This window comes from Stenella coeruleoalba (genome assembly GCF_951394435.1).
Source record: "Stenella coeruleoalba genome assembly, chromosome: 9".
NCBI lineage: Eukaryota > Metazoa > Chordata > Mammalia > Artiodactyla > Delphinidae > Stenella > Stenella coeruleoalba.
The window spans coordinates 60,128,583-60,198,083 of NC_137155.1; the positions used below are offsets into that span (position 1 = coordinate 60,128,583).

General features: G+C 54.3%; 1 protein-coding gene across 5 annotated transcripts; it reads left to right on the plus strand.

Annotated features, from left to right (window-relative positions):
- Positions 1-8,653: 8,653 nt before the first annotated feature.
- On the plus strand, positions 8,654-59,414 carry ADCYAP1R1 (ADCYAP receptor type I). 5 transcript variants are annotated; one of them, XM_079930917.1, is made up of 18 exons: positions 8,654-9,210; positions 20,244-20,382; positions 21,892-21,997; positions 32,533-32,640; positions 34,669-34,689; positions 35,927-35,968; positions 38,501-38,610; positions 39,146-39,243; positions 39,723-39,855; positions 40,703-40,856; positions 41,289-41,349; positions 42,031-42,100; positions 46,031-46,122; positions 49,129-49,239; positions 53,060-53,143; positions 56,290-56,419; positions 57,831-57,872; positions 59,095-59,414. In XM_079930917.1, exons 2-18 carry the CDS (start codon positions 20,332-20,334, stop codon positions 59,281-59,283), a joined length of 1,602 nt encoding a protein of 533 aa, XP_079787043.1. In that variant the 5' UTR covers positions 8,654-9,210; positions 20,244-20,331; the 3' UTR covers positions 59,284-59,414. The 5 variants fall into 5 exon arrangements, with proteins under 5 accessions (XP_079787043.1, XP_079787039.1, XP_079787041.1 ...); XM_079930913.1 differs by lacking the exons at positions 49,129-49,239; positions 53,060-53,143 and adding an exon at positions 33,088-33,132; XM_079930915.1 differs by lacking the exons at positions 49,129-49,239; positions 53,060-53,143.
- Positions 59,415-69,501: the final 10,087 nt, after the last annotated feature.

Here is a 69,501-nt window from a genome sequence, read left to right on the forward strand (position 1 = left end):
GATAAGCGCTACAAAGAAAAAGAGGGAACAAAGGAATTATTAACACTTTATCGTATTTATTCTGTGCTAGACACCGTTCTAATGCTTTATTTATTTAGTTAGTGTCGGCTGCACCACGAGGCATGTGGGATCTTAGTTCCCCGACCAGGGATCAAACCCAGGCCCCCTGCAGTGGAAGCACGGAGTCTTAGCCACTGGACTGCCAGGGAAGTCTAATGCTTTAAATATATTAACTTATTTACATTTATAATAATGTTAATAAGTAGATGCTACTGTTTAGTCCCACTTTATAGATGAGGAAACTGAGGCACAGAAGGTTAATTATTTGTCCAAGTGGCAGAGCCAGGATTGGAACTCAGCAGTCTGACTCCAAAATCACACGCTTAACCAGTGTGTTATCATGCAGAGTGAGGGTAGGCACAGTGACCGAGGGAGGACGCTATCACACAGCGAGGGCAGTGACATTTGACCAGAGCCTTACAGAAGGCAAGGTGGCAATGCATGTGCATCTCTGGGGAAGGACACTCCCCTGGGGAGTAAGCCAGGTTCCGTTTCCACTATGGAGGACACATGTTCTCTGTGCTCCGGGGCTGGAAAAAGGCTCCCATGGGGATCTGGTGGGAGGGTTAAGCTCAGAAAGATGCTTGCCTCTGTGGTCATAAACGACCTGATTGCCCATCCCAGTCAGATTCCCCTGCATCCTCTCCTCCCTGGTCATGCAGACGGGTCCCCTCCTTTCCAAAGGAGTGTCCCCAGAACGCAAAGGAGAGCTAAAATAGACAATCCCATGTGACAGGACTAATCAGCCTGCTAATTATGAGTAATTAGAAACACCTCCCCGCCTTGTCAGGCCCTGGGTGGCCCAGTGTGAAACAGAGTGATGACTTAATCCTCCCGGGAAGGAAGGCGGAGCGGTGGGCAGAGGTACGGGCGAGGGTGGACAAGCATCCCCAAGCATTCCCGCACACCTGGCCTGACGCTGGTCTCAGTCTGTCCCGCCTGTATACACAGGCAACTCAGCATGGAAAAGGGGGCACTGGGGACACTGGGATGAAGCTGAGTGAGCTTGAGTCCTGGCTTTGCGATCGTGCCAGCAGCATCTTTGGACGAGTTACTTCACCTCCCTGAGACTTGGTCTCTTCACGTGTAGACCTGAGGTATTCATCATCCCTAATCACACAGCTTTATGGCAATTTGAGGAGCTGGGAAAATAACCAAACATGGTGTCTGGTAAACAGTAAGTGCTTAATAAATGGTAGTGCTTATTGTTGTTCCAACTCTGTCATCTGTTGCCTTGGGTGACTTGAAAAATTACTTTCCTTCCTCGAGCCTTGTCTTCCCCACTTGTACAATGGAGGTAGGAGTTGGTGACTCACTTATTCAATCAAAAAATATTTTCTGAGGACTGACTTCATACCAAGCACCTGGATGGAATGAGACTGACACAGGCTCTGACCTCAGAGAGCTTTTGGTCAATAGGTTGTTCCCACCCCATCCCTCATATTCAGTCTCCAGGTGATACGGACTACGGTAGACAGGATTGTAAGGTCCCCTGGGGTACAAGCCCACACAAGCTCCTCCTCTTGGATGTGGACAGGACCTAGAAATATAATGGGATTTTACTTTCCTGGTTAGGCTAGTTATGTGGCAAAGGGGAAAGGGATTTTGCAGAGGTTGTTAAAGTCCCTAAATGCATTGACTTTAAATTTGTCAAAAGGGAGATTATCCTGAGAGGGCTTGAGATAATCCGATGAGTCCTTTAAGAGAGGGTCTAGAACTCAAAGACAGAGGCATCAATCTCTCTGCTGTTGGCCTTAAAGAAGCAAATTGCCATGTGGTAGAGAGGGCCAGATGGGGCCCTAGAAGCTGAGGGCCTCAGCCCGAAAACCATGAGGAACAGACTGTCAACAACCTTGGAAAAAGACCCCAAGGCTCAGATGACACCCCAGGCCTGAATGACACTTTGATTGCAGTCTTATGACACCCTGAGCAGGGCATCCCCCCCTGCACTCCTGCCCTAGGGAAACCGTGATATAATCAGTGTGCGTTGGTTTTGTTTTTTTTTTTTTTTTTACATCTTTATTGGAGTATAATTGCTTTACAATGGTGTGTTAGTTTCTGCTTTATAACAAAGTGAATCAGTTATACATATACATATGTTCCCATATCTCTTCCCTCTTGCGTCTCCCTCCCTCCCACCCTCCCTATCCCACCCCTCTATGTGGTCACAAAGCACCGAGCTGATCTCCCTGTGCTATGCGGCTGCTTCCCACTAGCTATCTATTTTACATTTGGTAGTGTATATATGTCCATGCCACTCTCTCACTTTGTCACAGCTTACCCTTCCCCCTCCCTATATCCTCAAGTCCATCCTCTAGTAGGTCTGTGTCTTTATTCCTGTCTTGCCCCTAGGTTCTTCATGACTTTTTTTTTTCTTAAATTCCATATATATGTGTTAGCATACGGTATTTGTCTTTCTCGTTCTGACTTACTTCACTCTGTATGACAGACTCTAGGCCCATCCACCTCACCACAAATAACTCAGTTTCGTTTCTTTTTATGGCTGAGTAATATTCCATTGTATATATGTGTCACATCTTCTTTACCCATTCATCCGATGATGGACACTTAGGTCGTTTCCATCTCCAGGCTATTGTAAATAGTGTGCATTGTTTTAAACTGCTAAGTTTGTGGGAACTTGTCCCCCAGCAATAGAAGCCTGATCTACAAACCCTGCCCCTGAGTGCATGCAAGGCCTTGGGTCAGTGCCACCTGCTGGCTCCAGCTGTCTTCCCAGTCCCCGCTCAGGGCCTAGAGCCTCAGTGCCCCAGTGAATTCCTCGCAGACAATGCTCCCATCAGCCATGGCAAAGGATTGTTTCTTTAGCTGCCAAGCTGCTCCCAAAGTTGGTCGTCAAAGAGTGTTCTGTTTGCCCTACTTTTAATATAATTATCAGCATCACGACACTGAGTCAGGGCTCAGCCTGTCACAGGCTCCCGATTATCCCGAGCTGCTTCTCTGGGAACAGCCGTATCCATGCCTCACGCTTGCCGCCTCCTCCCACGTGAATTATCTGTAATTTCCGCACCTCTGTGCTTGCTTGCCGAGGTCCTCTGTAAAAGCGAGGACTTGTGCTGGGCCGGGCGCACTGTTATTTTCAAGGCAGCCAAGTCAGGCTCTGAGGAAACTGTAACAAGAGCAAGTGGGACCTGGCCTTGACTGTGGGATCTGCAAGGGGAAAGGGGAGCACAGGCAGAGGGGGTGTGGGTGTCCACCCCAACAGGAGCTGGAGCCAGACTGAAGGCAGTGAGCTAACACCTGGCAATCAGAGGGCAAGGCGTGAGCAATACAGCTCTCGGACACACACAATGTGGCCCATTTGTAGGATGCCCTGGAGGGGGACTTTTCCTGCAGCAGCAGAATTCTACACACCAACTCCGGAGTGTGCTGAACATGTTGGAGAGGGTGAAGGTGGGGGAAGAAAAGAAAGCCCTGCGGATAGAGGAGAATTGGAAATGGAATGGAAGTAGCACATTCTCCTTCAACCAGAGCTCCCTGCAGGGTATTCAGCTCCCATGGGTAAACAGCTGAGTCCCCTGGAGAGGGGACTATGGAAGGTGGATGGGAAATGTCTCTCTCTGAGGAGAACCGCCTGACAGCGATGAAGCTCTGCCGCTGCAGAGTGGCCCACTGCCTGGTTCAATTCTGTAAGAGAGAAAACACCTCTCTTGGTAGAGACGATGCACTTTCACACCGCAGATCTCTGGAAGGTGCCCTTGTGTATGTGCGTGAACACGCTTGGACCCTATGTGAAAGTACATTTGGGCATACATAATGGATGGAAATGCACATGTGCGTGTGTGCAGAGTATAGTCGCGTGCAGTGGTATGTGTATTTGGGTGTATGCTTCTCCGGGCCAGAGGCTGCATTTGAGGATTTATGTACATGGGGAAAGAAGACGGGGCGTTTGGCTCTCCATATGTATCTCTCACTTTTACCTCTTTTGGTACCTACTCCCATTACACCCACACGTTCCAGCTCCCGGGAAGTGTATCTTCCCTTTTAAGAGTTATGGTTCAGGGGAGAGAACTCAGGACTTGAGTGCTCAAAGACCTGGTATGCAGCCCCATCTCTGCTACTAGTTAGCCTTATAACTTTGAGCCAACCATTCCTGTTCTCTGAGCCTCATCTGCTTCATCTGTGAAATGGGGTGCTTAGCTAGTCAAGTTTGCACTTAGAATTTAGGATTCCAGATCCCTGTCTCCCTGGTCCTTTCCCCCTGCTCTGACAATCCTCCCCTTGCTCATCTGTATCTACTGCTGTGCCCTGTGGGGGGCGGAACACAGAGGACTTGGGACTCCTCAGCTCTGTGGAGGTCCCAGGAAGCTCTGAAGACAGGAAGACAGGTCTCCCTTCCTTCTCTACTCCAGGTTTCTGGTGAGGCAGCTTCAAGTATTGTAGAGCTTCTGGAATACAGTTTGAAAACCATGGATCTAAATAGGCTGATGTTCATTGCCTTGGTTTCTTAGAAAATTCCAAGGGTCCTTGGGGTGGCTGAAAAGGCTCTGGAGGGTATTGGTTTATCTGATGAGGATGCTGCCTCCTGCGGGAGAGGGCAGGGGGCCTACTTTGGGAATGGTGCTCGCCCAGGGGAGCCCAGGCCCTGCTACCTGGAATGTCCCTGCAGCCTGCGTATCTGCGGGAGAGGGGACCTTTATGAGGCAATGGGCCTGGCCTACGCCCCTTCGTGGGGCTGAGCCTTCCATAGCCTCCCTGCTGCTCACCCTGTTGTGTTTCTGGGCCTTCCAGCGGGCACTCCCTGATGCACCTGGGCCTTCTCAGAGCCTGCCTGGCTGTCTGACTCCAGCACAGATGCAGGAGGTGACCAGAGGGCCTTCAGAATCAAACTTTCCCCAGAGCTGCACAATCTAGAACTCTGGCTCCCACTAGCTTGGGGGAGAAGTGACCCAGGGTCAGCATTTTGCTCCTCCATAGAAAGAAACCCATACTCCATAGACTGCTATTCAATGAATGCCCAGGACGTTCCCCAAATATGAATTCAATGGGCAAATGCCCGTAAGGCAGCAATTTTGCATCCTTTTCATGTCCTGGAGCACATAGAAAACAAAAACCTGTGTACAGCTCCCAGAGGAAGTAGAACAGGATGCTTACGGTTACCAAGGGCTCTGAGCGACAGGACCTTGGTATGCCTCTCATGGCTTCTGGACATATGAGCACGGCCCCTTGGGACGTGCACAGGTAAAGCGTTTAGCAGAGGGCCTACGGCAGTGGTCCTGAGCCTTGGCTACACACTACAATCTACCGGGGAGCTTTTAAAAAAATACTTTTGGCCAGGCCTCACCACAGACCAACTGTCTACTGATCTTGGTGGTGAGGCCCACGCATGGGTACATTTTTTTTTTAATAAATTTATTTATTTATATTTGGCTGTGTTGGGTCTTCACTGCTGCGTGTTGGCTTTCTCTAGTTGCGGCGAGCGGGGGCTACTCTTCGCTGTGGTGTGCAGGCTTCTCACTGCAGTGGCTTCTCTTGTTGCAGAGAACTGGCTCTAGGGCGCACGGGCTTAGTTGCTCTGCGGCACGTGGGATCTTCCCGGACCGGGGCTCAAGCCCGTGTCTCCTGAATTGGCAGGTGGATTCTTAACCACTGTGCCACCAGGGAAGCCCCCATGGGTACATTTTGAAAGCTCCCCAGGGATTCTGTAGCACAGGAGGGTTGAGAAGCACTGGCTCAAGGCAAGTTGAACATTCAGCAAATGTCAGCGATTCACAATAAAAACCCCTTGGTGTCCTCGAATGTGCTGTTCTCCCTGCCTGTGCAGCTGGGCTGGTGTGGCTGGAGAGGGGTGGGGGCCGGGAGTCGCGGGGGGAAGCGCTGCTCAGGAGAGATGAATGCTGGGTAGGGCAGCCTGGCATCCATCTCCCTCAGCCACATCTCAGAAAACTGAATTAAAATCTATCTTTTTCGGCGGCTGCCTGCTTGGCTGGCTGGCTTGTGGAAGCGAGCCGAGGCAGTGAGCACCTCCGGGTAGGGAAAAGCTGTTGAGGAGATGCCCCAGCCTCCCACCCTAAGGGAAAGAAGGCAACTCAAGGGGTCCTCTGGAAGGAGACCATTCCCAGGGGTGGTCCCTCGGCCCCCCGTCTCCCTCAAGCCAGTCAGGCAGGGTGAGGAGGGGCTGGCTATCTTGGAAGAAGAAGGAAACTGTGGTCCTGTCCTTGGGGAGGCCCAGTCTGGGGGACCAGACCTGGCATAGCTCAGGGAGAACCAAGATTGTTTGGAGAGACCAAAGCCATATGCCTAGATGGGCAGAGAACGGTCTGGGGCATGGAAGCCCAGCCTGCTTCAGCATGACAGGGGTAGCCCACTAGGTAGAACTACACTAAATTGGGCATGTGGACACAAGCTTTAGTCCCCAGTCTGAAAAGTGCGTCCTTGGGCCAGTCCTGTGGCCCCTTCGGGCTTGGGCACTTCATGCGTAGAGAAGGGGAATAGCCAGCCTTCCTGGAGCCCAGCTCTGATGATGTTCATTTCTGTGCCTCATCCAGGCTGATGCTACTAGGTACGGCTGGGATTAGAAGCCATCTACAAGGACTGCAGCACCTTGGAGAAAATTAGAGAGGTGCCCTGTCCAGGACCAGCTAGAAAAAGCACCCCTTTTGGTGGACTCTGCATGCCTGGCTTGGTGGGAAGTGGGCAGAGCAGGAGCTGGATTTCCACCCCTACCTGCCCCATGCAGGGAATGGACTGCACAGTGGGACCTGGAGCCCTGACTGACCCTTAGCTATGGTCAGCTAGGAGCCTACCCTCTGGCTAGGGGCCTTGCAGCAAAGGGAGAACAGGTGAACGGAAGGGGTGTGAGCAGAGGACTGCGGGTTCATTCCTGTCCACTGGCTGCCCAGGCAGAGAGCAAGAGGTGCCCAACCTGCTCACTGCCCACACCAAGACATACATCCGGGACACAGAACAGAGGGCAGGGGATCCAGAGCCCAGAGAGGGACCTGGAGTATGGAAAAGGGAATAAACCCGGAAATGAAGGCTGACTCAGAGTCAAGGGTCCTCATCCGGCGGCCCGACCGCTGACATTCCCAGGGACGGCTGGCCTGCTGCAGGTGACTCTGGTTTCCACCCTTCCTCACACTTCGTGCCTCCAGCGTCCCATGCTCCATGCTCCCCTCCTGACTCAGAGATTGCCGCAGCCCCTCCTTCCCCCTCACGATGTTTCACAGTTTACAGAGCACTTTCACACACAGCATCTTATTTGATCTTCAGATACCCGGGCTGGAGACAGATGAAAGTAGGCTCCCAGGGGTAATGGCAACAATCTAGAAAGGGGTGTACCCAGGTCCAGAGGGAAGTCCTGTCCATCTTGTCTGTCTGACTCTAGCAAGGCACCAGGCCCTCTTCTTTCCAGAAGGGTCTCACCCTATACTGATACAGAGAAGAACTAACATTCTCCTCCTCCAGGAAGCTTTTCTGGACTGAAAGAAATGTGATCCGTGAAGACCAACAGTGTGGTATACAGAGGGGGGCAGGGTTCACTGCGCAGTAAAGAAAAATCATCAACTCACTGAGCGGGCCCAGGGAACTCCTCGCATCATTCCAGATACTTCCTTCAAGTTTTCGTTATGGAGTCCTGCTTCACGCTCCAGTCCTCTCCTCCCCAGCTGGACTAGAATTCCCAAGGAAAGGCTTAAGTCTCTTTCTCTTCCCTCCTCCTCCTTGAAGCTTCCTCAACAAGGTGGCCACACCCAAAACTCAGGCCCACAGGGAGGCTGAACGATGACCTGAATGAGGAAAGACAGAGCCTGGTTGCAGAACTGTGGATGGGGCTATGGAGGGAGACTTGGGTTGCTGACACCTGGGGTAGTGACCAGAAACCGTGAGCAGGGGCAGGTGGAAGCAATGTGCTGGCTGGTGGGAGTGGGTAACTGTTCTCTGTCGGGCTTTGGCTCCACGACCAACTGGCTACATTGTCTTGACCTGTTTAGTTCCCCGCAATAAGCCTCAACTTATCCATCTGTACTAGGAGGAGGCTGAGTGGTACTACAATAACAGTAGCCATAGTAATTAATTCATTAGTGAGGAAATAAAATCAGTGAAAACCTACTTTGGGATGTGTGTACCATTCTTGTTTAATGATGTTGTTAAGAGGTGGGGGGTAGGTACTATGATTCCCACGTACAGGGAAGAAGTTGAGGTTCAGAGATGCCCAGTCCCCTGCCCCAGCTCACAGAGCTAGCCCTGGCACAGCAGGGACTGAAGCCAGGCAGTCTGACTCCAGAGCACTGTCATCTTAAGTTGCTGTAGGCCGCCCCGGTAAGGCCCCCACCTCCCTTTTCTGGCCATAGAGGCGTTTTCTAGGGGATCACATTTGAAGACATCCAGGCAGGAATGCCGGAGCTAGCTGACTTTCCCAGGCCAGGGCTGCGTGGGCAAAGAAAATCCCAAGGGGAGTCTGGGACTTGCCCTGTAAGGAAGGCTTCCTGGAGGAGGAGGAGCTGGCTCAGACAGGAAATCAGGAGGACGTGGCAGGGAGAAGGCAGAGGGTTTCTCGCTCTGGGTATCTCGGGAGGGTTGAAAGGAGGGCGGTGAGCCCCGGGGAAGGCCCGACGCTGAGCCCCGGAAGCCGAACTACAGAGGGGAATTGTTGCCTCCGCATCCTCGCCCCCAGGTCTCCCAGCCGAAGCTCTTGCTCCCATGTGCGGCGGGCGGGGTCCCGCTCCACCCCATCCCCGGCCTAACCCCTCCCCCGGGCGCCCATTGGCCTGTACCCCACCCCCAGCCTGCGAAGTGCTCTGGGGGAAGGCGGTGGTCGCTCGCCTCCCTCCTGCCCCCGGCCTGGCTTCGCGGTGGAGGCGGCGCCTCTCCGCAGCCCGGACCCAGCTGGGCTGGCGCGCGGCGCAGGGCGGGCGAGGGCAGGCGGGGGGCGCCGCGCTCGGGCCCCAGGCGGCTACTGACGGCGGCAGCGGCGGCTCCAGGCGAGCGCGGTCCCCGCGTGCGCACAAGCTCACTCCGCCGCGCAGGGACCCACGGATACCGGCAGCCGGCGGACACACGGACGCGGAGACCCGGGCTCGGCGCGCGCTGCTGAGCGCACACGCTCCCCGTCCTCGGGCGGCTCGGGGCGCGGAGTCTGCCCCGGGCCGACCCGCAGCCCGCGGCCCCGCGGCGAGGCCCCGCTGTGAGCAGGTAAGGGCCGCCCCGCCGCCCCTGCCCCTCTAAGCCCTGTCCGCCCTCCCCCGACTCCAGAACCTTCGCCCCTTGGGGACCGCGGAGCCCCTCCTCCAGCTCGGCTGTCTCCGCAAGCAGCGTCCTTCACCGACGGAGAGCGGGCCAGGGCCAGAGCGGGGCCAACCTCCCGAAACCTAAATGAAGCCGTCTCCCGCCGCTGCACCCATCCTGCGCGACTGTCTGATACCCTCCCTCTCGCACCCCTCCCCCGCCCTCCCAATATCTGGGATCATGCTCGGGGGCGACCGATCCTTGCAGCTCGCAGCGGGTGGGGTGGGCTAGCTACCTCGCGCCCCTCTCCGTGCCAGAAGGGAGGACCAGGGGCAGGGAAGGCACTGCGGCCGGAGGGACCCACAGGGACCTGTCTCTCTACTCCCAGGGCAGACGGACGCGGCCAGGCGAAGCTGGAGGGTCCCCAGGGGGCTGGGTACCGCAGTCCTCACGGGGTTTGAGGGGTGGGCAAGCGGCGTGCTGTGTACAGAGTGGAGTATGGGCCGGCGGAGAATGTCCCCCTGTAGTGACACCTTCGGGATTGTTCAGAAGAGCGTCGTCTCTCGGTTTCCCGCGGCGCAGAGAGGCGGGGGTCCGGATGCCTGGGCTTCTGCGATCCCGCGAGGAAACGCCCCACGGGGGCCTGTGGGAGAAACGCGGTGGCCTCCCCTGGCTGAAGTGGGCTCGCCTGAGATGAGACCCCTGCCCACTGCCTTAAAGGCACAGGCTCGTGCTGCAGCTGTGGGAGGCTGGGGCCCACATCCTGGGCAGGCAGGACCTTTGCAGGTTGGGTGGCGGGTGGTCCGAAGGGGCCAGGGTGCCAATGGATGGAGCTAGACGCTCAGGGGAGAGCCGAGCCAGGAGCTGATTGTATTTCACGTGGAGCTGGGAGTGGAAGCTCACCCCTGGCCCGTGCTCAGACCCACTTTGAAAGCTGCTGGGGGAAGGATGGAGGACCCCTGCTAAATTCTCCAGATGATTTCTGTGCTTTTAGTGCAGGTGCATGTCTCCCTTATCCGCTCCCCCCGCCTTCCCACACACACCAAAAGAAAATATACAGCATTTGGCTCTTCTAGTGAGCAGCGCTGCATTGGGGGCGGCTGGGGGATGGGAGGGGGCTACACAGTCTGTGGAGGGCAGCCTGCCTCGGGACCCTCTTGGGCAGAGGCAGACAAGCATTGTGAAGGTCAGGCTGGAGGCTCTGAGCGGCTGTGGGCTTCTGAAGGGGATACAAAACTGTGTATGGGCCTTGGTTGGGGGGCAGCAACGCTCAGATTTTCTCAGGGGGCCAGTCTGAGTTGGTGCTGGGTGCAGGTCGGGTTGGCAGAACCCCCAGTCCTCAGATGAATCTGGGGCTCCTCTTCTCCACTGACTTTGGGGAGGGCAAGTAGAGGTTTCAGTCTGGACACCAGTCAAAATTTGAGTATATGAATTAGAGATACAACACACTGGGGCAGGCCCTGTCCAGATCTTCCAAACAGTTCATCAACAAGTGTGTGTGGGGTGACCAGGGAGGCGAACCCGGTGCCTTCCCTCCCCTGTGGTGGGTAGTTCATCCATGATTCTGTGTCTGGGACAAGACCGTATGATTCTGTTTGCCGCTATGTGCAGTGAGAGGGGTTATCTCTGGGAAGCCTCTTGAAGGACTCTTTCCTACATTCTAAGAACTAATCAGGCTAAAAGTTTCATTAAGGTCCTGTTTTGTGTAAGGTTAAGGCTGGCAGGGCGTTGATTGGAGAAACGCTTTGGAATACATCCTTTCTCGTGCGGCCACCCCTCTTTGCCGTGCTCCTACTTTGGGACATTTCCTCAATTTGTGTTGAATAAACAAAACAACACAAAATGGGTGTTTAGAGATCAGTATCTACACCTAAGAGCCTAGGAAAGACAAGAGCTAAGGCCACAAGGTGGCTTTCTTCCTGGGGATGTGGCCTCAGGTTCAGTGTCCCAGGTCTCTGGCCTCTTAGGGGTGAAGATTTCATTGACCCAGGGCTGGCACTGTTAAGCAGAGGACACCTTGTGCTGTCTGCCAGAGGGCAGAACCAAGGTGTGCCAAGCACAGAGCACGAGCTCAGCTCAGTGCCAGGAAGGCCTTGCTTCCCTGAGAGCTACCCAGTGTGGAGCCGACACTTGGGGTGACTGTGGGTTTCCTGTCTGGGGAGGTATGTGAGCAGAGGTCCCATGTCCAGACAGGTGGGGCAGGGGCCCTGGAAGCCTTGGCCACCTCTGAATGGAGGAATCTACAAGTCCAGGGTCTGACTGGTCTGGGCCTAGTGGTCCAGCTGCCTGGCAACATTCAGGCTGCAAACTCTTCAGCTGTGGCGTGTTTGTACTGAGCCCTGGATGCCGTCAGAGGCACATGGTGACAGCCACCTCCACAGTGACACACAGAGAGGGAGTGACACACTGCCGGGGCGGCATGCAGGTTTCCCATGACACCTGCCAGAGAACTGGGGCAAACATACAACAGCAGAGCACGACATACATACGGACACGGGGACACACCCTCTCACACAGATCTCGACACACCTGGGGACTCAGACGTCTGCCCAGTGAAGATCACAAATTCTTCCTTAATGAGCGTCCAGATGCACGTTGCACTGAGTGGAGAAAGCGTGTGTGTTGTTGCGTGAGGGTGGAACGAGGGTGGGTAGGCTTTTTCTGTAACGGGCCAGATAGTAAATATTTTAGGCTTTGCTGGCCGTACACTAGGTTGCAACTGCTCCATCCTGCTGTCATAACGTAGAAGCAGCCATAGATGATACTTATGCAAACGAGCAGGGCTATGTTCTGATCATCTTTATTTACGGACACAAATTTGAATTTCGTACAATTTTCCTGTGTCATGAAGTATGAGCCTTTTAATTTTTTCCTGACCATTGGAAGATGAAAAAACATTTTTGGCTCACTGGCTGTACAAAAATAGGTGACAGGCCGGATCTGACCTGCTGGAAGGGTTTGTGAACCCCTGGGCTGTAGGTTAGCAAAGAGAAGTGGTTTAAGAGGTGGAAGAAGGGAGGGGCTTAGTCCTGGGGGCCCAAGCCGCCCTAGGGGGGGCCTTCCCTTCACCCTGCCTGGAGCTCAGGGTGCCCATCTATGTAATGCCTGGCCTCAGCATCCTACCTTAGACAGGCCTCTGCTGTGTTCATGTGATAAATCTCCTGTACTAAGGACACCCGGAGACAACATCCATGCCTGAAAATGAAAGGACATCGCGTCGCTGAGCTCACCAAACAGGTCCTGAGCCCCCATTCCCATTCACCCTCTTTGGCCAGGGGCATGCCCATCTCCACCAGTAGGAAAACTTCAGGGAAACCTGGACATGCCCCTTGTTCCCAGACAGGCTTCAAACTCACAAAGAGAAGGATGAGGCCTGAAATAGCCGAGGCAAGAGTAAGGGGCTCCTCATCTAGGGCTGGTAGTTCTCAGAGGAGGGTGAGGCCAGTGGAGGTGGGTGCAGCCGGGGTGGGCTTCCTGGAGGTGGTGGCAGGAGGTTAGATTGGCCTTGTGGAATATCTGGACATTCTCTTCCCAGCTCCAGGCATTGCCTTAGCTGTCACCTTTCCCCCGTGAAAAATGGGCCTCAGAGAAGGGCGGCTGAGACAAAAGACTAAACACACAGTTCCTTTGCGGGCACTTCCGATGTCCCAGTGTCTGATTTAAGGTCGTGTGGTGAATCGGGTCCTGCCTTTGGTTTCTTCCTATCTCTCCTGTCTGTCCCCTTCTGACATTTGTTTCCTGCCATTTCCCCAGAGGGGTGGGCCAGGGAGACTTTCTTTTCCCACTTGCCCAAGCCTCTGGATTCTGTCCCCCACTTTCCATTCCAGCTGCCCTTCCCTGCCCAGGCCCCCATCACCTCTACCCTGAATCCAGGATAGGTTTTCTGCCTGCGCTTTGCTCCTTCCGCTCAGCTCACCAGCCTTCTGAGGAATACTCCCTAAACGGGCAGCTTAGCACGTCACTGCCCTGTAACACTCCTCAGTGCCCCCAGCCCTCTCCCGTGGAGCTAGGCTGCAGTGGCCCTGGCATCCGCAGACTAGCACCAGTCTTCCACCCTCTCGTCCACCCCCAACTCCTGGTATCTTGCTGGGTCCCTCGACACCCCGCATTCACCTTCCTAAACCCGTCCACCCGGCACTCCTCAGGGTTGAGGGTCCCCACCGCGTGTTCTACCTGTGCCCGTCAGAGCTGGCCCGCCCTTCCAGGGCCTCACAGCTACTCTGGAGGGACTGCTGGCTAGCAGGGGTCAGCGCAGGTGGCAGTGCTCGCCATCCCACCTGCCCCAGCCTCACCCCCCGCCTGGGAGGTGCTAAGCAAACTCTCCACAAACCAGAGCCTGCTTCCTGTGCCCTCCCTCCCGCCCTCTCCCCACGCACCTCCCACTGCCTTCCATCACTTCCCGTCCCTCCTTTCCCCTTTCTGGTATCTTCTGTTTCCTCCTTCCCATTCTTCTCCCCTCATCCTCTTTCAGGCCCTGGGGGGCTGTCCCAGGCAGAGGACTCCCAGGACCCCTCCAGGACAGGAGATGTGCCTGAACTAGCCAGTGTGGAAGGGCTTTGCAACGTGACCTTGGGAAAGGCTCTGGGTCTCTTCGGGCCTCAAACCCTCACCTGTGAAATGGGATATTACTACCCGTGTGCATGTGTGCCCAGCCTTTCCCTACCCTGAGCCCAGGTTCCCTCTGTGTAAAATGCAGGGCCTGGGTGGAATCATCGTAGGCCTTCCAGGGACCTGGCTTCTGTCACCTGCTGTGCCCAGGACTCCGGGGACCAGGCTTTGAAAGGGGAACGTTGGAACATCAAAGAGGAACGTCAGCGTTAATGATTAATCCATTGATTGCCAGAACACCCCTCACTCCGGCATTGGACGCTGACCTTTATCAGCTCTGACCTTATTGGGGAGGAAAGAGGTTCTTGTCTCCCAGAAAGAAGTTAAGTTCTCTCCCTTGAGGGGTGCGTTGGAGAGGCAGTGCTTCATCTTTCAGGCTTCCCTCTCTGGTCCTCTGTACTAGGAGGGCAAGGAGGAAGTGGGAGGCGAGTGCTGCTCAGGTTTCGTTAATAAAGGGAGCACGTGTAGAGCGAGGGAGGTGTAGGGTCCGCCTTCCCTGGGTCATCTTTGGTGTGGTGCCCAGGCTTGGCACTGCCCCACGAGGGAGAGGGATGCGGAGCGGCCAGAGGAGTCCAGTAGGAGATGCCTCAGCTCCATGAGGGCAGAAGAGGGACCCAGGGCTGTGTGGCCCCATGGAGAGGAGGAGTGAGATGCTGCCCTCCCACTGTGGGGGGCTCCCAGGAGACAAAGGAGCCTGTGCTGCTCACGGCTGGCCTGGAAGGGTGCAGTGGAGAGACGTCAGCTTCCCCGAGGGCCCTGGACTGGCTGCTGGAGAGAGCTGAGCGCCCCAGCCCAGGAGCTGGACCACTCTCAGCTGAGGGGCTGCAGAAAGGGTCCTGCAGGGTGTGGGGCAGTGTGGGGGGTGGCTGCAGGGTCTCCGAGTCCCCTCCCACTGCCCGCGGAAAGTCAGAGCCCGGTGAGTCACCGCTGGCTCCGGTGTGCTGACTGATGACGCCGTCTTCCTGCGTGCCTGGCGCAGTGGCTCGCCGGAGGAAAACAGCTGCTCTTTCTGTTCCCGCCCCAGGCCAGTTGCTGGGCTTCTGGGGCCTGAGGAGGGCAGGCCCTCCCAAGTCTGTAAGGGGGGCACGTGCGTTCTCCCCAGGCAGGGCTCCGGGACTCTCTCCTGTGTGACCTTGGGAAGTGTCTCCCCCGCCTCTGGCCTCAGTTTCCCCACAGGAAACTCCGTACTGTAGGGGAGGTGACCTTTAAAGTCCATTTCAGGTCTGAAATGCTGTGTCTGTAATTCACTCTTCTTAAGGAGGGTGCTTCAGATATAGAAGTGTGGGCAGAGGGTAGCAGAGGGCCTGGCCAGTCCCCAGGGATGTGAGAGGGTACTACTAGGGTACCAATGGACTCTGAGCTGGTCTTCCTTTTACCAATAACAGAGAGTGGCAGGAGCATAGGGATGGAGTGCACAAGCTTTGGAGCCAAGCTGCTTCGGTTCACTTCCCAGCTCTACCACATGCTTGCTGTGTGTCCTTGGGGAAGTTGCTTAGCCTTTCTGTGCCTCAGTCGCCTCAGCTATAGAATGAGGATAATGCTAGGAACGACTGCATGGGTTTGGGGCAGGTGAAATGAGTTAATGCATGCTGATTGTTTGGAAGAGTGCCTGGCATGTACCGAGTGGTTAATAAATGTTAGCCATCAGCAAATAAAAGTGCAGCAGGCCTGATGTTCCTATTTTGAATATGACAGAGGGCTTATGGTGGTGGAGGTGGCAGCAGGAAGGTGAAAAAACCTGAACACAAAGTGGTAAGATAATAATAGTAGTTAACACACGTGTAGCCCTTATTGGGAGCCAGGCTATACTCCGCTCTCCATAGTTTACTTATATCAATTGGTTGATGCCTCCCAGTAACATCTATGAAGTAGGTATTACTGTTATTCCATTTTCACATATAATTGAATTAAGCCACAGAAAAGTTAAGTGGCTTCCCTGAGGTCTTTAAGCTTAAAACCCTAGCAAAATGGTTCCTGAGTCCACCACACTACACGCCAGGAGGTAGTTTAATTGTCCTCAGATTAGTTGCAAAAGCCAGTTTATCCCAGCAGAGCCTGGACCCAAGAGAGAGCACCTGGGAGTATCAGTGACCAGGTCATCCAGAGCCACATGCGTGGCTGGGCTGAAAGAGCCCAGCATCCATCCTCAGGGAGGGGAGGGTCCAACCCCAGGCTGCAGTGGCCAGGCCTGGCCCTTAGGAGGGTCACTGGCAGCTTGGGGGAGTCCAGAGGAGAGAGGCAGCTGGAACAGGGTGCAGGGGACAGGGCTGGGAATGGCTGACCCAGGGGACACATCTCAAAGTGCTTTCCTGGGACAGAGGAGCCAGGCATGTGGTCCAGAGGAGTATGAGGTTTGGGACAGGTGGCCTCAGACCGTAAACTCTGAGCATTGTCCCGCAGGGGCTGTGCCCAGTTGCCTCGGGGCGGGGGTCAGGGGAGAAGAGGTGGGGGCTGAGGTCACCATCGTGGAGAGGCTGCAGGAGGTCGTCTCTGAGGTTTCCAGCTGAGGTCGGGCGTGGGAAGGTCAAGGCCTGGGAGCTCCCAGCTTCCCTCTTTCCATCTCTTGGCTAGCGAGTGTCTGTGTCCTGTTGGGCAGAGGGTGGACGGTAGTTGGGGAAGGTGAACAAGAGGGGGCAAAAGTGGGAATCAGGAACCCGGGTCTAGTGCCAGAGGAGGCCTCGTGTTGAGAGTACCCCAGCCCCTCCACCCTGCGGCGCTGGGCTGGGGGCACGCCGCTCTCCTGGTTCGCCGCGTTGTCTGAGCAGCCTGGTGACAAAGCAGGGAGCGGGGGAATGGTTAGGCGGGGGCCTCTGATCGCTTCAGCTTGTTTTTAATCCACTGCAGGGATAAGCAGCCCGCAAATCTGGGCATCGTGTGTGTGTGTGTGTGTGTGTGTGTGTGTGTGTGTGTGTGTGTGTGTGTGTGTGTGTGTGTGTGTGTGTGTGTGGTGTGTGTGTGTGTGTGTGTGTGTGTGTGTGTACCTGCGGCCACATCTGAATCCGGATACATCTGACTGCCGCTGAATATCTGAGTGCCTTTGCAGAATGAGTGTGTGTGATAATATGCATCAATAGTCTGATGAACATATGTGAAGATCTAAATCGCTGTGTGATGCCTCTGCACACACCTTTGTGCTGTGCTCTGAGTGTGCCTCTGCGTTTCTGTGAAGGCGTGTGGAGCTGTCTCTCAGTCCCTGAAGGAATCTCCACCTTTGTGTATTCCACACATGGGTGTTTGTATTGATGCCTTCAGGTGCGTGCCCTGGGGATAAATGTCTGTCTCTGTGGAGTTGACGTGTCTTTATGCTCTTCTTTGTAAACCTGTTTCTGTGTGTGTGTGTGTGTGTGTGTGTGTGTGTGTGTGAGAGAGAGAGAGAGAGAAAGAGAGAGAGACCGCCAGTCCTCAGAACACAAACTCCTTCTCTGCTTGCCTGCTGCCACCCGCTTGCCCTCCAGCGCATCCCCAGCTGGGCAAGCCACTAGCTCTCCCAGGTCAGCTCTCTTGGTTCTAATAAGTTAAGGTTAAAATGGAGTCTTTATAATCCTATCTATACATGAGAATCACTTGAAGAACTTAAACAACACTGATACCCAGGCATTCTGACTTAGTCTGGCAGGGGTATTTTTTTTTTTTTTTTGCTTTACACGGGCCTCTCACCGCTGTGGCCTCTCCCGTTGCGGAGCACAGGCTCCGGACGCGCAGGCTCAGCAGCCATGGCTCACGGGCCCAGCCGCTCCGCAGCACGTGGGATCTTCCCGGACCGGGGCACGAACCCGCGTCCCCTGCATCGGCAGGCGGACTCTCAACCACTGCGCCACCGGGGAAGCCCCATGGGCAGGGGTATTTTTAAACACTCCTCAGTGGTTGTGCTGAGCAGCCCATGTTGAGGACTGTGTTAAGAGGTCAGAGCTCATCTTGCGTCCTGGGTCAGGGCTCGGGGGAGGAGGCCGTGAGTCTCATTTGTGGGGACCCAGTCCTGAAGGAAGCGGGTAGTGCTGTTGCCGTCTCAGGGGGCCCTGAGCACTCTTCCCAGGCCTCTTCCTCCAGGAAGCTTGCTTTATGTCCCAGGGCAGAGGTCTCTCCCAAGAGATGTGTTTCTGGTGGCATGTTGCTGGGAGTACAAGGGCGACGGCCTCCAGGAAGGAGCACCGTGTGTCCACTTAGAGACACAGGCCATGCATCCATTTCCCTCCTCTGGCTTTGTCTGGGCCCGGCTGGCTGTGAGGCAGGCCAAGGAGGGAGCTGAGGTGGTGAGTCACCTTCCTCTCGGCTAAGAAGGCTGAGACCCACAGAAGCAAAGGTCTTGACTGTGGCCAAGTGCTGAGGCCAGAACCCAGGCCCAGGCCACAGGCTGTGTCGAGGGAGGTGCTGGGGGTACCCAGGACTGTCCTGGGTGGAAGCCTCCTTGACTCCAGACCCCAGCAGGCCTTGGCTTGCTGTCCTCTGTGCGGGAGAGTCAATCCGGGTCTCGGAGGCCTTCTGCCTTAGTAGCTCCTCTAGGCCCTCAGTCTTTAGCATCTGCTGAGAAGCTGTGGGCCCGGCCTTCCTCTCTTCCAGCCGGGTTGGTAGGGAACACCAGCTCCCTGCAGACAGGGCCTTGGCCTCCCCAGGGATAGTGGAGATGACCGACCCCTATGCGGACCACTGGTGTCACATCATGCCAGAGGCAGCCTGTGGCCACGAGGTGTATGGAAGGTCCTGGGAGTGGGTACAGAGGCTGAAGCCTGTGCTTGGGGTGCCCAGGGGTGCTGAGGCCAGTGCTTCCCCAGCCTGCCCAGGCCTTCCTGACCCCTGGGGGAGAGGCTGGGCCAGCATCCCCACGGCTACCCTGGGCTTCTCAGAGCATCTCCTGGGGATACCAAAGCCTCCCTCAGTATTTCCAAGTGGGCGCCAAAAAGGCAGAACAGTGGGTAGATGAAACGGACCCCCTTTTCCTTGAACCTTCCTGCGGCTGGTTTTCTGTCTCCTTTTCGGGTGCTCGTTTGTCACCAGATTGAGCTTGGAGAGGCCAAGGGGAGCTTGTTGAGGCAAGGAGAGAGGGAGGGAGGCAGCCACTGGGGGCACAAAGGGCCCCAGGGTACTGGCTGCTCTGCCCATTGATGGGGGGTGTGTAAGGACTCATGGTTGGGAAGCAGCCCCCATGGGCCTCTTAAACCAGCCACCTGTGGGTTAGTGGTGGCCCTGACATGGGCCTACTCAATCTCTTTAATAATAGTAGTAACAAAACATTTTAATTACTGTGTAGTATTTCATTGTATGGCTATGCAGGGGCCTGTTAACAGTGCCTGCTCGAAGGATGGTTGGCGGCCGCATTTTTTGCTGTTGATGCTATTTTAAATGATGTTGCAGTGAATATCCTTTCATATGCTTCTTTCTGTATAAGCACAAATCTCTCTCTAGGATAGACACCCAGATGCAGAATTGCTGGCTTGCAGGGAATATGTGTTAATGATCAGTTTTAGAAGCTGACCGGACTCTTCCTCTGGGCATGTGCTGGGGCTCCCTCAGGCTCCTCACTCGACTGCCCGTGCCCTTTCTGGTCCTTAGTAGCAACTCGGGCCTCAGAGCCACAGGAGCTCTGGGGGGAAGGTCCTCGAGGTCCAGGCACATCCTTCTCAGTAGTCACTCTTTTTGTCTGTTGCATTGGTAAAGGCTTTATCCTGGAGGCCAAGTGGGCTGCGGCAGGGTGAAAGGAGGCTATGTTTGTTGGGGACCGGGCTTGGCTGCTGGAACAAAGCGGCCCTGTATGAGTGAGTGAGTTAGAGAGGAGGGCACGTAGCAGCCTGTAGCTAGGTAGGCCGTCAGGCTAGCTGGGTGGCTCAGCGCCGCGGGTGCACTCAGTCATCCCGGCTCCTCTCGGTGTGTCGCTCCCCGCCTCTTGGTGTTGTCCTGGCGGCTCTGTCCAGCCTGGGTCTGGCATCGGGGAGGGGGAAAGAGCAGCAGGGGTGAGCACGTGATGCCTTAGGGACAGGTGGCGCATAGGTGGCACGTGTCACTGTCACCCACCTTCCATAGGCGGGAAATTCATCATATGTCCGCACCTGAGAGCAAGAGGCACCTGGAAATGTCCTCTCCAGGTGGGCACGCGTGTGCCAGCTAAAACTCTCTTCCCGTGGAGGGAGATCTGGGGACACAGTCACCTGCTGCAGAGGAGAAAGCCATTCAGACCATTCTTGTAGGCGCCCGAGCCAGCGTGTTCCCTGCTGTACCACCAGTGCCTGGTAGTGAGTAGGCCCTCGGCCGGTGCTTGTGGGATAGAAGAATAAAGAACAGCACAAAGGCACGGAGGGGGGTTACCCTTGGGGGCTTTGCTGCAGGTAGGGGTGGGGGGCTGTCGCCGCCCCTCTTATGCCGCCGGACCCGCAGGATTCATACCTTTCCTTTCTTTCTAGCCTGTAGATACCTGGGGCTGAACAGCAGCTACTGTGAGTGAGAGGCGGGCAGCACTGGCCTGAGCCTCCTTCTGGGCTGAGAAGCATCATGGCCAGTGTCATACAGGCCTCCCTGGCTGCCCTCCTTCTGCTGCCTATGGTAAGGGCCCAGGACCCTCCCCTCCACGACCAGCTAGAACCCCAGGCTCACCTGAGCTCCCAGCCCAGATAACCCGTGTCTTTTGTGTGCTATCAGCCGAGCTCAATTCACATGGCTGGTATCTCTGCCAGGACCCCCCTGGACCATCTGGCACTTCTGGGTGAACTAAAAAGGGTGCCCCTTCCTCAAGACCCTGTACCGATTTGACCAGAAATTGTTACGTAATTTACAAATCTGTTATGATAGTAACATATGCGGCAGCCTTTAGAGTTGTACAGTACACAGCCTGCTCAACCGTATGCAGGGGCCCTCGTCAAGGCTGCAGAAGGCACTTGTGATCCTGGTCCCCAGCTCACTAGTCTCTGGCAGGTTAGGGCTCAGAAGGCTGCTCTCTGCTCATGTCTCTGAGTGAGAGAGATGGGGTGCAGGGTTCCCAGACATTGGGCCCTGCCCCTCAACCTGGGGATTCTGACCAGCATGGATGCAGCTGTCTTCGGAGCCCTGGATGCCAGTCCTGCCTCTGCCCTGCCTTACTGTGTGAACCGCAGACCAGCTCATCCCTTTCCGTGCACATCTGGGAACGGTCTGAGCTAGACTGGATCCCTGAGCACTGCTCCGGCAGCTTGGGATGCCTTGTGCCTGCCTCCACACTCGCCAGCATCCCCTTATGGGACCATCCCTGCCCTGGAGTTTTGAGTTGAAGTGACAACACTAGGATGCAGCTGTCGTGATAGCATCCGTGGGCTTTGAAGTTACTTGGTCCTACACTTAAATCCAGTCTCTGCCACTAACCAGCCGTGTGACCTTGGGCAGGAGTTTCTAAACTTCTCTGAGCCTCGGTTCCCTCCTTTGTCACATGGGGCAGGAGTAGATGAGAGTGGCTACTAAGCCCCACGGAATGCTACCACTGTCCTTCACCTGCAGCTCCCGGGCCCCCAGAGGAGAGAGAGGATGAGCTCTCTCAGCCCCTCCTCTTTCTCACCTCCTGCTTGCTCCCCTAAAGTGCACTTGTAGCCTCGTGGTCTCTGGAGCTGGACTGCGTGGGTTTGAATCCTGGCTGTACAGTCTACTACACTGTGTGACCCTGAGCAAGTTTCGTAACGTCTCTGTGCTTAAGTTTCCCATCTGTGGAATGGGAAATGGTAAAAATAGCGCCTGCTTTGTAGTACTCTTGATATATATATGCGTGCATATGACAGAGTAATGCACTCAGTTAGTACAGTGCTCTGTGTGTACTTGCTAATGTTATTATAAGACATGGAAACTGAGACCCAGGAAGCGGGTGGGATCTGCCCAGGTCCCACACTGAGTTGGTGAAGGGGAAGAGTCCTCATGGCGTCTGTGACGAAGTGGAGGCAGGGTCCCCGCTGGCTCTGAAACCTCTCTGTCACTGTCGTCGTCCTGCTTCTGTCACTCCCCTTCTCCCACCGCCCCGGAGGCTTAGGTAGCAGGGCTTGTCGGTGAACCTCCCTGTTCCTTCTCACCATGTATCCCCTGTGCCTCCTGCAGGCTACCGCCATGCACTCTGACTGCATCTTCAAGAAGGGACAAGCCATGTGCCTGGAGAAGATTCAGAGGGCCAACGAGCTGATGGGCTTGAATGACTCCTCCCCAGGTGAGGAGGGTGGCGGGGAGGGCCACCATCCCTGGCACATCCAGGCCAGCCTTAGAAGTGATGTCCCAGCCTCTGGCCAACTTATAGAAAGTAGTGGAGGGTACAGGTCCCTGGGTCCTTCAGAAAGCCCCTTGGGGTGATGGAGCCCTGGATCTACTCTAGGCAGTGACACTGGGGTTGCCCTCCTTGGGGATGGCCTGCCCTGGATGCCTCCCTCTGGAAGGGGCTATCCCGGGTGACTGGACGTGGCCACCTTCACTCCCATGGGAGCTGGGATAGAGCTGGTGTCTGGGCTGAGCAGCAGCTGTCGGAGAGCTCGTTAGCAGGCTGCCTGGGCCTGGTGGTGGGAGGGACACAGCTGTTGCTGGTGGCCGAGCTAGAGAGCACCTGGTCTCCCCAGAGCATGAGGTGTGGGGTCATTTCCATCTCCTCAGCTCACTCCATCAGAAGGGAGAGAACAAGGCAGCAGGAGCCCCAGTCCTGTGCGTATCTGGTGCTTCCGTTCTCCTGGGGCTGCTACCAGCCTGGGGGGCCGGATGCTGCTTCCTTGTGCTGGATGGTACCACGCACCGCAGGACATGCAGTGGCCTTAGCTGTCCCATTAGATACCCCTAACTGCCCCTGATCTCAATGACAGTCCCCAAAGCCTCACTTTTCTAGATGTCCCAAGGGAGTGGCATGGCCCCGGCTGAGAACCGGTGGTCCTGTGTAACCCCTTTCCTCCTGACTCCCCTGCTGTGCAGATGGGACGCTGAGGCCCGTAGAGCAAGGGCACCCTCGGCTTCCTGACTCCAGCAGGGCCAGAGAGAGGGTCTGTGTGGGAAGTTGGGGGTTTGGGGGTAGGGGGCATCGCTGGAGGACTCACCAGTCACTGGAGGGTGGGGTTCTCCACCCACCCTGGAGGGACCCACTTTCCCCCCGCTCCTCCCCATTTACAGGGAGCTCTTCTGGGCACCATCCGTTTAAATGCGGGGTTAGTCAGCAGCCCAGTTAAATGTGATCGTCCCGCTGGGCTGGGCTCCCCAGCCAGTCAGCTCAGCAGGCATTAACTGGTAATGGAGTGACTCCCAGCCATGCTGTCCTTTCCCTCCAGGTGAGCTGTTGCTCAACTCTCACTGAGGCCAAAAGTGGATCTGAGGCCTCACCAGCCAGGGAACCTGAGGCAGGGGGCCTAGGTGGGTGCACGGTTGCGGGAGACTCAAAGAATATCCTGTCCAGGCCTCTTGTCTAGGGGATGGGAATGTGGAGCCTGGAGGGCAGTGACTTTAGAACCATAGGAAGGGGGAGTGGCAGGCTCAGGTGGGCCTGGAACCCAGGTGCCTCCCTCCCAACCCGGGGCCATTGTTCCTGCTTCGCAGCTCTCAGGTATACTTGGGATCGAGTAGTAGGAAGCGTTCCGTAGGGATGGGTCGAGGTGGGATGTGGGGCTGGGACTGGGCCAGCAGGCATGTAGGTGAAATGCACCTGTGGAGCCCCGGGCAGGGAGAGGACAAGACCTCCCCCCCCCAACCCCGCCGCCTTCCCCCCAGGGGCATCCAGGCAGAGGTGTGAGTGTGAGTGAGGCAGATGGAAGGATGGATGCCAGCCCAGGAGGGGCAGACCAGTGCTGCCGGGAGGGGCTCCCACCCCCAGGCATGCTCAGGAGAGGACGATGAAAGGAATTCTCTGTGGGGAAGGATTCATGGAGAAGGTGGCCTTTACATCAGGTCCTTGGTCCTCAGACCTGGCTGTACGTCAGAGTCACCAGGGAGCTTTGAGGAAAATGTACCCAGGACACAATCCAAACCAGTTAGGCCAGAGCCTCACTCCACTGGAGTCACCGTGATTTTTAGAGGCTCCCCAGGCGATTCTGACGAGAAACTAGCTAAGAACCCCTGAGTTAGGCCCTAGGGAGGACTGGCACTTAATGGCAGGTGAGAGCTGAGGGATGGATGTTCTGGGCTGCGGGAACCACAGCAGCAAGAGGCGGGTGGGGGAAGGGAGTGAGCCCCCCCCTAGGTCTGGAACCCTGAATTGGAGTCGGTGGGGATGGGCTAGAGGGACGTGTGGCTGAGGGCCCGGGAGCAGGTATCTGTGTGTTGCACGTCTGCCGCCGCTGGAGTTGGAGGTCGGAGGGGACGGCAGTGGTGGCATCCCCTGAGCTGCCGTGCCTCCAGCTTTGCCCAGGACCCTGCCTGGACCTCCCTCTCGTAGTCCTGCCTCGGGGGCCCTGTAAGTCAGGTCACCCCCAAACCTGAACCTGGTCAAAGGACCCCAAGCCTGTGGAAGAATTTCACTGACCCATCCACCTGCTCATTCATTTGCTCACTTATCCCCTCACGCTCTCGTGCACTCATTCAACTCACATGACGAGCTGGGATCTTAGGTGTCCGGCCCGGGCGGAGTGAGGGCAAAGCCAGGGGTGGGGCCTGCCGAGCTTCTGGGAGAATTGAAAGATGCTGACGGCCAGGCCCTCCCCGCACCAGCGTGATTGGCGTTCGGACGGGGGCACTTGTTGAGAGTACGTGTTAAAAGCCTCCCGACGATTCTAAAGTGTATCCAAGGTTGAGAGCCACTGGGTTGGCCAGAGAATAGCCTCTACCAGGGTGCTTATGTCAACCTGGGCCAGAGAGCAGCCCCCAGCGTCCAGGCAAACCTGGCTGGGAGCCAAGAGTCCAATCTGACTATAAGCGAGAATCAGCATTATGGTGTGAATGTATGTGCTTGGGGTGACATGAGAGAGGCCAGCCCTCCTGCTGTACCCCTTCTCTGCACCTCCCCTGCCCCTTCTGTCCCAAGCACATACACCATGCACAGAACGCTGGCCAGGGGTCAGCCGATGTCCCGGAAACACACTTGAAAAAGAAAATCTGTCAGCTTGTTCCAGTGACTGTGAGTGTGTATTCACAGCAATGCTGGTAGATATATATATATATTACTTGTGTGTCCCCATGATCTTTTAAATCCCATAAAGTGAGTGCATTGGAATGAAGACACTGATCTGTTAGAGGGGAGGCGTGTCTGTGGCATGTACGTGTGGTTGGGGGGATGGTGAGGGGTTCCCAGGATGACACCTGCATCCCCTCAAACCCATATCCCTCACTGATCCTGGGACCTTCACCGCAAAGAGAACGTGGGACCGTATTGCATATAGGGGCCTTCAGAATGGAAGCCGAGGGACAGAGATATGCTAGGGAGGGGCACCGGCGCTCAGCAGGCAGCTGAAGGGGGTAGAAAATATAGGTAAGATAGCGGAGAGTGAAAGCAGGCTTTCTGACTGGGTGGTTTTGTCCACAGCGTCCCTGGCGGGTTTTAAAGATGTTTATTGGGACCGTTGTTGAGGTGATATATTTAGTGGTTTTGTCCCTCGTTCCAAACTCCTGAATGCTAAACAGACCTTGAGACAGCACCAAGTCCGGCTGTATCATGGGACGCACGGAGAGGCTGAGGCCAGAGTTGGGCGTCGCTGGCCAAGTCACACCGAGGGCCAGAGCCAGCTCTGGGACAGGACCCAGGTCTGCTGTCCCAGCCAGGGAGGGCCCTCTTGTGCTGCGGTGCTCTTGTGCCTAGAGAGAAGCAGAAAGGACTCCTGTGCGTGGGAACCTGCGCCTCCTCTCCGGAGCGTCCCCAGACCCACACAGGGCACAGGCACTGCCTGCCGGGCTGGCCACTTGTGTTCTCTCGGCTCAGCCCGGCCAACCTGCCTGTCCAGGGTGAGTCCTGCCAGCACGTCCTCTTTGCGGGACTGCGGGCTTGCATGAGTCTGGAGGCCTTCCCTGCATCTAAGTGGGCTGGTCAGGTGTGGTCCTCCTTGGGGGTCCCACACCCCATACTCTGGAGAAGATGGAAGAGGGAGGCCTGACGCGGCCTTGGCAGGGTCAGGAGGGAAGTGGCTTGGAGGAGAGACAGGAAAGCCTGCTCATTGCTATTCTGACCCAGCCTCTGAGGCCTGTTCAGGGTGCAGAGTGTGTACCCTAGCCCCCGGCTCCACCCCCTCACCGGAAGAGAGGCCTGGAGGAGGGCGGGGGAACCACTGCAAGGCTGGGCCCAGGCTCCCCATCCTCGGGGCAAGACCAGCTTCTTGTCTGTGCCTCCCAGCTGTTCCGAGAACGCACAGACCCCCATCGTGGGGAGGGGGCGGGGCCTGTAGGGACCCGCCCTCTGTGGAACTCGCTCCCCAGGTCTGACAAAGGGTTCTGTTTCTGTCCAAACCTGTTTCTCTTTGGTCCGTAGTTCTCAGACTTAAGTCTGTATCAGAACCTCCTGGAAGTCTTGTGAAAACCCAGATTACTGGGCCCAGCCCCAGTTTCTGACTCAGTGGATTTGCCGGGGCCTGAGTGTCTGGGTCTCTGGCACGCTCCCAGTGGCGCTCCGCTCTGGGGTCTGCACTTTGAGAACCGCTGACTTCCAGAGGGGAGGGCTGCATCTTCAGTCCTTCCTCCACTCCCCCAGCACGGAATTCACAGCTGCTCTTCATTTTATGGATCAGTAACATTGGCTGTAAAGTAAATTTCAGTAAATTGAATCATTTTTTACCCGTGAGTCGCATGCCGAAATGAGGGGCTTGTTCTAACGATACGCAGGCATCCTCAGGCAGCTTCTCAAAGAGAGGACTGCGCCTTTGTTTGAGTCCCCTTGGCGCCCCTGGTCTCACGAGTTTTGAACACTGTGTGGAACTGGACAGGATCATCACCATGACAACCCGAGATTAGCTCCTTATTTTGTTCCAGTCGGGGCTAATGGCTCTTGCGTTCTCTCTCCATTCAACCTGCCCAAGTGGTCTTTTCCCCTCCTGCTGTCACAAGGCACCGCCTCTCCTTGGCTGCTTTGTGTGTCAGCATCTTAGTGGGAGCAGCCCCGGAGAGTGTGCCCAGCATTCTCCCCCCGAGCGGGAATCCCCCGGTGCCTGAATTCCTCCCATCAAGTCCCATAGAGGCTTTCGGCGGGACAGACTGAGCCAGGAGGGCACAGGCAGGCTTCGTGTGGAATTGGGGCCCAAGGAAGGCTTGGGGTGTCAGAGTGGAGAGTTCTCCCAGGGTTCTCCCAGGGAAGAGGACCGGTTCTGATTTCCTCTGCACAGGGTAGAAGAGGACAGGAACTTTCTCGACCCCGCAGCCGTGTCTGATGCACTTGACCACCTCCTCCTTGAAGCAGGCTTTACTGCTGCTGTGTCACCAGCGTCTTCTGGTTTTCCTTGTATTTCTGGCCACCCCTCCTGAGTCTTCTTTTCCGGCTCCTCTTCTGAGTGGTGGCATCTCTTCGTTTGGGGCCAGGCCCTAGTCTCTTCTCTTTTTTTCTTCTCAAATCTACGCCCTCTCGCTGGACATGTCACCCGGGTCCACGGCCCTACAGAGCATCCCTGTGCCGCCTACTTCCCGTTCTCTTCCTCCAGTTCCAACTTCCCCGCTGAACGCCAGAAACTTGTCTAACTGCCTATCTGAAATCTGGCTTCACTTGGCTCTTCACATCATCTCAAACTAAACATACCCCAGATGACACTCTTGAGTTCCAGCTTGCCGATTCCCCCCACCACTTGCTTCTCATCCAGCCCTCCCCACTGTGGCGAGTGGCTCAGCCGGCCAGCCATCTGGACACTCAAACCCAGGTGTCATCCTTGGCCCCTCTCTCCCGTTTAGTGCATCAGTCACGGTAGCCTAGACCATGCTGAGGTAACAGATGAACCTTAACATCTCAGAGACTTAGCACCATAACATTTCCTGCTTGCACACGTCACCAGCCAGCGTGGTCAGCAGAGGTGGGAGGTGGAGTTCGACTCTGCCCGGTCCTTCAGAGATCCAGGCTCCTTGCATCTCGCAACACTGCCACCCTCGATATGCGGCCTCCAGGGATGCTGCAGAGAGGGGAGAGAGAGAGAGAAAGGGTATGGAGTCTGCGAGGGATGTTTCTGAGACCTGTTCATCACTTCCCCCCTCTTCCCATGGGTGAGCACTCAGTCACGTGAGACGGATGAGCACCAACGCTCCCTGGCACGCTCACCGGCTGGGTCCAGCCAGTGTGTCACCAAGTCCTGTCAGTCCTGCCTACAGACTCTCCTACGCAGAACTCCTTTCTACCTTGGCTGCCATGGCTCCTAAGCGAGCCCCACCACCCTCCTCTGGACTGCTGCCATGTCCTGACAGACATGTCTCCATGTTTGCTTTCCTGCTCTTGAAATATATTACCTTCCCACACAGCTGAATCAGATCATGTGACTCTGCGTCTTCAGACCCATCTGTGGGAGGCAGAATAATGCCCCCACCAAAGATGCCCACGTCCATGGGCTTCCCTGGTGGCGCAGTGGTTGAGAGTCCACCTGCCGATGCAGGGGACGTGGGTTCATGCCCTGGTCTGGGAAGATCCCACATGCCGCGGAGCGGCTGGGCCCGTGAGCCATGGCCGCTGAACTTGCGTGTCCGGAGCCTGTGCTCCGCAACGGGAGAGGCCACAACAGTGAGAGGCCCACGTACCGCAAAAAAAAAAAAAAAAAGAAAAAAAAAAAGGCCCACGTCCGAATCCCCAAAGCCAGTGAATGTGTTGCCTTACATGACAAAAGGGACTTGGCAGGTATAATTAAGTTAAGATGGAGCAAGTGGCCTGGATTATCCAGGTGGATCCAGTGTAGTCACAAGCGGCCTTATAGGTGACGGGAGGCAGCAGGAGGGTCAGAGGAGAGAGCTTTGAGGATGCTATGCTACTGGCTTGGAAGATGGAGCGAGTGGCCGCAGGCCAAGGGATGTGGGTGGCCTCCTGAATCTGGAAAAGACAAGGAAACAGATTCTCCTCTAGAGCCTCCAGAAGGAATGCTGACAACTTGACTTTGGCCCAGTGAGACTTCTGACCTCCAGAACCGTAAGATAAGAAATTGTGTCATTTTAAGCCACCAGGTTTGCTTTGTTATAGCAGCAACAGGAAAGGAATACACCATCCAAGTTCTTCTCAGCATTTGGTATTAAATCCAAACTCATTCCCAGGACCACAGGCTATAAGCCCCGTGCGGGCACAGACCAGGGGGGTTTATTCACCCCAGTTTTGCTCTCCAGTGTCTGACTTGTAATAGGCACTTAATATTTCTTGAATAAATGAGTGAAAAAGAGGGAAGGGAAGGGGAAAGAGAAGACACAGAAAAGGTAAAAGAAGGGAGAGTGGGGGAGAAATGGCATCTTGAAATCTTCTAGCCTCAACAGAACTAAGCTTTGTTGGGACTGGAGTCTGGAACAGATGGGGAAAGAGAAACTGGATGTGTGTTGTGGGCGTGGAAGGAAAATGAGTTGCTGTCCTTAGTTAGAAAAACCCAAGGCACTCTCAGGAGCCCAAATCCCATCCTCATCTCCCTGGAAGACGTTCCTGGGAGGATTCAGCTCCAAGGCTCCTGAGGCCAGAGCAGACCCCATCCAGAACAGGAGAGGAGACAGACCCCACCTCTCTTCCTCTGTGGGTCAGGCCAGGAGGTGATACCTACGGGAGAAATGTGCACAGGGCATCCTGGAAAGCCCCGAGATGGTGACCTGCGTCTCCTGTGACCCCAGTGATGCAGGCCAGAGAGGTGTGTGGATGGCTGAAAGCTCCCGTTGGGGTCGGGGACATTGTCCCATAAAGCAAAACCGTTTCACAGCATTTCTGACACCAAATGTGTGGGTTTTCCATACCAAGCAGTTCTCCGGTTTTCTACGGATACCCACTGGATGTCCCTACAATTTAATTCAAATCTGACACTAACGACCTGGAGTTAGCACAGACCCAGCAGGTTAAGGGTCAGCTTCAGGAGGCTGCTCCCCCATTTCAGATGCCAATTGCAAGTCGTGGGGCCCCAGGTTACCCACACTTCAGTCTGTCTTGGCTACAAATCAGGAGTTCCCTTGGGCTTCCCTGGTGGCGCAGTGGTTGAGAGCCCGCCTGCCAACGCAGGGGAGACGGGTTCGTGCCCTGGTCCGGGAAGATCCCACGTGCCGCGGAGCGGCTGGGCCTGTGAGCCGTGGCCACTGAGCCTGCACACCCGGAGCCTGTGCTCCTCAACGGGAGAGGCCACAACAGTGAGAGGCCCGCGTACCGCAAAAAAAAAAAAAAAAAAAAAAAAAAAGGAGTTCCCATAGCCTCCTCTTCAGGCTCCATCATTTGCTATAACGGCTCACAGAACTCAGGGGAACACATTAGGCCGTGCCAGGGCCTAACGTTCCACATCTAGGGAACATCTGTTGACTGGGGTTCCCAGGGCATGGGCCAGACACGGCCACGCTCCATGGCCATTCCACGGTCAACACGGGCCATGGCGGCCAAAGATGTACTGTTAGGTCTCTTTCAAGGATATGTTGTCATAACCAGCCACGTGCAGGTTGGGGCCCTGCTGTGGTGGGCGGATAGGAATCGTCAGTAACAGACCTGGGACCATCTCCCTTCATGTGGCCCCAGCATCCTCGTCATCTTGGTTTGTTGTCCTCAGAGCTTTCTATGATGCTTCTGTCTCCCAGACTCAGTCATTCTGGGAGCAGGATGCTAGAGGCTAATGTGATTGGGTGTGAATTCTAAAGTAGCCAGGTCTGAGTTCTGAGAGATAGGGTTTTCTGCACCTGGAAGCTTTGGGTGCCTTCTGGTCCAAACAGGACCTGAAAGTCAGTCATGGACCCCAACAGAGAGGCTGTGAGCTCATGAGGCCCGCCCCGGGCCCCCATCCCTGTCCAGCACCTGCCCGGGCTTCCTCTGTGTCTGTCAGTGGCCCTCCACTGGCCTTTCTTCTCACCTGCTAGGGCTGTGTTTCATCTCTCTTAGGGGAATGATCCCCAGGGACCCCTAATTGAAATAATGAAATCAATGGTAATAACAATGGCGAGCATGCGTTGAGCGAGCCCGCCGTTCTTCTGCGAGCTTTACATGTATGAACTCGTTAGTCCTCCTAGCAGTCCTGTGGGCTGGGACAAGCGCTGGCTGTCCCTTACATGGCAGGGAAGCCCTCCAAAGCCCTTACTATAGACCGCTCAGCAGGATGTGGTCCCTTTTCTGAAAGTCTGTACTCTGCCGTCAGACACGCCACACTGCTGCCTCCCTTCTCTGCCTTTGCCCCCCCCCGTCATGATTACATCTCTGCCCACCTGGAAAACGGGGGGTTCCAGGCTCCTCTCACATCACGTCCTTTCCCTGGGTGAGCTCTCATCCCAGGGCCTCACCCGTGCCCCACGTGCCAGAGTGAGAAGCAAGGGCCAGGCCTTAGGAACCACGTTACAGCTGAGGTGACAGGATCGCTGGAAGGTGCTCACTGGGGGTGGCGGCTGTGTGACCCAGCCCGATCTTCCTTTGGAAGAGCTCACGGTCACAGCTCTGTGCGGTTGAGTGAGGAGACCACTGGGGAGGCTCTAGCCATGGTCCCAGTGACAGGTGGTCAGCCCTTAGCTAGGTGGGAGTGCAAGGATGGAGGGTAGGGCATGGATTCCACAAATATCCAGACGTCACACCGGCAGGACTTGGCGACCGGTCGGCTGTGGAGCACGAAGGAGGAGGAGACGAAGCAAGAGTGACTCCAGGGCTCTAGCTGGGGCTGAGACAGGGAATCAGAGTTTGTAGGAGCTGCTGAGTTGAGTCTTGGACATGCTGTGTGTGGATTAGGCCTTTCAAGGTGGGGATATCCAGCAGGCCCCTGGCCATGGAAGGTAGCCCCCGTGTTGTGCAGGAGTCAGGGTTGGCAGTTGTCTGTGTAATTCTATCCTGAAGTCCTTGGGCCTGGTGGTCTCGTTTAAGGGCAGTGGGGCAAGGGGCCGAGGGCAGGGCAGACACGAGCCCCCGCATGCAGTCGGGGTGGGCAGGGTGGAGCCCACTCCATAAGGGCGGAGAGGTCTGTAAGGGCAAGAGGCCTCTCCGTGGAGAGGAGGGGTGGAGTCAGACGAGGAGTGAAGCATGAAGGGGAGGGGAGGTGGTGGTGATGGGAGTACAGAGGACTCCACAGAGAGGCTGGCAAGGGCTGGAAGGAGAGCAGGCACGGGGGTCGGAGCGTCCACGGAGCCCCCCAGATCTGAAAACCTGGTCATCAAGCCCAACCTCTTCCTCCTTTCCCACAAGCTCACGTCCAGCGAGTCGCGCGCCTTGGCGATTCCTAAATAGCTCTCGGTTTGTCCTCGCTCTCCTCCAGCCCTCGGTGCTCACCTGGTGCGGGGGTGCCTCGCCAGCAGTGGCCCCTCAGGTGCTCCCTGCTTCCTGGCTCCTTGTGCTCCGAGCCCTTTGATAGTTCGGGGCCTCGGCTTTGCAGGCCTCTCCCCTCCTCCCCCCACCCCCATCTGGCCAATCTGTGGTCCTCTTCAGGTCCCAGCTCCGTGTCGTCTTCCTGCTGCAGGTCTGCCCCGAAAGGCGCTGGGCGACTGGGGGGAGAGGGCGTGGAGCACTATCCTTGGGCCAGACGGTTCCTGCCCCTCCCCCGAGGCGTAGGGAGGGCCCACCGAGGAGGTCGATCTGAAGTGGGACCCCACCGCGACGTGGAGCCTGGGGACGTGGAAGAGCTCATGCAGGGTGATGTGTGCGTGTGATGTGTGTGTGGGCGTCTGGCTGCCCTCTCACCATGGTTCCCTTCCTCACAGGCTGCCCTGGGATGTGGGACAACATCACATGTTGGAAGCCTGCCCACGTGGGTGAGATGGTCCTCGTCAGTTGCCCCGAGCTCTTCCGAATCTTCAACCCAGACCAAGGTGGGTCCCCCCCGGGGGCCTCTTCAGGCCACTCTGGGTCCAGCCTGCTCCCCTGTTCGGACCTCAGGCTTTTCTGAGAGACCAGCACCAGGGACATAGGGCGCCCTGCAGGCAGATACTTCCCATTCCAGAGCTCATGTGCTGGTGGGGAGATGAAATCACGGACCCTCGTGCACACAGGGACACAGAAGCACCCCTCAGACGTGGCAAGTCCACGTGGCGGTGCATCGTCGTGGCTGGGCTCTCGAGCTTGGACTCCAAGTTCCTTAGCGAGAAGTCCCTTAGTGAGACTGGACATGTCTTAATGGTCAGTGGTGTCAGCTGATGTTATCACCGTTATCACTCGCACAGAGAGGCCTGGGTGACCGCCTCTCCATGGGGAGGGGTCTGAGGGGAAGGGGTTCTGGGGAGTCTCTCCTTTGAATGTGAGTCTGGTGGTCTCTCCAGCCCTGCTCCTGTCTTTGGTGGAGGCTTCGTGGACTCCTAAAGAAGGTTGGTGGCTGATGAGTCCACACTGACACTGGGAAAGGCCTGGAGCCAGACTGGCCCTCTACCCCAACCCTGGAGGTGTCACGGGAAGCAGGGTGGCAAGCTGAGGGGTGCTGAGTTGGGCTGGGCGGGGAGAGGTGGCGGGGCCGGACTCCAGGCCGGCGATGTACTGAGAACCACCCGTGGACCACTGAGCCCTGGGCTGGGGCCTTGGTTTGAGGAGGACGGAGGGTGGGGCTCCTGAGGAGATTAGAGAGTCTGAGACACGTGTGGGCGACCAGGCTCTGGCCCCTTGAGACCTGGGTCTCAGCTTCGTCCTTCACCTGCCTAAGGCTTCAGCCAGTGTCCTTCCAGAAGTGGAGAGTCTCCAAGCTCCACCTCACTACAGAATCCTGCCTGCCGCTGTCCCTAACGTGTGTGTGAGACGCAGCGGCAAAGTCTTTCACACCTGGAAGTCCAGCAACCTAGACTGTGCCTGGACTTCTCTTTTTGCAAGAGGCGGCGGAGGGAGGTAGTGGCATTGTATCGGGGTGCCAGGGCCCCATCTCTGCCTCCCTGCCCAGGCCCAGAGGAGGCAGGGTCTAGCTGCATCGTACCCCTGCCTCGCCTCCCCCCAACTTCCGCTCCGGAGCAGGGCCTGTTAGCCACACCTCCCACCTCCAGAATCTCCAGCCAGCCCAGCAGGAGAGTGGCAGTTGAACTCTTCCATCCTGACAGCGCGGGGACTGGGTGTGACCCAGGGCAGGATGGGAAGTTCTGAAGCAAGAGGCACAGTATGAATGGTGGGACGTCAGGCGAGGTGGCCGCCTGCTGATTCAGCCCAGTTTCGAATTCATCCCTATAGAAACCAACTTAATCACTTCCTCCGCTCACGTACTCCTTTCGTTCAGTCGTTTATTTAAAGTTGACAGAACAGCTACTCTGGGTCAGGTACCATGGCAGGATTACTTCTTTCCAACCACAAAAAAAGGTAAAATGAATCAGCAGTAAAATAACATTTTCTTAAGATAAACTTTCCTTCAGACTCTGTGCCTCCCTCTGGCAATTGCACAATGAATGTGTTATTTACCCCTGCTTCTTAATGGTTCATTAAGGCAGGCCTTTTTAGCATCTCCATTCACAGAGCTGGATTAGTGAGACTTGCCTTAAATACTTAGAAAGCTGAAGGTGGCGTTTTTTCATTTTATTTCCTGGTTCTCAGGGCTGAATCTCATTGTAATAATTGTTGCTCTGCGGGCTATTGGAGAGACGGGAACGTTGATCGCTCTCCTCCTTACACATGCCTCTGATATTTCTCTTTAACTGTGTCCTGTTCTCGAGGGAGTCGTAGAAGTCTCCAGTGTCTGGTCCAGCCCCAGCTTGTAGTTCTCATGCCTCTGGCGCCCCCAGCAGAGCCTCTCTCCAGAGTCTGGGAGTGGGAAAGAGGAGGAAATCGTCAGCAGGGCCCAGAGAGAGCAGACCTGACTTTAGACCCCTTGCTCACCTCTGTGTTCTCTCTCTCTGTCTTTCTGTCTGTCCGTCTGTCTCTCTCTGTTTCAGTCTGGGAGACGGAAACCATCGGTAAGAGGAACCTTGGAGAGGACAGACTGCCGATCATCTGTCCATCCGGCAGGAGCCTGGCTCTGACTGCTGGGAGTGGGTGGGGGTGGAATGAGAGGCTCATCAGGGGCTGGGTTCATCCCACCTCCCCCCCACCCCCTCCCTCCTTGGCCATCTGGAGGTGGGGGAGACACAGGAAGATGGAAGATGGAGTTCCTGGTCTCAGGGTGCTCATGAGCTTGTTTGGGAAGTTGACACCCACTCCCCTGTGGAGGGGTTAGCAAACAAGGCCACCCGTGTGCATAGGCACGTGCATATGTACACGTACAGGCCTGATTGTGTGAGTGAGCCAACATGTGGAGTTGGAATGTATGGCAAGCTCCAGAGTAGAAGAGACCCAACCAGGTGGCATTCGGGCAGAATAACGATGATGTCAGGGGAGGCTTCCTGGAGGAGGTGGCATGTCAGCTGCACCTTGAAAACAGAATTTTGAGAAGTAGAGGGGAAATTGGGGTTCACTGCTAACAGGAGATTCAGCCTAAAGAACGGGTGGAGGAGGGAATAAAGAGTCAGGAGAGAAAGAGAAAAAATGTCTGAGGAGGAAGTCTTTGGAGTTCTGGGTTCCCTTTGATGCGAGTGGTTTGTGGGCTGAGATTGAGGGTTGAGCACCAAAGAAAAAATGCAAGCCCAGGACCCATATTGCTATTCTTTGCCCTTTTCTCGAAAAGACCCAGTTAATTAACTTATTTACAAAACAGAAATAGACTCACAGACATAGAAAACAAACATGGTTACCAAAGGGGATAGCAGAGGCGGGGGCGGAGATAAATTAGGAGTTTGGCATTAACGTATACACACTACTTTATATAAAATAGATAAACAACAAGCACCTACAAAAAAAGAGGAAAGGCCCAATTACCCTCTTCCAGTCCTCTCCCACTCCAGAGGCCCTCCCATCCTCCCGACAATGTCCCATTTCCACTCCCTGTGGTCCAGTGCGCAGAACTGAGTCATGGGCCACCATTAGCATCATAGAAATACAAAGCAAATGAGATGGCATTGGAAGGTGCAGTGAGTCAGACAGGTGTGTGTGGCTACTCTGTGTGATGCAGCCTCTTGGCCAAGATCCCACCTTCCCCCAGCCCTGATCCTTCAGGCCAGGGGCAGCCTTGGCCTTCCACGGCGCAGAGTAAGCAGTGGATAGCCCAGGCAAGCTGATGGCCGGGTGTCCCGACTCATGCTCACGCCTGTTTTGCAGGAGAGTTCGGATTTGCTGACAGTAACTCCTTGGATCCCTCAGGTAAGGGATGAGCTGGGGTTCACCATGGGCTGGCTGGAGGGAGGGCATCTGCTAACCTGTGAACTTGGGGAACCCCTCCTTCCAGGCCGGTCTATACCTCTCTCTGGCTGTGTGATCTTTGGCAGCTCGCTTTCCTTCTCTGATAAAGCCGTGGATTTTCTCCATGGAAATTTGCATGCAAGTGCTCAGACAGAACACTGTGCATACAATTTCAGGGAAGCACAGATCTCAGTAAAGAGCTCCTTAAGTGGTCTCCGAGAGCGTTGAACTCCCATATGTAGAACAGTGGTTCTCATACTTTAAAAATCACCTAATGGGCTTGTTAAAGCAGATTCCTGGACCTCACTCCCAGAGTCTGGTTTAGCAGGCCTGGGCGGGGCCTGGGAATGTGCATTTCTAGCCAGTCTCCCAGGGGATGCTGATGGGCTGGTCTGGGGGGGCACCCACTTTGAGAACCCGTGCCCTAAGATTCTGTGCTCCTACAGAGGTGCTGGGGCAAAACAGCCTAGTGAAGTAGGTGCAGCCACTGCAGGGTGGTGACAATCCGGAGAGGACTTCATCTTCCGGAGATTTCTATCAGAGCAGTAGAGTGGCAGATTCATGGAAGAGTTCTGAACAAAAAGGTTTATACTTTTCTGAGCCCACGCTGTATTATAAAAAGAGAAAGAAGGAAAATAAAAGAAAGGAAATGGCTTGTATCTCCAGGATACTTTTTTACAAAAATGTTTTTCAAAGCGACTTCCCTTTCCTCTTCCCACCACCCCGATGTGGGCAAAGCAGAGAGGAGACCCAGGGGAGGGAAGGGCTTGGCCAAGGCCGTGGTCCCCTAGGACGTGCAGACTTTCTGAAAGAAACGTTCAGAGGGACTTGGAAAGAGGTTGCCAGTAGCAGCCTGAAACAGATTTGCTGGAAGAAGGAACCATTTGGCATCAAACTGTGGGACAGAAGTGAGCCCTTCTCTCCCTGGGCCTGCCAGATGTCCTTTTTGTCCTGGGTCATAAGACTCAGAATCTGAGCAGCGATGGAGACCAGTCCTCCCGCTATGGGCAGAGCTCTCTTTATGGCAGGAGAGCCCACCCTCCGCTGCTTCCCAGAGTCCCAGGAAGTGCGTTTCTGACTCCTGGCTAAAAAGAACTGGCCTTGGGCTTCCCTGGTGGCACAGTGGTTGGGGGTCCGCCTGCCGATGCAGGGGACACGGGTTCGTGCCCCGGTCTGGGAGGATCCCATGTGCCGTGGAGCGGCTGGGCCCGTGAGCCATGGCCACTGGGCCTGCGCGTCCGGAGCCTGTGCTCCGCAGTGGGAGAGGCCACAGCAGTGAGAGGCCTGCGTACCGCAAAAAAAAAGAACTGGCCTTAGATCTTCCAACTCAACCAGCAGGACACGAGGTTGGAAAAGTGTAGGGGTCCCCTTTCTTGGCCTCTGCCCTTGCCCCCCTTCCTGAGTGCCCCAGAGGTGGCCTTGGCCACGGGGGGGGGATTCTTCCAACAACATGGGTGTTGGAGCCTCTTTTATGCAGATGTCTCTTGTATACGACTTTCTGGCCCCTGAATCCTGAAAGGAAGAGCCAACCCCAGGTGTCCTAACATACCAGGTAAACTCCCAGGAAGCCAGTCTGGGAAGGGGGGTCAGCCTGGGGCCACACTCCGGGACTGGGCTGGAGGCAGGGGGTGGCTGCTGCCTTCTCCCCTCCCCCAGACATCCATGGTTCACCTTTAGACAATCAGGAGCGGGGAAGGTGAAATGAGCAATCATTAAAGGCCAAAAGGCACCCAGGCGGGGTGAAAACCGGACTGGACTCCACTCTGCAGCCAGCCAATGACTCCTGCCCACTCTGGTGTCCTGCAAAATGGCCTTTAAACTCGAGCAAAAGAAAACTAAAGTGTATTAGTGACAGGAAACAGACCTCTAAACCTGAAAAGGCAAAGTCTCTTTTTTTCTAAACCTAAATATGTATCTTAATAAGATCCGACGCTAGGTCAGTGGAGGTCTGGTCCTTGTTAATTAAGCAGGCCACGCGTCCCCTCGACACGGGATATTGCAGCTGCTGGAAGGCCCAGAGCTCCCGGTAAAGGCATCACCTAGAGCTCCAGGTGTGACGAGAACTCCTGCTGCACCACCACCTGAGGTGACTCCTGGGCCAGAATCTTCGGGCCTGGAATCTGCATTTGTGATCCCAGGTCATTCTTCTGCTCGCCGAAGTTTGGCAAGTGCCGACCCAGGGCCTAGGGCAGGGGCTCAGGCCTTTCCCTAGGCGGAAGGAGGCTGGATTCGTTCTGGCTCAGTCCCCTCACCCCTTGTTTAGAGGTCAGCTTGCACCTTGTCCTCCTACCCTCCTCGTCCTTTGTATAAGGGTAAAAGCAATGACTACTTTCCCTTGGACAGTGGAGGATCTCATGAACCTTCAGCTGCCATGCTTCTCAGACGGGCATGTGGATTTCCAGGAATTCCCGCTTAAGAAGTAATTTTCGATTAAGAATCTCGGAGCCCTTTTAAATCATTTCTGTGGCTTGCTGAGTTTTTGTTCTGCTGCAGGCATGAGGGTGGTGAGCCGGAACTGCACAGAGGATGGATGGTCGGAGCCGTTCCCTCATTATTTCGACGCTTGTGGGTTTGATGAGTACGAGTCTGAGACCGGGGACCAGGTGAGTGTCTGCTTCTCACCTGGAGGTGGAGGGATGAGGCTGAGGAGGTGGGTGGAGGGGTGTGTCTACCAGAGGCCTGCACTTCTGATGGACGTGCAGAAGCTCCGGTCCCCAGGCAGCGTTCATGAGCACCTGCTGCGTAGCCTGCTGCATGAGAGGGCGGGACTTTCATTCGCTCATTCTGGGCTGAGAAACAACTGGTTTGCTGCTTGAGCTCCTCCGGCCCCCAGCCCGCGTCCTCCACCTCCCTAGCTACTCTTTCAGGAGACACAGACTTTCTGTGGCCCAGCCATTGAAGGGTTAATGTGGGGCCCAGCAGGGGGCCTCCCGGCTCCTCCCCCAGGATGAGGCTGCGCCTCCTTCTGGCTGGTCAGTGCTCCTGCACTCTGCCAGCCCTCAGCTTTTGCACAGTGCGGACCCTGCAGAGGGAGGAGGTGGCTGGGGGGCGCCTGGGAGATCAGATGCAGTTCCGTGGGGGCCGGGGGCCGGGGGCAGGCCCCACGTGGAGCCCTGCGTGTCCTGTGCTCTGCTCCAGGATTATTACTACCTGTCGGTGAAGGCCCTGTACACAGTTGGCTACAGCACGTCCCTCGTCACCCTCACCACTGCCATGGTCATCCTGTGTCGTTTCCGGTGAGACCCTGGCAGCATTCGACTGAGCGCAGCCCACCCCAGCTCAGAGCCCTTGCTCCATCCCTCCCACCTCCCGCTGCTTCCCTGGATGTCAGCTCTGGAAGTCCCTTGGAAGGCATTTCCCCCACCCCTAGGATAAGAGATGGGAAACTTGATCCCGGAGAGGGCAACGGACTTATCCAGGGCCACACAGCAAGGAAGACCCTGGGCAGGAGACCTACGTTCCTCACTTTATCTTCCTGGTCTAGATAAAGAGAGGTCACAGGAGGGAGTAGGTCACAGGGTAGTGGGGCCAGGTGGCAGGGGCCTGGGAGTGAGCGAGGGTTTAGAGTCTAGGTGGGAAGAAGGGGATGGTCTAGGTGGAGGACCCCCTTGAGACAAAGCCGTGGAGTTGGCCCAAAGCAGACCCCGAGGTGGAGGGTGGAAGGCTGTGGAGTTCCTTACTTCAAAGCCTTTTGCTTCCCTGGCCGCTGGTGTAGGAAGCTGCACTGCACCCGAAACTTCATCCACATGAACCTCTTTGCGTCGTTCATGCTGAGGGCCATCTCCGTCTTCATCAAAGACTGGATCCTCTACGCTGAGCAGGACGGCAACCACTGCTTCGTCTCCACTGTGAGTGCGCGGAGCCCTGCCAGGACTGGCCCTCCCTGCGACGCCCTGCCGTCCAGGTGTTTTCCTGCAGGTTAAGGTATCGACCCCAGTGAACACGGAAACCCAGGAATGACCCTGCAGTTACTAGCAGCCAGTGAGACCCCAGCGGGACTTCACTTCCTGTCCCTTGGCCTCTGTGTGTCCTTGGCAGGGCAGTGGAGGAGGGTCGGGTGGAAATGTCAAGTCCCGCTTGACTAGGCTCAGAGAGAGGGCTGGCTTGGCCACGGGTCGTTTAACCCAAGATGGAGCCAAGGGGCTGATTGGCTGGGGTTCCCTCCAGACCACCTCCCCGGTTCTGATACATTTGGAGATGAGCAGAAAAGATAGGCTTCGTTGGGGCAGGATGGAAAGAACAGCCCAGAGCACAAGACCTTGACCTGAAAGGGCTCACTTGGAGGGGGATCTGTGAGATTTCCGGGGGGCCAGGGGTGTTCCCCTAACCTACGTGATGCCTGAAACCTTTATTTTACCAAGGAGGCTCCTGCAGGGTCCTCCTTATTCGCCTCTCCTGTGGACACTGGGGACGGGGCGGGAAGGTCGGGGAGAATGAGCCTGGGGAGAAAAGGGGGTTCCATGTTTTCTGACCTGTGCAGAGCTGCCTCCATGGCAGCTTCGACTCAGACTCACAGGATGCTGCAGTTGTAAACTCTGAATCCAGGAATGTTGAGTCTTTCAGACCCACGGGGTGTCTAAAGCCAAGCATGCTTCAGCTGAAGGGCCCTCAGGATCCTCTCTGGTCCTGCTGGGCTGGATTTTCAGGGTTCGGCGGGGTCTCGTGCCACCCTCCCCCTCCTCGCTCTCCCTGCAGGTGGAATGCAAGGCTGTGATGGTTTTCTTCCACTACTGCGTCGTATCCAACTACTTCTGGCTGTTCATTGAGGGCCTGTACCTCTTCACGCTGCTGGTGGAGACCTTCTTCCCCGAGAGGAGATACTTCTACTGGTACATCCTCATTGGCTGGGGTAGGTCCCTGGCTGTCTCCCAGACAGGTTCAGGCCTCATGGCCGGGGATGTCCTTGGTCCTGCCGTCCGGGAGCGTCAGGTCAGAGGAGGGAGGCACTGACCTGCCTCGCAGCTGACGGCACACTCCCGGTTCTTGGACGCTTTCTTGCTCTTCTCGTAGGAAGCCCACTGTCTGATGGAGGGGATATGCTCAAGAGTCCTCCTGAGAGGCGAGGTAGCCCAGGGTTTGGGAGTGACATGGACCCCCAGGAGGCCTGGGTGTGAGGGACAGTTAGGATCCCCAGGACTCCAGGTCTGAGAGGGAGACATGCCCCATGGGTCGGGACCCCACCTCTGAGGGGTTCATTGGCCCCCAGAAGCCCCAAGTCTGAGGGGGACACTGGGCCTATTGGTTTTCCAGTTATCACGGGGCTCCTTTTCTTGCTCTCCAGGGACCCCAACTGTGTGTGTGTCCGTGTGGGCTGTGCTGAGGCTCTACTTCGATGACACAGGGTGAGTACCTGCCCGAGAGCCAGGGCCGGGGCCCCAAGGAGGCTCTTACAGATGGTTGTCAGCGGCTGTCCTGATGTCCCATGAACTGTCTCAGGCAAACCATCCAATGCCGGGCATGGCTGCACCCCCAGCCCTGGGCAGTGACTGTGCTCTGACCCCACTGCGGGTGGACCCACCCAGCCACATCTCAGCCGGGACTCAGTGAGGGAATGTGCAAGGTTTCAGAGTCCTGCTCTGCTTCTGGGCCCAACTCTGAGTGGCTGTTCTCCTTTTAGGGAGGGGAGGAGGAATATCGAGGGTGAGGTCGCATCCCCCAGAGCCCTAGGTCTGAAGGGGGAACGTGGCCCTCGCCCAGGAGCCCACTGGTGCCCTCACTCCTGGGCTCCAGTCCCTGCCTTGACAGGTGAGCAGAGGGAAGGACCAAGGCACTTGAACCAGGGCTGGGCTTGGGTGTGCAGCCCGCCTGAGAGCTCTCCTTCCAGCCAGCCCCTCCTCAGAGCTGCAGGAGGGGCTGGCTGGAAGGAGATGGTGATGCCCTTGCATCCCTTCCGGCCAGCCCCTCCTCAGAGCTGCAGGAGGGGCTGGCTGGAAGGAGATGGTGATGCCCTTGCATCCCTTCCGGCCAGCCAGGAGAGATGATGCCCGCAAGCATCATCTCTCTTCTTTCTGTCTGTCTTGCAGCTGCTGGGATATGAATGACAACACGGCTCTGTGGTGGGTGATCAAAGCCCCTGTGGTTGGCTCCATAATGGTGAGTGTCCTTGGGACAAGAAGCAGGGAAGAAACAGAGGCCTGGGCTGAAAGGCAAGGGAGGAGGAGAAATAAAGAGGTCACCACACAAACCAACCTCCCGTGGCTGTGTTATATTCTGCAAAAAGGGCGCACAAGTTATTTAGCTCTTCCGCGAGTGTTGGACATTTATCTTTATCCCGTTTTCCCTCATTATGGAAGATGCTACTAGGAACAGTTCTGTGCATAGTTTTGAAAACGTGTGAATATTTCTTTAGAATTAATCCCTAGAGTAGAATTGCTGGGTCACAAAGGGTATTCCCATATCATTGCCTGCACTTGTAATTTCAATCATTTAAATTTTTGCACAGCCTTGTGGGAGATAATGGTAGCTGATTGTTTTAATGTGCATTTCTCCATATTGCTGGTGCAACAGAGCATTTTTTTCAAATATTTATTGACAATTTGTTTTTATTCTGGTTATTATCTATTCTTTGCTCATTTTTCTAGTCCAGTTGTTATCTTTCTTACTGTTCGATAGATAGTAATGCTTCATCTGTTATACATGTTGTAAGTATACATCCAAGATTGCATAATTTTATATAGTCAGACCGTCAGGCTTTCTCATCATGAATTCTGAGCCTTATTTCTTTCTTTCTTTTTTTTTTTTTTTGTGGTACGCGGACCTCTCACTGTTGTGGCCTCTCCCATTGCGGAGCACAGGCTCCCGACACGCATGGCTCACGGGCCCAGCCGCTCGGCGGCGTGTGGGATCTTCCCGGACCAGGGCACTAACCCGTGTCCCCTGCATCGGCAGGCGGACTCCCAACCACTGCGCCACCAGGGAAGCACTGAGTCTTATTTCTTGTTTATGGAAGTCTTTCCCAACCTTAAGATATAAAAGTATTCTTAATCGTTTTATAACAATTTTATAGATTGCATTATTACACATATGCCTTTAATCTATCTGAAATTTTATTTCTCTGTCTGATCTGAAATGATAGCTAACCTTATTTTTTTTCCAATGGGTGGACATCCACCCTCTCAGTTCTTTTTATTGAATAGGTCCTTCTTTCTCCATTACGTACAAATGCCGCTTTATCGTAAACACTCAATGTCCTCTACTTGTATTTAGTTCCAGACTTCCTACTCCATGTAACTAATCTATCTGGCTTTTCCTGTGGCAGGTTACTGTAAACTGGCAGCATGTTTTGATATCGGGTGTGCTCATATCCCCTTCCTTATTTTTTTCCCCTTCCAAATTTTCTCGCACATTCACTTTTTCAGATGGACTTTCAAATTTGTCAAGTTGCAAATTTGTCAAGTTGCAAAAAAAAGGCTGGTTGGGATTTTTATAGGAACTCCATTGAATTTATAAACAAATTTGGAGAAGTGGTTTTCTTAAAATATTGAGTCTTCCTTTCCAAGAATATGGCATGATTCTCCATTTATTCAGTCTTTCTCATAGAGTCATTTTTGACAGTTTTTTTTAGTTGTCTTGTTAGGTTTCCCTTTATGGTGTCTTTCCGTTTGTGCTCGTCCTGTGTCTAGGAATCATTCTTTCGTTATATTTTCTAGTGGGTGTATTTGTGCTGGGACTTAGGGAAGCTATTAGTTTTTGTGTATTTTTTTCTTTCCTTGGTTACCTTTTGAAGCTCTTTTATTGGTTCTTATCCATTTTCAGTTGGTTCTCATGGAAAATTACATGATCTGTAAATGGAAATACATTTTACTTTTCATTTCCAATATTTATACTGTTTATTCCTTGGTTTCTTTGAGGATGGTGTTTGCTATAGTTTTGGGGAGTTACCTTCACTGAGTTAGGAAAGTTTCTATTCTTTCCTTGTTTTAGTGTTTATTTTTTAGAAGTCAGGAATAGGTGTTGAATTTTATCAAATGTGTTTTGGAGACGTTAGTTGATCATTCCCTTAGTGATGGACATTTATAATATTGAGTTTATCTTCATGATGAACAATGTTGTGGTGGATATATTTGTGCATACTCTTGAGTTATGTGTGAATATGCTTTAGAGTAAATCCCAGGAGTGGAATTTCTGGGACAAAGGATGTATACATTTAACATTTTCATGGATATCAAATTGCCCTCCACAGGCAGAGTACGAAAGTGCTCATTTCTTATGTTTTTGTTGATGTTTCCATTATTGAACTATTCACCAATCTTATGTGGGATAAAGGTAGTTCGTTGTTTTAATCTGTTAATGTAACAAATATTAGTAGATTTTTTTTGCATTCCTGACATAAAACCTTTATGGCCGTGATCTGTTTGTTCTTTTAATGCACTGCTAAATTCTGTCTGTTAATATTTTGTTTATAGTTTTTACATTTGTTCTTTGTAAGTTCTCCGGTTTTAGGCGTGTGCGTGTGTGTGTGTGCGCGCACACACTTTCTGTCCTTGTCTAGGTTTTGTACTAGGGTTTTGTTAGCCTCATAGGTAATTTGGGAGGTTTTCTTTTTATTTGCTTTTAAATAATGAAGTAGTATGTAAATTACATCTTCCCTAAAGGTATTTTGAAACTGGCCAGTAAAATTATCTGGGCTGGTGCCTTTTCATGCATACATCTTTGAGTACTTTTTAAATTTCTCCTGAGGTCATTGCTCTATTCTCATTTTCTACATGTTGATTTGATTTGATTAATTTATATTTTCCCATTTTGTTTGATTTTTTTTTCCTTGTGATGATTTAAAATATTCTGTACATCTGTTGTCCTCTTTCTCATCCCTAAATGTGCTTGATTGCATTTTCTCCTTTTGGACTAACATGTGCAGTTAACAGTATTTACTGTGCTAAATCCCGGGTACTGATTAGACACTGAGCTTGCAGTAGAAAGCAGGACTGACAGAACCCTGCCCTCTGGAGGAGGCTTTACCATTCTACTTGATCTGTGAAAACGAGCAGAGCAAAACCAAAAAATTCTATTTTTATCGATCAAGTCTACTTTTTTTTTTTGTATTTCTTTAATGAATTTTTTTTTTTTTTTTTTTTTTGCGGTACACGGGCCTCTCACCGCTGCGGCCTCTCCCGTTGCGGAGCACAGGCTCTGGACGCGCAGGCTCAGCGGCCATGGCTCACGGGCCCAGCCGCTCCGCAGCATGTGGGATCTTCCCAGACCGGGGCACGAACCCATGTCCCCTGCATCGGCAGGCGGACTCTCAACCACTGCGCCACCAGGGAAGCCCTCTTTAATGAATTTTTATCTTTAGCTTCTTTCTTGTATAACTTAAATTTGTGGTACTCTTTCCCTAGATTTTGATTTGAATGGTTAATTATTCTATTTTCAATATTTATTATTTTTTATTAAGTTAGTGTTAGGCTCTCCGTTTCCTCCTTGAGCACTGCTTTGCTACAGCCAGATGTTGCCGCGTAGTCGCCTTGTTTCTTTTCATTTGCTCCCCTCCCTCTTCCTTTCTCACCATACACACAGCTTCCCACTTTGTTTAGAGAGCTTTTGTCTGAAGGTAAACGTTATTGCTATTCCCAGGCAGTCCTTTAATTAATAATACTTATATGGTTGTCCATTCTGGTTTTCCGTATTCAGTGACTCTGGACTTGGAGTTTCTCCAGAGCACAGCTCTCACTTCTGCGATAGCCTCTTCTCTCCTTGGCACTGTAGTTTTTCCATCACCCTGACACTGTTGGCTCTTTCTTTTCCAGAGATTGCTCCCTTTTCTGGCTCACTCATGATAATCTTTGCTATTTCTCAGTACTCTTATGGAATTCTTCTTCATCTCTCTCTTCTGTCATTTCAGTGATATGGAGGGAGGCTGGGGGGTGAATGAGTGTTCATGCTGCCATCTGAAGATTCTAAGCCTAGATGGGATCTTGCCTGGATGGGAGGAGGGCCCTGCTGGGGGAATAACAGACAGTGCGGAGGCCGGGGTGTGGAAAGTCTTTGCTCAGAACCGTTTTCATCTGGTTTTTCTTTGCTTCTCAGGTTAACTTTGTGCTCTTCGTCGGCATCATTGTCATCCTCGTGCAGAAACTTCAGTCTCCAGACATGGGAGGCAATGAGTCCAGCATCTACTTGTAAGTACCATTAGGTGAATGCCATGGTCAAGTCCAACAGCTGTATGGGCCCTGCACACAGGACACAGGAGGAGAAGGCCTGGGTGTCGCTGACGGGGTACCCTCGCATGGGCATTGGCAAGAATTCTTTTGGGTTAAAGTACCTGTAAAATATAGTTGCCCACCTCTCCCGCAGCCGTCTTCCATCTCACCCTTCTTGCTTTGTGGTCAGGAACGTGACCATCTGGGTGTGTGTGCTGTGAGGCACTTCCGGCCCCGGGGAGGCAGGTTGGTGCCCTGTGATTGGCTGGAGGGGCCACCTAGGCACAGGGAATCTGAGGACAGTCTCTGGCGTGGAAGCCGTATGTGTTGCGTCCTCAGTTTAAGGAGAGAGCAGGTTAGAAGGAGCTGAAGTACTCTCGTGGCACCAGAGGGGGCTGGTCCGGCCTCCATCAGAGGCTGCAACCTGGGGCTCAGAACCTTGATGGGCTGCCCAGTGGACAAGTGGGACAGCAGAGAGACTCCAGCAGAGGGCTCCTCCACCCTGCCATGCTCCCGGAGAGAGGGAGAGGCAGGAACTGCTCAGGGATCAGCGCCAGATCCTTCCCTCAGGCTCCTTGAGGCTTCCCCAGGTCAGTGGAGATTGCCCCTGGTCTCTGTTCAGCCTGGGTACCTCTCCTGTGATAGCCCTTCCGCTGGGGGCAGGGATTAGCCTAGGGCCTGGTTCCGTCAGGCTTGCTTCTCCCCGCGTGTAGGATGATTACATTGACCGCCCCTCCCCTCCTTCTTTTGGCTCTCCATTTATTGCCCTTTATTTTTTCATGTTTTGGCAAATGTTTACCAACCTTTGCTTATATGTGTATGTTATGTAGCTGGAAATTGTTCATCCACATAAGTCATAAACTCTTGGAGGCCCTGCCCTGATGGGCTGGTAGGGCCAGCTGTCTGCAAGTAACTGCCCCGGAGAGATCATTCCTGCCTTCTTCCCCAGGAGCCACAAAACAGGGCCCCACCGCTCCCCTCACCTTTTCTGGTCCAGTGTCAGAAACCACGTCCTTACGTCTGGCCTGCTTATCCTGCTTGAGGGTGGCTTGGTTCCCACGCTAGCAGTCATCTCGGGCCTCTGAAGCTGGTGGGTAGCAAAGTCGGCCTTGTCTCTCCTTTGAGCTCTAAGCAACCATGGTTCCCCCAGCTCCTGCCCCACCTTGCTTCCTGGTAGGATCTGTTTCTTCTTCTGAGGTCCCTGGCACCTCTCCTCTGGGGCCTCTCCTAGCTTCCCCTCACTCTGCCTGTGCAGGGTCACACATGGTGGCTCAGCTGCAGCCTGAGTAAGGACCCTCTATTGACCCCCGGACATACTTTACCAGCTTGGACATCCCTCCCCAGGCAGCAAGAACCCCAGGGTCTGGAGGGAAGGAAGTGTGGAGCCAGGGTTTTCAAGGTAAATTGTAGACTGGGAGCGGTAGAGTCTTGTCAGGCCTTCCTAATGCATAGGTAAGAACCATCTGTAATTAGCACAGGGTTTATACATTTAAGTACAAACGTTTAAAGAACCAGCTGCAGGCATGCCTCGTTTTATCACGCTTCACTTTACTGTGCTTCACAGATATCGCTTTTATTACAAATTAAAGGTTTGTGACAACCTTGTGTTGAACAAGTCTGTCAGCCCCATTTTTCCAATAGCATTTGCTCACTTCGTGTCTCTGCATCACATTTTGGTAATTCTCGCAATATGTCAAACGTCTTCATTATTATAGTTGTGGTGATCTGTGATCAGTGATCTTTGTTACTACTACGACTCACTGAAGGCTCAGATGATTAGCATTTTTTAGCAATGAAGTGTTTTCAAATTAAGGTGTGTACATTTTTTTTTAGACATTATGCTATTGCACACTTAACAGACTACAGGACAGTGTAAACATAACCCTTATATGCACTGGGAAATCACAGAATTGATGTGAGTTGCTTTATTGTAATACTTCGCTTTATTGCAGTATTCGCTTTATTGCTGTGGTCTGGAACTGAACCCACAATATCCCAGGGGTATGGCTGTAGTTGGTGTACTCTTTTTTTTTTTGCGGTATGCGGGCCTCTCACCGTTGTGGCCTCTCCCGTTGCGGAGCACAGGCTCCGGACGCGCAGGCTCAGCGGCCATGGCTCACGGGCCCAGCCGCTCCGCGGCATGTAGGATCTTCCCGGACCGGGGCACGAACCCGTGTCCCCTGAATTGGCAGGCGGACTCTCAACCACTGCGCCACCAGGGAAGCCCTGGTTTACTTTTATCGTGTAAAAAATCCCCCTCAAATCTCAGCATTTTTTTTTTGAGAGAAATCTAAACTTGTGCTCGTCTCAAGCCCCAAAGATGAAACCTCAGGTGGATGTGGTCTGCGAGCCAGGTGGGAGGGCTGACACAGGACAAGGGATCAGCTTGATCCCATTAAATGCAGCATCATGCTTGAGTGTTTCTAGGGTCCAGGAGACCCTACTGGTGAAAGTGAGGGACATTCAAAGTGGCCATGCCGCGAAGAACTTCAGAGCATTTAAAAACACTTGCCATTCAGTACATGCATGTTTAATGCCCACACGGCAAATCTGGATTAAACATAATCCCCATTTTACAGCCAAGGGAACTAGTTATCAGTGAAGTTAGATGAATCCAGCAGGAAAGAGTGAGGCCATAGCCACAGTGCAGGCAGACCCTTGACTTCAGACTCGACTGCACCATCATTTCCACCATCATCTGCACCATCAGCACTTCTTGACCTTACAGACAAGAAGATAGTGTTAAACAAGGCTTCCTGGAAGAAGAGGCCCCAGTGGGTTCCAGCCTTGTAAAAAACTGCCCCACCTGGAGTGCTTTGAGCTGGGAGGTGTCTGCTGCAGGTGGGGAAGGGGGTAGACAATGGGGGGGATTAAAAAAGGGGCATGACATGGTAGGAGAGGGAGATTTCGGGGCTGCGTCCGAGTCCCCTTGGGTCAACAGAGTTACGTGTTGGGCTGATATCCTTTCATATCTGCCCACAACAGCTTTCCGGGTTTTTCCTCTGTTTCCAGAACAAATTTAAGCCTGGGCATCCCCAAGAAAGCCCGAGAGGACCCCCTGCCTGTGCCCTCAGACCAGCATTCACTCCCCTTCCTGTAGGTTGGTTCCAGCTGCTCAGATGATCAGGGTTTGTCCTCCTCCCTAGACCAAGACGGCGCTCCCGACCCAGCCGCAGAGGGACCTGTTGGGGGCTGGGGCTCCTGCAGCGAGACAGTGGCCCTGAGCCACCTCCATTCTCTCACTGGCTGGTAGGAGTGGCTGAGCTCAGGACTTGGGCAGTGGCCAGGCATGGAGTGTGGGCCTGGGTCGGGGCTAAGCCTGCGCTTAGGCTCGACTTGGTTTGGGGCAGAGGGTTTGGGCTCAGCCCCATTCTGGGGTCAGGGTTAGCCTGCCTTGTCTCGGGGACCAGAGTTTACCTCTGTGAGAAGCCAACTGGTTGAGAAACAGGAGGGTGAGGTTTCAGGGCAGACACTGATTGTGCTGAGAACATCTCAGGCCTGGCCCTGCAGGGAGCTGGCTTTATTCCCAGTGCTCTCCCTGCTGCAAGATGGGCATTGGGAGCTGCCGCTTGGGTCTGGGGTCAGGGAGGGAAACCCCATCTGTATTTCCCTCAGGCATCCCACAGAGCAGGTCCCCACGGCACCTTGGGGTAAAGGAAGGAGAACAGACACCGTGATGTATTGGGTTGGCCAAAAAGTTTGTTCAGGTTTTTCCCGTAAGATGTTACCCGAACGAACTTTTTGGCCAACCCGATAGCATATAGCGCAGCAGGGCTGTGACCTACCCAGTGTCGGAGGGATGACGTTCGCCTCTGAAGACAGACTTTTCCATGTCTAGGCAGAAGTGCAGCCGGGAACCTCTCAGCCCACAGCCTAAGGCTCCCAGTTCACATGGGGCTCTATCTTCTCCTTCCAAAGCACTCTCTCCCTTGTCTGGGAGCACCCTATCCTGACAGCTCCTGATAGGGATTGGCAGTAGGGAATGTTTGCCCCCATTTTGCAGGTGGAGAAACTGAAGTCCAGAGAAGGAAAGTGGCAACACCTAAAATCAGCAAGTCAGTGGTCAAACAAAGCTTTGAGCTCAGGTGCCCTGACCCCCCCAGGTCAGGCCAGGGGCACTGAGGGCTGGCTGGTCCTCATTGGGGGGGCGGTGGGGGAGAAGGAGGGTGGGCAGGGAAACTCCAAGATCTGCTGAACTGGGCTGCTGGCTGGCGTACCAGTGTGGTGGGGAGTGCCTCCCTGGGGACTGGGCCGGGGCTCTGTGGGTACACAGCATCTTAGCACCAGGAGGGACCCTATGGAGAACGTTTAGCTCAGGTCACAACATTCTGTGGGCCTGCCGAGTGTCCAATGCTATGCTGACCGCTAGGAGCAGGGTGAAATAGACAGGGGTGCTGCCCACAAAGGGTTCCCCTGCAGGGCTCTCTGTCTAGCATCCTGGGGCTACAGCCCAGGCAGCCTTGCACGCAGAAGACACTGCAGCATTCGTGGAGTTTAGCTTGAGACCAAAGCAGGGTCAGAAGAAACCATGTGCTGCATCCCTGGGTTATAGATGGGCTAGAAATGGCTTTGACCTTCCTGCAGACACACAGCAAAGCCTTGGCAGAGTCAGGCCCGGGAGCCAGGGCTCCCTGACTTGCAGATGTGGGTGTGAGCCGTGCACCTGCTGTGGGGTTCTCCAAGCAGCCTCCGTCCGCTACCCTTGTCTGAGTTTCTTATCCTCCCTTGGATCCAAATGAGAACTGAGCTGATCAGCCAGCCTAGGTTTCTCTCTTCCTGTTGATTGCATTTCTTTTCTGTTTTTCACTAACAAGTGACTTTTCAGAGATTCTGACGTCTTTCTTTCTCATGCCTGTCTCTGGCTTTTCTGCCACCCCTTTTCCTTTTTGTTTCTTTTCACTGGATTCTTTTGAACAGTCATTGGAGGTTTGGGGAAAGGGGGTCTCAGAGGAGAACAGCTGAAGCTTTAGAGTTCGGGTGTGCAGGAAGTGACATCTGAGGTTTGGGCTCTTGGGCTCCTGGACCCTGATTTCTGTGATTTCCAGGCCAAGGTTGAGGGGTCAGGCCACTGGCTGTAGGAGAGAGTAGTCAACCTTTCAATCTGGGCAAGGTAGAGAATAAATTTGTAGACTAGAATGGCTTCCATTCCTGAATACCCAATTAAGCTCTTTTAATTATTGAGGAAAACATACTTGTATGTGTCCATCTGTCTCTTTGTATGTGTACAAAACAGACCTTTGACATTCATTGAGGCACATGAAAAACTTCTCAAATACATGACTTCCTCACAACAGTGTTCCTGGAATTTTGATTTGCAGGTGGAGCACCTAGGGATTTTGTTAAAACGCAGATTCTGAGGCAGCAGGTCTGAGCCAGTCTCTGAAATTCTGCATTTCTAAGAAGCTCTCAGGTGGTACTGATACTGCTGGTCTGGGTAGCAGAGCATCATAACATCCGTCATCTGTATGATGGTTCACTAGTGCCCATCTCACAGTCTGGTGTGAATTGAAACATGTTGTTAATTAAATGAGAGAACCACAGACATAACTGAGGCAAGGATGCTGGGTGGACCTCGGCTTGCCCCATCTTTGAAGTGTGTGATTCACATGTTCGCCTCAGCAAAATGACGTGTCACTACATGTCAAGGACCTTCAGACTTACTCTTAAAAGAGTGGGAATCACAAATTATGAATCCATGAATGCCAAAGGTCTGGCCTTTTTGTGCGTATCTGTTCTTATTTGCATCCGACCCCCTCAGGTTGATCAGTTCGCCAGCAGCTACTAGGAGCTCCGCCACACGGTGCCTGAGGAGGGGGTGTGAAATGGGCACCTCTTCTGCAGTCTGACGAGATGACACAGCTCTTACTCCATTTCTTCCATGTTTGTCAGAGATGGAAACAAATGAGTTGTGCCGACGCAAGCACAAGCAGGTGGAAACTGAGCCTGAGACCTCTCTGAGGAGGCAGAGCTCTGTGCCTCGCCCAGTGCCGGGTAGAGCTGGACGGGCATCCTGGGCCCACCTGTGGGTGTCTCCTTAAGGTGACTCGTTTCCGCAGGCAGCGGGGCAGAGCCCGAAAGGTTCTCTCTCAGCCTTCAGCCCCTGCCCTCTGAACTTTTATCGAGAAGTCCAGCCAGCACTGTGCAGTGGAACTCTCGGCAGTGTTGGAAATGCCCCAGACCCGTGCTGTCCGGCCCAGGAGCCACTGCTGCCTGTGGCTGTTGAGCCCTAGTAGTGTGGCTCAGGCAACCCAAGAAGTGGATTTTTCACTGAATTTTAACTTACATGGTGGATGTGTCGTGTTTCATGGGTCTGCTCCATCCATCCTACCTCTGCTCCCCTCAGGCCCACACTGAGGTACCCGGGGGCTCAGTCAGAGGAAGGTGCGGGAGGGGAGGGTGGGGGGAGGACCAGTGGGTGCTCCAGCTGGTTCTCACAAGCAGGTGCAGAAATGGCCTGATTCCAGGGCTGGGCCGGCGTGAGGTCCATGGCGTGAGTTTCCAGCTGCCCATCTTGCTGAGGGATCTCCGTCAAGGCCATGCTCTGTGCCTGGAGCTGACTCTGGAGACAGTTCCTGGTCCCCTGCGTGAGCCCCAGTCAGGCCCCACCTTCCAAACACACGTGTTCCCTCCCTCCCGAACCCCACCACCTGTCGGTTTCCCAGTGTGAGGGCTCGCGTGTGCCTGTGCGTCCGTGCACACACGTATATATGTAGAGGTGTGTATTTCTGCGTCCAGAGCTGACCACGTCTCGGCCCTTGGCTTCCTCCTTCTCCTCCACGTGACGCCCCGGCCCTGTCTCTCTCTACACCCTGGGCCTCTCTGCCCGCCCTGTGAGCCGTGTCGCCCTAAGTCCCACCTCAGTTTCTCGTTGCCCAGTGCCCGCAGCTGACAGTAATGCGCATCTTGTCACACCCAGCAGCTGCGTGCAGAAATGCTACTGCAGGCCACAGCGGGCTCAGCAGCACCCTTGCAAGATGTCAGAACTGTCCACCATTACTCTGTAAGTGTGCGTGGCGTGGCTGCGGCCGGGTGCTCTGGACGGGAGGGGGACGCATGCTGCTGCTGCCGCCGCCCAGAGCTTGCGTCCGCCCAGGCTGGAGGAGAGCAGGGAGCGAGCCTGTGCCTCCAGCCCCAAGCCCTTTCCCAGCTGTTGCATGTTGACATCTGTGTGTCTTGTGAGTTCTCTGCAACCTCGTGGCCTGGGGCAGGAGGGGAGGTTGCGGGCATGGGGCTGTGCCCACTGTGGAGCAGGTGGGGCGCGGCCGGTGCAGAAGCCTCTGCCACTGCCGCTGTCGTGCTGTGTGGTCTTCCGCCAATCCCCACGTCTCTGGGTTTCAACCTTTGCAACTGCCAGATTATTTCTAAGGGCCTTGAGCTTGAGTTCATTTAGGCTGTCCTCCTGCAGGGGGCGGGACCCTCACCCCACGCACCTCACTCCCACCGAACGTGCTGAGTGGCTGGCTCCCCACACAAGCCTATTAGGTGGGTACTTGTATTATCCTCATTTTACAGGTGAGGAAACTGAAGCGCAGAGAGGTGAAATGACTCGCCCAAGGCCACACGGTTGGCAGGGTGAGGATTTGAACCCAGGGAGTCCTGGGGCATCTCTTGCTGGAGCCTCAGCTCCAACTTGGACACCCCTTTAAGTGGGGGAGCCCACTGGAATTCGGGGGGCTCTGACCCTTGGAGCTCTTCTTTGTACACCGGAGGCCCGGTGATGCCTCCTTGGGGCAGGAAGACAGAGGCCAAGGCCCTGTGCCGCGGTCTCTCTGGGTTAATCAGATCGTAGCGTTGAGTCTGTGACTCCTCAACGCGGGGTTCCAAGGTTCACACCATATGTTCCCACCCCAAGGCCTCCGAAGGACAGAGGTCCTCGGACTCTGAGACCTAGTGACTTCCTCACCTGCCTCCACTGTCCCATCTACCAAAAGGAGTCATGCGGGTGCCCTGGGTCCCTGGCAGAAGTCCCTGATTATTCCTGGGCTGCACTGGGGCCACAGGGGAGGGAAGGCGTTGCCCTTGGACTATACTGTGGGATGCCCTGCTGCATTCGCCACATCTGCCTGGGGCCGGGAAGGGCCTGAAAGGTTGTGTTTCTCACGTACCAAACCTGTCCCATCCGCCACCACCACGGAAGCTGGAGAAGTTTGGCCTTTCGGTTTCCAGGGCACTTTTCAAACGTCAGGGGCAGATCCCTGGAAACAGATCCATTCTGGGGAGAGGAGGCAAGAAGGCAGGGACCGCGGCACATCCCCGGGCTGCCTTCCCTCCTCAGCTTCTTGAGTTAAGCTGCTCTTTTAAAGTAACCCCTTTAGGCAGGGTCACAGAGGCACCCGCAAGATGTCCACACGCCTGCGTTTCCAGGCCACTGTCCTCTTCCTTTTGGACTTTCATTCTCCAGCCAGCACTTCTCGCTGCCCTCTGGGTGCCTGGAGATGAGCATGAGCAGGGCTCTCAGGTCATGCTCAGTGTCAAGGGCTCCCAGGTGTTCATCCCGGGCCCGTGTGGCCATCCCTTCATGGACACGCACTTTCCGAGTGTGAGCCCTGTGCAGGGCGTGTGCTGGCCAGGGCAGATGACAGTTAAGTGAGGTCCCGTGCCTGCCTTCAGAGAGCCACATCCGAGAGAGGACAGACACATGAGAGGCTAGACCACTCCCAAACTCAGCTGGGCTCCGAGTGGGAGCCCCTCAGATCCTGTTGGCGCCCGCTCTGGTCCAGGCACCCCCAGGTCCTGTAGAATGGGCAGTCAGTGAGCACGGGGAGGATTGGTGGGCACTGGGCACTCGAGGGGCTGTTTACTTCCGGGACTGAGCCTTGGTCCACCTGAAGGTCTCCCCAGGCTATTCCTTCCCCTTCCGCTGTGTCCCCTCCCCTGCTTTTCTTTCTTCCCCTTCCCCATCCTTTCCTTCTTGGTAGATGCTGGTCAGCCACGGGCATCACTCAGACTCCGTGGATTCTACTCCTGAAATCCGGAGGCCCCACATTCAGTAGAACATTCTCTCCCAGAAAGGCTGGGATGGGAAAGAGGGAGGGAGGGGCACACGGCGTGACTGCCCCAAGTCAAACGGCCACCCCCGTACCCCGCTGCCCATGCTGGTGGGCCGAGCTCTGCTAGGAGGGCCCAGGGAGAGGACTGCACCTGTCAGGCGGGGCTGGCTCTTCCAGGAGATCCAAAGGGAGCCAGTCTGCTGGGGTGGGCAGAGATGGGGTCCCCCCTTTTGGAGACCCTCTGGGAACCGCCCTCCCCCCGGAGCAGGACCCACAAAGAGCACGTCGCCATGCCTACTCTTGATGTTTTCCTGTGGCTTCTGTACCCCACCCTCTCAGACAAGAGCCCCTCCCCACTGGGCCCAGGAGCCAGTTGCAGTCAGAGGAACCTCAGAAGAGCTGGCCTCAGAGAGTACTGAGGTCCCTTGGGCCGTTTCTCCCTTGCCCGTTCTACTCCCACCTGAGCAGACAGCCTTTGCTCCCCCAGCTCAGTTTCCCAGGTGGCAGGTTCCTCCTGTTTATGCTCGGAGTCAGTAAATCCTTCCTAGGACCCCTCCCGTGTCTCTCCTTCTGTGGTCTACCCAGTGCTCCCCACCCGCCTCCCTGTCATCAGCGCCTCTCCGTCCCTCTCCACGAGCATGCCTGGCTAGCCCCAGACTCAGGAAAGCCGACGGTCTCTGTGGTTCCCTAGGGGCTGCTCTTTCCAGGCACAGGGAGCTGCTCTTCAGAGCAGGAGAATGCTTTTTTTGCTTGAGGACACCTCGTGTTGTCCTTCCAAATCCAATCCCAGGGTTTTGCCCTGACTTCACTTTTCCCAAAGGCTTCGCACCTCCCAGAAAGGGTCTGTGTAAATCACACACTCACATGTGCACGTTTAGTGGTTGTACGGGATACCGGCATGGCCTAGAGGGATGGGTGCCCTGCAGACAGGGGGTTGTCTCCCCAGCACTTCCCAGGGAGTTCTGGAAGCCTGGGCTCTGTTGGCTGCCATCTCCCCCAGGCCCCACGCACCGGGAGAGAATCCTGAGGGAGCCCGTGGATAGGGGCCCCAGCTCCGGGGGAGAGTAGGGGCTGGGACTGGGCTTCTCTGCCCTGCATGGCTCTGGCCCCAAGCCCTGGCAGCTCCCGGAGCAGCGGTTTTGCTCTTTCCCCACAGACGGCTCGCCCGGTCCACCCTGCTGCTCATCCCACTATTTGGAATCCACTACACGGTCTTTGCTTTCTCCCCAGAGGACGTCAGCAAGAGGGAGAGACTTGTGTTTGAGCTGGGGCTGGGCTCCTTCCAGGTAGGTGTGGTGTGTGTGGAGGGCAGAACTCATGGGGAGCCAGGGCCCTGGCCTCTCCCTTGCTGGTGGTTCTATGTCTTTAACCTATTCTAGGTTCCACCTCTGGAATAATAGGACTAGATTAGAAGGGAGCTGGGAGAGCCCTTTCTACTGTCCACCCTCTAGGCTCCCACGAGAAGACACGCTGTTATTTTCTTGTTGCTGCTGCGTCTGGGTGTCCTGAGCCAGGCCTCCCTTGGGCAATCAAAGGCGGCAGCTCCCCGCCCCTCACCATCGGCCCCGGGGGTGGGCAGAGTGGCCTCAAGAGACCTCTCTGACTTCAGCCTGTAGAACGTGCACCCCGTGAGTGCTGGAGCTTTGTCTTACCCAAGTAAGACAGATCCCCAGCGCAGGATCTGGTCACAGGGAGCTGAATGAGCTGAACGGGGGGATGAGCAAACAGATATGTGAATAAGGGACCCAGGGAATGAGAGAGCCAGAGACTAGTAAGTCCGTGCATGAAGGAATCAGTAAGCGGGGCTGTAAATGAGTGCGTGAAGGGGTGAGTGAGTCAGTGCGAGGACGCGTAGTGAGTAAATGAACAGGTGGGCGCGTGAGTGGGGCAGTGAAGGCGGTGGGTGGCTCCCTTGAAAGTCCCCAGGATAGAGCGCCTCTCCCTAGCCCAGCTGTTTAGAGGAGTATTTGACCTCGATGGTCGCAAAGTTATTCTGTGTATCTGACCGGACCCTCTCCCTTGCCCCATTTTAATTCAAAGCCATTTTACCTGTTCGGGTTCTTAGCCTGGGAAGGCTGTGAGGTTTGTTGACGAAGCCCCAGCCTGGGAGTCAGAGCCTGGGGTTCCTGTCTCAGCACAAGAATTCTGAATGCACAGAATATAAGTCAAGAATGTGTGTAGAAGAGCCGAGCACCTACTCTGCCCCAGGCACTTCCGTGGTGTTCTGTGTGTTCTGCGTACGAGGGTGTCTGGCCGCGGGAGGGTGGAGTGGGGAGGTGGTGGCGGTTACAGACAGGACTGCTCTGTCCTGTAGGACTGCTGCCCTCAGGGGGTCTGCGGGCTGGCTGGGGAGCCCAGAGGACACTCTGGGGCGTGCAGGGAAGGCCTCCTCTAGAACGTGGGTTAGAGCTGGCCCTTGGGAATGGGAAGAATTTGACCAAGGGAATGTGAGATCCAAAGCCAGGGTTGTCAGTGGGAGGGAACGCCCCCGCCAGCCACTTGGCTTCATGGACGTGGCCATCCTGGTGGAACGGAACTTTTCCCATCTTACCGCGGATGCCCAGGCAGGTGCCTGCATTCAGATCATCTTAGTTTTCTGCTTCCTGGTGTCACTCGCTGCTCCTGCGGCCTCCCACGCACCCCGGGTGGAGGGCTCCTTGCTGGCATTCTCAGGTTTTGTTTGTCTTCTCTCCCTAGGGCTTTGTGGTGGCTGTTCTCTACTGTTTTCTGAATGGGGAGGTAAGATCCTGGCCTTCTTAGCAGTGGAGGTACAGCTTGCTGGGGAGCAGACAGGGCTGTGGCCTGCTGGGCGCACAGGGCTGATCCTCCCGACCTTGACTCTGCCACATTCCCAGCACCTACAGGAGGGGGCCGGCAGCTGTGCCGGCGTCTCCTGACGGCCTCCACCCTGTGCCAGATTCTCTCCCGCTTTGCCTGCTGTGCAGCTGAGGCCCAGCCTCCAGAGCCGAGCTCCCTCCATAAAGGCACCAACTGTTGAGTGCAGACCCACCTGGGAGGGCTCTCACCGTAAGACACACCTTAGTCAGGGCGAACCGAAAGTGAGGAAGGACAAAGCACAGGAGATGGTACATACAGCTTCTGAGGCTGGTGATGGGCAGGGGTGCTGAGTGGGGAGCTATCCAAAGTTCAGCCCTGCCCCCAGCAGGCCGGCCTGCCTGCCCAAACCCATCCCCTGTAAGAGCGGGACTTGAGGGACCCTGGGGAGCGGCTTGGAACCTTCTAGTAATGCTCCATTTCCAGGCCTGTTAGGGTGAGGGTTTTGAGCAGAGTGCAGAACAGAGATGCTGAGATGGGGATGGGGGCTGAATGGGTGGATGGCTTTGGAGAGCGGGCAGAAGTCATTGCACCAAGTGCTTGGGCCTTGGCTGGGTGACCGTGGCAGGCTTCCTCCTCTTTTTGCATCTGAGAAATAAGAAGATTAGCTCAGACCACCTACCGAAGGGTCAGATAAGGGTAGATATGGAGAGGCAGACAGGGCCCTGCAGGGAGTGGCTGGGAGACACAAGAAGTCGGAGTACAAGCAGCTTGTCAGGACCGACGGTGGAAGTGGGAGCCGGAACTGGAGGTGGAGGGTGCCGGCACCGCACAGAAGTGCTGGCGAAGGGGTGGGTATGTGGGCGCGGAAACTGGGCATGCCCTGCGCGCACCATGCTAAGAGCAGCATGGGGGTCTTGGCCCAGAAGCGTGCTTTATTTAGCGATCCTCAACCCTAACGGCGTATTGGAATCCCCTGGGAAGCTTTAAAACATATGGGTGCCCCACCCCAGAGATTTGGATATGGTCTGGGCATCTGGGTTTTTAAAGCGCTCCAGGCGATCTTCATCTGCAGCCACCGTTAATGGGAGTGCCCGCCTGGGAGGGGCCCCAGGGCCGGCAGGCGGGCGGGTGAGGTGTGGGAGGGTGTCTGCCCAGTAGTGACCGCCCGAGTTGCCCCCCGCAGGTGCAGGCGGAGATCAAGCGGAAGTGGCGGAGCTGGAAGGTGAACCGCTACTTCACCATGGACTTCAAGCACCGGCACCCGTCCCTGGCCAGCAGCGGGGTGAACGGGGGCACCCAGCTCTCCATCCTGAGCAAAAGCAGCTCCCAGATCCGCATGTCTGGCCTCCCAGCCGACAACCTGGCCACCTGAGCCCACCCTGCCCCCTCCTCTCCTCGGAACAGCGGCTGGGGCTCGGGTGGGTGGGCGCCGGCCCACGCGTGCTGTGCCTCTTCTCTCCCTTCGGGCTGGCCCTGGGCTGGGAGCCCAGCTCCCCGAGGTGGGAGAAGGATGCAGGGCGCAGACGGGTATTTCCCCTCCCCGTTTTGGCGCTGGCCCCGCCCACCGTGGGCCCCTGGGCGTTGACCCCAGACATGTAAATACTCCTTAATTTTGGGAAAGTCGTCCCATCCCTCCCCCTCTACCTTGTGTCCCTGCTCACCTCAGGCAGGTCCCCAGCTCCACCAGACCCTGTCCCCACCAGCCTCAGTGATCGCCTGACCCTGTGTGGGAGGCCTTGTGAGCTGAGGCTGGTGACCTTGCTTTGGTGGATTCGGGGTGGGCCCTGCCTGACAGCCCCCCTGCAGTGTCTGACTCTCGGTATGGACTCTTTGAGTCTGCTCGCCACCCCGTGGCTCTTTTCAGGCCTGGCCCAGTCCCCGAGGCTGCCAGAGGTCCAGCGTGGAGTGCTTTTCGGTGCAGGCGAGACCCATGCTCACCCAACATCTTGGTATCCAGGTGCCCAGTTCCTGGGTATCAGACAGTGGGAAAGCTCCAGGGCTCTTCCAGTCAGAGTCTTCAGTTTGGATGTGGGGCTAAGGCCAGAGAAAGTTCTGGTGCTTTTCATTTGGCCCAAGAAAAATTGCCAGGAGCCAGAAAAGTGGATGTGATTGGAATGGAGATGGAAAGAGTTTGGAGGGACCCATGGAAGAAGACCTTCACCACCTCCATTAGTTTACCCCTGACTCAAGGTAGGCGGGGGTTCATCTGGTAGCTTCCCTTCTGTGCCTCCTGTCCCCAGGCATCAGTTGCGGAACATTGAGAGATGGATGCCTCAGAGAAACTCTTCCCCAACTACGCTCACCATATAGAGCCCCTAAGCCCTCCCCCTCCCCCTCGAAGTCAAAGCCATGACTGGGATGAACCAGCCACCTTTCTGTGATATCAGTGAATCGCGAAGCACCTTACACCTCCACGTGCCCAGGGCCCAGGGCTCCCCTTCATCGCCCCCCCACCGCCCCGGACCACGAGGAGCCTCCGTCACCAGCTTTCCCTGGCTTGGGCTCAGCTAATGAAATTGGAGACCTCTGCAAAGACTTCCCTCTGTGCGCTTTAGACATGGAGTCAGCATGGATGCCGGGGTGTCGTAGGGTTTGGGAGGGGAAGCCACGCCTGCCATGCTTGTTAGCAGGGGCTGCTGATGGGAGGAGTGGCTGCCCAGCCACCAGTTACCAGACCACACCCTACGAATTTAAACTGGGGCAGAACCAGGTTCAGGACAGGTGGAGGAAAGTGCTAGAATGCAGTGGCCCCTGTGCGGGGCCCCCCTCGTTTGTGTCAGCTTGTGGTGTTTCTGTCCAAGTGTGTGTGTGGGCTTGTTTGACGGGCACGTTCTGGAACACGTGGAGAGTTTGGGAGGATGGGGAATGTTGCTTTGCTTGGTTTTATAGAGAGGAAGAGGCCCAGGGGACGAAGGGACGTGTTCCTGGAGAGGCCTTCGAAGTGGCTGGAGAAGGGCCTAGTGCTTGGTTTACAGATAAGCTCCATGTCCAGGGAAGCACTGTGGACCCTGGGTCTTGGCTAAGCCAGAGGAGGGCAGGGCCTGCTTTCCCTGCTCCAGGCACACACGGCGACTCAGGCTGGCCATGGAGTGTGTGGCGGCCTTCCCACCCTACACCTACCTGCCTCATGATCCCCTTCCCTCTGTCTGGGAGCCACGTGTGTTACCTGAGGGGGTGTCCGGAGACACACAGTCTGCCCCAGCTGGGCTCAGACTGCTGAGATAGTGGACACAGTGATCCCTGTTCTGGGCCTCAGTTTCCCCATTCGTGACATGAGGCGACTTCTAGTGCTTCTCCAGGCTCTGTGCTTCAGTAATTCTCCAGTTCAAAGCCAGGGCGGGTAAAAGGGCACCATTGTTATGTGTATCGTCTGCGGTTCTGAAACGTCTGTGTTTGTGTATGAGTGGAGGGAGGTTGGATGCTGTGTACTCTCCCTTTCTTAGAAATGGGACATCTGTCTCTTACATTTGGACACCACAGTGAGAGGGAAGGCTCAGGCCAGGGGCAGCTGGACAGGGCATGATATGCAGACCCAGCTGTGTCCCGGCTGGGGCAGGGTGCCACGTCTGGGTGGGCAATGGCTACCCCCAGATCCTAGGAGCGGTACCCTGAGTTTGGACCCTGTTTCTTCATCCTCGCCCCCACCAGCAGGTCTGCTTCACTGTGGAAGAAGAGGGATTGATCTTATACATATATCATCACAAAATAGCAAAAGCAAAATCTACCCCGAATCCCCATGCCGTGCTGCCCCCTGAGCTGTGGGCCTGCATCCTCGTAGAGGTTCCAGGTTCCTGTTGGTTGCTTTTTGTCTCTGAACAAATTATTGCCAGCCTTGTGAGCAGATGCGCCCGATGTATTTTGAATGCTCCAGGAGGTCAGGCAGCTGTTCTTCAGGGTCACAGGCAGTGGGGGGACAGTATAAGGTCTGGGTACCACCCTTCCCTCTCTGACCTGCTTTTTCAAACCTGTAAAATGGGCAATAAGACTAGCTAGCTTTTATAGCCCACTGTATCTCGGAGATTCTCGTCTAGACATCAGCCATCTCCTGGGAATGGGCTCCAGGCAAGGATTGCAGTATTCACCTGGACCAGGAACAGGTAGGAAATCATGCTGAGTGAGGAGGGGCTGAAGGGCCTTGGGAACGGTTGGGCTGGAGAGGAGCAGAGTTATCTGACTCCGTGTCTCTAGAAAGGGGTTGTTTTTGTGCTGTGCAATCCTAAGGGACAGAACTCACCCCCGGGAGGCAGAGTGTTCCTTGGGATGAAGAAATCTCTCATCCTCTGTCATGACTGTGCTGTCAACCAGTATCAAGAGAGAGACTCTAGCCCTGGGGGAAATGGGACTCCAAGTCAAAGATGCTGAGCCTGTCAGGGAAACCGTGAGGGGTCAGAGTGTGGGAATCGGGGTTCAGGGGCTCTCTGGCGGTCCCCAGCACGACAGACTTCATGACTTCCCACCATGCCTGAGGCCAGGCCATGTTCTCTGTCTCAGTGGGCAGCTCCGTGACCCTCCTTGACATATCCAGGGGCCTGCAGTGATTCCTTCTCTAACCCACACCCCTCCCTGAACCGGCTTCTCTAGGGCATAGGGCCAGAGAGCTGGAGCTGGGGCCCGAGCCTTGAAGTACCCTCAAGTCCGTTATCACCCACCTCCTTCATCTGACCCTCTCCCTTCCCGGAAGGAAAGCTACAAGAGGCTTCTTTGTAATTCTGTGAGTACCCTTGATCCACTCAAGGCCACTTCAGAGTGAAAGCAGGGAGTGCTTTGTCATCATAAGTTCCTACTTGGGCCCAGTGACCATGGATGCCTCTGGAAGAGCCCTGAGCAGGGAGCAGGGGACCTGGGCGTCTTCCAGTTTTGCCACTGACCTGTTGTTTGGCCTGGACTCCTTCATGTATCTTTGGGGAAACTCACAAAGTACTAGAGCTGGGAGGAAACTTGGAGATCTGCAGGTCAAACCTCCCCATCGGGCTGATGAGAAGACGCAGACAGGTGGGCTTAGCACAGTGCCTGCACCATCTGGCGACCCAGGATGCTTTACAAACCTGAATGGGGAAATGGCCTGCCAATATGTGCCCCCCTGCACGTGAGCCAGAACAAGACACCCAGTAAAGCTTCCGACCAGAAAATATTCAGCCTTGCGCAGGAGAAGGGCTCCGGTTACGGAGGTTGTCGGGACGCCAGACTGCGGGAGGGACAGTGGAGTCGGTGTGGTGAGGGGAGACCTGCGTTCTAGCCTCACCTGACCACCTGCTCTGTGCTCCAAGGCACAGGCACTCTCTGGGCCTCTGCTTCCTAATCTGAGAAATGGGTGGACATGATTTTCAGTCTGGCCCATGGGTCAGGGGCAAGGTTGAGGTGAGATGCCCTTGCATGTGGAAGGGCTTTGGAAACTACACAGGTGTGAGCTGTTTAGTGGGGTGAAGACCTCTGAAAGGGGGACCCCATGTTGTTTGTCAACTGCTTTGAGCCCTCCTGGGTTAACCTTTGCCCCATTTGCAAAACCACCAGCACTGGGGGGTGGAGGGGGAGGCCAGTGGGCGCTGATGGACACAGAACTCCACGTTTATTCCCATTAGTTGGGCGTTTGTTCTTCGGATAGAATGAGGAGACTTCCATGTGGGTGATGTTAGTGTTTCCATGCCACCCCCATGGGGATCCTTCAAGAATCTGGGACATCCCTCAAGGGCTGTGTGCTCATTTTTCTCCTTTTCCTGAACTCAATGTCCTGGGATGTGTCTGTGCTTGGCCATGTGTGTCTTGTCTTATGTCTGTCTTCTGTAGCTTTGCCCCTGTGAGGGCTGGAGTGGGGACGCCCCTGGCATCCCAGACGTGGTCCAGGCTCACTGTGGGAGCCGGGCCCACCTGGGTCTCATCTCCCACAATAAAGATAAGCCCCACAGACCTCACTGCTACCGCTGTGCTCACAACCTTGTCCGGGATTTTAAGAATGTCAAACTGCTGTAGATGATTCAATAAATGTCTTATCATTTTTTCCTGGTGGCTGTAACTTGGCAGAAGTGGAGGGCAGGGAGGAGAGGAGGTGGAAGGGGAGGAAATCTGATCCCCCAGAGTAATCCAGTCTATAAGGTCCTGTAGCCTTTTCGAGTCCAAGGGAAAGGTATGAGAATGGGCCTGAGTGACCTTAGAATGGACTTGGAAGAGTAAAGTCCTGACCTCAAAAGGACCTGCAAGGATCATGCAACCTGAGTGGAATCGAGGTCACTTGGATGTTCTGGGTTCCTAGAAATGGAAGCAGCTCACCTCATAGTCTTTGTTGCTTCATGGCCTTTATATTGTTTTATGAGAGTGGCCACTGGCTATCCCCAAAGCCTGCCTGCAGCGAGCATTTTATTCCACAGGTAACCACAGGCTCCCCTAATTCTTCTGGACATTCCGAGTCATCAGCCCCTGCCAGACCAGATAACCAATTCCAGGTAACCCCCATTTCCTTGAGGTTCTATTGATTTTCCACAACTTCCAATGCCCATATTTATATTAGAATTTTTAGTTGCTAGCTATAGAAGATCATTTTGGCTGATGAATCAGAAAGTAAGTTTAGAAAAGAGGATATTAGGCAGCTCGTAGAATTCTTTTGAGGCTGGAGAAACCAGAAAAGGTGTCTCAAGCCTTATCATGTCATGGAACTGAGGCAAAGCTGTTGGCTGCTGCTGCTACCAGTTCAGGGATGTCTCTTCTGTGCCAGGGACTCAACCTCACAATTAACCACTTTCGAAAGCAAATAGCTTGGCTGTCTTTGTCACCAGCAAGCCCAATTCCACGTGCAGCCCCTTTCTTCCACTTGCTCACTTCTGAATCAAAGTCTCACGTGAGTCCATCAGATTGTGTTCTAGCTGCAATGAGGCTGGAAATTTAACCTTGGGGAGGTCAGGCTCCTACATCTGGAGAATTTCTAGATTGAACATTAGGGTTACAAAGTCCTGAAATAAATGCCTACCACCGCAGGCCTGAGGTCTACAGCAGTTGCAGAGCCAGCTCCCTTCGGTGTTCGGGTGGGCCACTCTGGGGAAGTCAAATCAACGGAAAGATGAATCCCAGCCCAATTGCACGGGATCCCTACAGGCAGCTAGACCACTCGCCGAAAGCTCCTAGGTATCCGGTGCGGGTGCTCCCCAGCTGGGAGGCTGCCTGAGATCACCCCTGCTCTTTCCTCTCCAGGTCCACCTCTTCTTCCGCTCCTAAGGGAAATTATCAGGCTATGTCATATGACTTACCTGGCAGATATCTTGAGCTGCTTCCAAAATGGAACCTACCCTTGAAGGTTGAAAATCAGTCTCCTTGTGTGTCAGACTATGCCGACCGCTCACAAAGATGACTTCCCTAGTGCTTAGAAAAATATTCTTACTGGTGTGACCATGATATATTGAGGTTCTATATGTTTCACTCGCAGAGAGAGGTCACACTCAACAAGCAAAGAGAACCAAAAGTAAATGGAAAGCCTTGAATTCCATCTCAGTCTTGAATTTCTTGGCAACTGTGAAGACCAACTAAAGACTTAGTTCAGATGAGCACCTGTTAAATCCTGTCTCCTCTATCCATTCCTCCCAACTAGTCAACTCTTCCAGCTCTCTTTTGTCCCAAGCCCCATAAAAGAATGCCTTCAACCTTGGTTATTTCTGATGACGCTCTTTGCTCCGGGTGGTGTGAGCAATTCCTCTTGGGTACCCAGTGGTTCTTAGACTTTAGCATGCCTCAGAATCATCTGAGGGCTGGATACAATACAGATTGCTGGGCCCACCCTCAGAACTTCTGATGCAGGTCTGAGGTAAGGCATGCTAATCTGCAATTCTAAGAAGTTTCTAGGTACCGCTGCTCTTGATCTGCAGACAATGCTTTAGGAACCATTGTTCTAGACTTTCTACCCAAGGACACTGGCTGGGCATCACAGTCCCTTTTGGGGAACCTTGAGGCTTGACAATGATTAACTTCCCGGCGTAGGGAGGACAAGCAGGGACATCAGCAACGTGAACTTTAATTGACTTTTCTTCCCAGGCCACTGTTTAGGGACAGGAAGCAGAAAGTTCCAGGAGAAAAGCAGCCCATGGATGTCATTTATTTTCAATCAGAGTAAGTAGAAGACCATCTCTGAATCAACTAGGATCCATTTCAGTGGGCTATAAAAGAAGAACCCCAATGAACAGTGACTTAAAGAAGACAGAAGTAAATTTTTCTCACATTGGAGAAGTCCAGAGGTAGGCACTCCAGAATCGGTATGGTGGCCGTATGGCCCCTCTAAGGACTCAGGCTTCTCCGTTTCTGCTCCTCCATCCTTAGCACGTGACTTCCTCTCTCAGGGTCACCGCGTGGTCCCAGAATGGCTCCCAGAGGTGTGAATGTCACCAGACTCAGGGGAAAGTGAGAGGAGGCAAAAGCTCCCTCCTAGTCTTTTAATTTTCTTTTTAGAAGAAGCCTCAGATCTGCTTACATCTCATTGGCCAACGGTTAATCACAAGGCTACACTTCAAGGCAGGTGATGTTATGCACCCCTAGTAAAAATAGAAGGGAGGATGGATACTGGCGGGCAAACGGTAGTTTGTGCCATAGTCTCAAAACCCCACATCTTTCAGGGTTTAGCTGACGGTCACTAAGCTCATCCACACTTGTGAAAACCCAGAGGCTAACTGATCCTACTGATGTCCCACTCTACAACTGGAAACAGACTGGGGGATGCAGTCTCCAACCTGGACCAAAGAATAACTCGAGATGGTCCCCAGTCAGAATTGAGGGAGCTGCTTATGTCCACCCACAGGGACCTACTCTGGTGTGAGGTGTGAGGTGTGAGGGCATGTTTGCCTCAGTTCCGGTTTCCTACATCTTTCTTGCGCTCTCATGACTGCATTTCCTGAGTGGATTCTGCTCCCTCGCAGCTGCTACATTATTTAATGTCTTTTTAATTTGGGGGATCATCAGAGTGGTGATGTAGTTCACTTTTTTTTTTTTTTTGGTCTTTTAATTTTTGTCAGTTGTCCTCAAGTGAACCCAACTTAGGTGCTTCTAAGCCTCCCAACTATCTTAGGCTGCCCCCTGCTGGATGCCTGTCACAGCCATTCTTCTGATCTGATCTTAGAGATGGCCTTTTTTCCCTGTCGTGGATGCAAGATTAAGGATTCCACGTGTGAAACTCAGCCACCAAGAGCTCTTCTAACTTTTAAGATGTGGTATTGTATATGTTCATATGGAGATAGTTTTTCTTGAAATTGTCATTTCCTCTGTTTCTGTAAAGGACAGGCTTGGGGTGTAAATCCTTTTAGAAGGAGGATGGTGGCAATAGGGTTTGTACCTTTCATTTATTGATTCACCAAATGCTTGTTGCGCATCTGACTCTTCATTTAATGATTATTTCTTGAGTACCTACTATGTGCCAGAAACTGTTCTGTCCCTGGTGAGCACCGGTGATAAGGGCCCTGCTCTCAGGAGCTTACATCCCAAGTACAGAAGAAAAGAAATGCGCTGGTTTCAGATAGAGGAAAATGTTATGAAGAAAATAAAGCAGTTAGGACCCAGCCGAATCCAGTACGACCTCATGTTAGCCTATTACATCTTCAAAACCCCTTTTTCCAAATAAGGTCACATTGATAGGTACCTAGAGTTAGGACTTCAGTGTGTCTTTTTGGGGGTAGGGGCACAATTCAATGCACAACAAAGGGAAAGAAAGTCTGAAGCTTCGCTGGCTGAGCTGGCGCACTGCTTTTGACTTAGATAATTTGGAAGAGATGTGGGTCAATGATGGATATGTGGGGCAAGAGAGGGTGACAGCCTGCTCTCACCCACAGTCACCTCCTGGCACCACCCATGTGTTTTGGTAAAAAAGCAAACACACCTCACCCTGGTCCTGGTATGGTCCTTTTTTGAGCATTTCTCACAGAAATTAACTGGCTCCTAAGAGTCCATTGCCTGCTAGATCATAGGCTGCACAGCAGAATCTAAATCCTTAGAGGGCCTCCGTCTTAGCCAGTGAAGCCAGATGAAATTCATTCAAGCAGGCTGAACACTGACCTCCTCTCACTCTGCAAACAACCCCAACTTTCAAAGAAACTGAGTGCCCATTTCAAAGCAGAAACAAAAGCAAACCCAAACCATCTTCCGATAGCCGTCTACACTCGTGAGTGCCGGAAGACTTGTATAAAACCATCATTTACATCTGTTCCAATTCACATAGACTCTCATGGGGTCTGGGAGTGAAGCCCCAGCTTTAGCTGGCTTCTCCCCAGCCAGCTCAACGGGAAGCATCTTTGTTCTGGCGCGCTCAGGGCTTTCTCCCAGGCCACCCCGCTCAGTCACTCTCCTCTCTCTTTGCCTTCCAGATAGCCCCTACCTCAGTCAATTATATTTTCACTGCCTTTCCTCTCTCACCCCAGGTCCCTCCTCTCTGCCCTTGATCTAGACTTGGGCATGGCTTGGCAGTCAGTGCTTTCCTTGAGTTGATAGTCTTTTGGAGCTCACATCTTTCGAATTTCCCTGATGCTTGGGAATTGTCTGTGGTTTTCTCCTCAACCCCCTTTTCTTTAGACACTCCTTCCATTAGCAGAAGCATCTATTCCTATGCATTAAACATGATCTCAGTTGGTAATCCTGACTCTTCATCTCCAGGGACACTGGCACAGGCAGGGGCCGGTGCAGTAAGTACCATGAAGAGAGCTGAGTGAACTTGGCTCCAGCCCCACAGACAGTTAGTTCCAAGACACTGTACCTATTTGAGAGCAGATTGTGGCCAATTTATCTGATGTGAACAAAGGCAGATCTAGGTTTTATGGGGCCTGAAACATATAATTTTGGCGGAGGTCCTCTTTAATAAAAAATGAAAAATTTAATATTCAAAATTAGGTGTAAAAATGGATTTTTTTAGGATGAAAAAAGTTGATAACTATCAAATATTACAAAATCCAGAAAAATAACATAACATTTGTATTATGATAGTTTTAACCTACTTTTTGGCGGTACATTTTTTGATTCTATCTTTATTGGGTAACAATTTTTATATCATTTTCTAGACAGATAATGGAAATGGACCTCAGTCCCATGGTCAAAATATGTGTTTTATTATTGATAGTTTGGACTCAGCACCAATGAGAACAGAATCCTCCACTTAAAATTTTACATGTTTGTTGACTGGAAGATTTTCTTCACAGCTTACTGCCTGTTTCCATACACGCCAAACTTTGTTTCTCCAGCATTACTCACAGTCCTGGACACTGTAGGACATTTCATGTTATGATATGATCTCTGGCCCTCTGCCTTTGTATGTCATGCTGAGTAGAACATAGGGTAGTGATAATCTAACTATATACTGAAGCAATAGTACACTACTTAATCATAACCCAAACTAAATGTATCTCCAACAGAACTTCCTCTTAGCTGGATCTCCAGAATGCTCATGGTCTGTTCAACAGTGCCCCGCATGTGAGACGGTGTTCAGTTTTCAGTCTCTTGTAGCATATCGTGTCTTGACTGTTAGGGCTGACTGCTCTAGCTGGGGCAGAGGTTTGGCAAGTAAACTTTTCCATGAGAATTTGCTCTTAAGCTTGAGTATGAATGAGGGGGGGAAAAAAAAAACAAGAGAGAAAAGAAA

What these genes read in the sequence shown, in the direction of transcription:
- ADCYAP1R1 (XM_079930917.1), top strand. Translation starts at nt 20,332, where the DNA reads ATGGCCAGTGTCATACAGGCCTCCCTGGCTGCCCTCCTTCTGCTGCCT. An exon ending in CTTGAATGACTCCTCCCCAG is followed by an intron (nt 21,998 to 32,532) that starts GTGAGGAGGGTG and finishes CCTTCCTCACAG; the next exon opens with GCTGCCCTGGGATGTGGGAC. An exon ending in GAACTGTCCACCATTACTCT is followed by an intron (nt 53,144 to 56,289) that starts GTAAGTGTGCGT and finishes CTTTCCCCACAG; the next exon opens with ACGGCTCGCCCGGTCCACCC.